We start from the raw sequence: 72,089 nt of genomic DNA, 5'->3' as shown, positions 1-72,089 counted from the left end.
GACTTTACAGCCCAGTCTAGTTTAGAGATGCCCTCACCACCTAGCTGATTATAACTAACATCCCGGTTCCCGAATTAAAGCCCAGTGTCCGCCTCTGGGGAACATGGCTGTTTGTTGAGGGGTGGTGTTTAGACCTTTCTGCCTTCAGACTTTCCCACCGGACCACTTATCCCACAGATTCTGCTGTTGTTTTTTTCAGGCCTCTCTTAGAAGGAACACTTCATTTTTGCTCCCAAAGTCTCCAGTGGCTTCCCACTGCTGACAGAATAAAGTCCTATCTCTCTAGCTCAGTTTTAGGAGACCCACCATAGTCTGGTCCCAACGGTGTTTTATACTTCGGGCCTATGCCTCTGCACATACCCTCCAGGTACATGGGAAAGGTCTCCTGCATTGTGGAATTTGCTGTCTGTATCACGGACTTCCTCCCACACTCTGTCTGCTGCTTAGATGCTTTCCTTGAATGCCTGTGTCATGTCTTTCTCAGGAGAACATTTGTAAGCTGCTCTGAGTTGTAGACTTGACTGTTGATATACTCTTCCCCGTTCCTCATTTGGAGGGATCCTTCAGATGGGCTCTGCATTTTACCCAGAGCCTGTTTGCTATGCTTTCTTAGGTTTTCAGATTTGCACAGCCTTGAATCATATGAAACTGGAAGCCAAGAGACATTGAATGTAGTAGGAAAGTATCTGTGTGGGGGAACCACTGTCCCTTCCCATTGAGCTTCAGCAACATTGGTGAAAGAGGAGGAACAATAGACTGAAGGACATCGACACTTCTCAATATCAACTCCGATAGATGCTCTGAAAACCTGAGAACTTGAAAGTAACAAAGAGGTTTTTTTCCTTGCAGTTTTGGGATCGGGTCCCAGGCCGTGGCACGCACTGAGCCAAGTGTGGCGTTGCTAAACTACAACCCCAGCTCAACGGCACATTTAATTTTTCACTCTCATAATTGCTCTCAGTGTCTTTTGCTAGCTCTCAGTAAGTGCGATGATTTTGAAATCTTTGGCGCTACTAGAGCCCTTCCTTGCCAGGTCTTGGCAATGGTTTTATGAATTGGATGTAGAAACACAGACTAAGTCAGACACCCAGGTAAAATCTGCTGCTTGCCTCCCCAGATAGTTTACGCATAATCTCGTATGATTGTATTGAGTTCGTCAACTAGATAGACCTTTACACGTCTGCTTTCACCTTGCTAGATTAAGGTAGAAACAGGCAGCTCTGAACTCCTTTAAAAATTAGATTTTTTTTTTTTTGGATTTTGCATCTAAAACCCACAACAGTTGCCTACTGATCTTGGTCTCTTGCCAATTGGGTATTTCAACAGTCAGTGTTCTACACAAGAGGAGGCATGTAGGTGAATTTTCCTGTCAGCAAGCTTTCCATGTTGTATATATATTTGTCTCCAAGTCCTAGTGGCAATCTTGCTTAAGCTAAACAATAAAAGCAGAGGGAACAACTTGAGTACAAGTCTGTCCTAGCCATCTGCCGAAAGAATATATAAAGGAATTTGAAATGTTTTGAGACTCAGGAAGGAAAGAGAAGACCCCTGAGACCAAGGGCCAAGTTGGTGACTCTGTCCTTAAGCACTCATACCCCACCCCCACTGCTTCCTGCTACTAGAACCTTCCTTTTAACAAAAGTACAAAAACCATATAACATAAAGCAGAATATGAAAAGATCTTTCAATGACTGTGTTTGTGCTGTGACTCAGAAATACTCATTAAGGTAAATACTCTCATGCAGGTGAGCTAACGACCCGTTATCATTGCTCCAAAGGTACAGAGTTGAAGTAGTATCAGTAACACAGACAGAATGAGTTACCTCAACTCCAGCCTCACTTAGGGAAACAAGAATTCTGGTATTTCTGTGTTTCCTTTTCCAACTAGACAGTGAATTCCTTACAGGAAAGGATGAGGTCCATTTGGCTTTGAATCTCTGGGTAGCCACTTAGTAGTTGGGATGTAAGAACACTGGAAACAGTTTTGTTTAGAATTATAAGACTTTCCAGACAGCCAGATCCCTGTAAACAGAGGACATCAGGCATCCATTTTTCTTGTGCGCTTACAAATTTGATATGAGGGCTCTGTCTCCATTGATGGGGTTGGTAACAAAGGCTCCATGTTTCAAGAGTCAGGGGACACAGAGTGATGGGTGAGAAGCATTAATTGCTGACGGGAGGTTGCAGAATGGATGGAGGGATGCAGGCTGTGATTTTTCCCTAGGCAGATGTACGCGCACATGTATTTTTGCCACCGATAAAGCATCGAAGCTAAAATGATTCTACCCAAGTCTAGCTTGGTGAACCAATGAGTTTATTGGGGTTACTTAGAGAAGCACTCAAAGGCAGCTGCCTCACCAAAAAGCCCACCCCAGTGTGGATACCAAGCTACCTGGAGGACTGCAGGTACTTCTGATGGAGAAAGTACCTATGCTGCTTTTATAATCTTGAAAGGTACTGTGGATCCTATAACTTGTGAGCTTTTCAAGCCTTCTAAGTTTTATGAACTTCCTGAGCCTTCTTTACCTTCTTGGTCTTTGAAGCCTCTCTCCTCCTTCCAGGAGGGAATTCTTTGAAGGAGGTGAAAAAATCCCCATGGAAGATGGTAATTTCATTTATGTCCACTGGAACAAAATATCGGGGCCGAAACAGTAGAAATCCATTATCTTCTAGTTCCGGAGTTCAGAGGCATGAGAACATCTCCCTGGGATGTCATGCAAATATGAGCCATATTGTGCTCCTTCAGGAGGCTCCAAGGGAGAAGCTTGCTGTCTTGCGTGTCCCCTCCTCCCTTTTTAGAGGCCACCTACATCTTTTGGCTCCTAGCTTTTTCATTCCTCTTCAAAGCTAGCACTTCAGATTTGGCCTTGACTTCTGACAGGCCTTGCCAAACTCCCCTCCCCTTTGAGGGCTCTTGTAATCACAATGGGCTTATCCTGGCCCATCCGGTTAATCTCCTGATATCAAGGTTAACAAATAGGCAACTGAAATTCCACCTACAACTTCAATTCCCTCTGGATACATAACATACAGATCCTGGGAGAAGGCCTTATGTACAACTTTGGGTGGGAAGCATTCTCTTACTATGAGGGAAGCTCCCAATGGTCACTGGAGTATCAGCATCTTCTCTCCATATCAATACTGAAGGAAACGACCTCAGACAGTTTATGTGAATTCCAACTGTTGGCTCCACAGGAGAAGAAATCTCCCCGACCCCTGGGCCATTTGCCCCCCCCTCCCCCCCGAACAGCAAGCGAGTCTGTTGGAAGTGCTGGGCCTTTACCCTTCCAGTTTGCTTTGCTGTTCCTGGGCCTCACTGTTGTCTTAGTCTCAAGGTCAGTACCACTCTACGGATTCAGAATGGACTTGACCCATCCGTAAGAGTTTATTGGTTGAAAACGAGAGCATTCTCTTTTAAAACTTCTAAATGCCCATTTGGGAACATTGAACTTTAGTGATTAAGGACTCTAAAAGTCTGAAATCCTGGAAGTTCCCCTTATGAATTCTATGAAGAGGGGCCTAAAGAGTACCCTTCTACAGCAAGCTTTCTGCCTTAGCAGCTGTTGTAGATGTATGTCACCATATGATAACTCTGTTGGATAAGGCTGGCACTTAGAAGAAAGAGAGGACTTTAGCCACTGGGTATCACAGTGATGGTGACTCTGGAATAGTCCTAAGACAGAAGGTGATCCAGTGGGTAATTTGAGAAGTCTTCAGTCAAGGTCACTGCAAGATGGGGAGACTCAGAAAGACTTACTGCATGATTTTTTCACTTGGAAAGAGCAAACCATGATCTGGGGTAACAGATTCCCAAAGGAGGTGTCTGGATCTCATTTAGAAAGTTACCACCCTCCAAGTCAGATTTACTCTCTCAGCTGCCTGGCCATTCATCTAAAGATGGAAACTGGCCAAGGACAGGACCCAATACTTTTTTCTAGGAAAGTAAATTCTTCAGAACTCTGAAATGAACCCAGTCTTTGAAGAGAGACGAGGCATTGAGGAGAGGCCTTGGGGGCCGCTGAGAAAGGCAGCCTAGTTCCTGGATGAGCATCAGGAAGGAACCAGAGTAGGTTGTTGAGCCATGAAAAAGTCACTTCAGCATAGCACTACAGAGTTCCCATTCATCCTTAGTGACTGACAAGTGACAAAGGGACTCTTGAACCCCTGCCCCCCAAAGATGAACAAAACTGAATCAAGGCACCAGCGTTCAGGTGAGAGTCACTATCCAGGGGCTGAAGTTTGGGGAAATTGGGGGTCATCAGGCATGAACTCTCTTTTTGTCTAAAATATGGCCAGTCTTTCACACAGTGTCTTCGGAGATGGATGGAGCTTAGGATTGGAAAGGGCAGAAGGACCCCTGGAGGAAGATGTGCATGCATGAACTTTGGGAGAAGATGCTGAAGGAATGGAAATCGAGAGTTCTAGACTCTTGTTGTAGTGCATGTAGGGGATGAGAAAGGATGATGATGGTGGTGGTGGTGGTGAATGAGTGAACAGAGAGGTTTCATGGGATAGAGATAGAAAACTTGGCCACCAAGTTCCTGAGAAGAGACCCACTATAGATAGATGTAGAATAAGGTTTAGAGGTTACATTAATGAACCCACACACTTATGGTCACTTGATTTTTGACAAAGGAGCCAAAACTATCCAATGGAAAAAAGATAGCATTTTCAGCAAATGGTGCTGGTTCAACTGGAGGTCAGCATGTAGAAGAATGCAGATCGATCCATGCTTATCACCCTGTACAAAGCTTAAGTACAAGTGGATCAAGGACCTTCACATCAAACCAGATAGACTCAAACTAAAGTGGGGAAGCATCTCGAACACATGGGCACTGGAGAAAATTTCCTGAACAAAACACCAATGGCTTATGCTCTAAGATCAAGAATCGACAAATGGGATCTCATAAAACTGCAAAGCTTCTGTAGGGCAAAGGATACTGTTGTTAGGACAAAACGACAACCAACAGATTGGGAAAAGATCTTTACCAATCCTACAACTGATAGAGGGCTTATATCCAAAATATACAAAGAACTCAAGAAGTTAGACTGCAGGGAGACAAATAACCCTATTAAAAAACGGGGTTCAGAGCTAAACAAAGAATTCACAGCTGAGGAATGCCGAATGGCTGAGAAACACCTAAAGAAATGTTCAACATCTTTAGTCATAAGGGAAATGCAAATCAATACAACCCTGAGATTTCACCTCACACCAGTGAGAATGGCTAAGATCAAAAACTCAGGTGACAGCAAATGCTGGCGAGGATGTGAAGAAAGAGGAACACTCTTCCATTGTTGGTGGGATTGCAGACTGGTACAACCATTCTGGAAATCAGTCTGGAGGTTCCTCAGAAAATTGGACGTTGAACCACCTGAGGATCCAGCTATACCTCTCTTGGGCATATACCCAAAAGATGCCCCAACATATAAAAAAGACACGTGCTCCACTATGTTCATAGCAGCCTTATTTATAATAGCCAGAGGCTGGAAAGAACCCAGATGCCCTTCAACAGAGGAATGGATACAGAAAATGTGGTACATCTACACAATGGAATATTACTCAGCTATCAAAAACAATGACTTTATGAAATTCATAGGCAAATGGATGGAACTGGAAAATATCATCCTGAGTGAGGTAACCCAATCACAGAAAAACACACATGGTGTGCACTCATTGATAAGTGGCTATTAGCCCAAATGCTCGAATTACCCTAGATGCACAGAACACATGAAACTCAAGAAGGATGACCAAAATGCGAATGCTTCACTCCTTCTTTAAAAGGGGAACAAGAATACCCTTGGGAGGGGATATGGAAGCAAAGTTTAGAATAGAGGCAGAAGGAACACCCATTCAGATCCTGCCCCACATGTGGTCCATACATATACAGCCACCAAACTAGATAAGATGGATGAAGTAACGAAGTGCAGGCTGAAAGGAACCGGATGTAGATCTCTCCTGAGAGACACAGCCAGAATACAGCAAATACATAGGCGAATGCCAAACCACTGAACTGAAAACGGGACCCCAGTTGAAGGAATCTTAGAAAGGACTGAAAGAGCTTGAGGGGGCTTGAGACCCATATGAACAACAATGCCAAACCACCAGAGCATCCAACACTAAGCCACTATCCAAAGAATATACATGGACTAACCCTGGGCTCCAAACTCAAAGGTAGCCATGAATAGCCTAATAAGAGCACCAGTGGAAGAGGAATCCCTTGGTCCTGCCAAGACTGAACCCTCAGTGAACGTGATTGTTGGGGGGGAGGGCGGTAATGGGGGGAGGATTGGGAGGGGAACACCCATATAGAAGGGGACAGGGAGGGGTTAGGGGGATGTTGGCTTGGAAACCAGGAAGGGGAATAACAATTGAAATGTAAATAAGAGATACTCAAGTTAATAAAGATGAAAAAAAAAGTAACAGAAGATACAATTAGAGTATAATTTTTATAGTTTTATTATTGAACTGTTAAAAAATAAAGTTGGGTTTCACTTTCAAAAAAAAAAAAAGTTTAGAGGTTAACCAGCCTAAAGGGTGTTGACTTTGGAAATGACTCCTACTTAGTGGTCCTACCCCAACAAAGGTATGCCAAACCCCTGCTAGCTCTGCGTAGAAGAGAGACCTTAACTAAGAGAGACCTAGCTTGGTCTGGCTTGGAGGCAGGTCCTGCTAGGAAGAGCCAGGCTCAGAGAGAGCAGTAGCTGCCCCTGAGGCTCCGTGCTCCTCCCTTCCATAGGTATCTCCAAGGAGGCTCCACAGGTGAGTGGGCTCACAGACCATGCAAAGTGACATCAGGAAGGGAGGAAAGAAAGGGAGGGCTACCAGCTGTCACGTGCTGGGACAGGATGTGTGTGACTCTTCAAGCCATCTGGGTTCCCAGGCCCTCTCCTCTGCATCTTTCTCAGCTACTGGGTAGCAGCTGTCAGGTACATTCCTGGGTGCTGGGTTCTCACCCTGTGAGGTCCTGGATTGAGAAGGCTGAATGTGATTTTCTTTTAGGAATCTAACTAAGCTAGAAAGGGCAAAATGACCCACGGTGGCCCCTGGCAGCTTCTGAGATACACAAACCTGATGATTAAGAAAACTTGCCAAAAATGGAGACAGAAGCAGGAGTTAAGAGGAAAGGTGGGTTTCGTTTGTTTTGAGGGGCAGGGAAGCCTCAAAAACCCTCCAAGATAATGGAGGTGTCTTGGACATACCACCTGAGACGTCTAAATGTCTGAGGAACTGGGGAAGAACGAGTTCCCACAGGACTGAGAAGCCCATCTCTGCCAGACCCAGCCTATGTGTTGCAGAGAGACCTTGGTGACTGATGTGTGTGACTGCAGGAGGATGAAGACTGGGCCTTTAAGGCTGATGTCACACGCCTTTCTTAGTTTCTCTCCATCTTATTATACGAGATGGTGTCTCACTGACCTAGGGCTTGACTGACTGGTCAGACTGTGGGGCCAGGGAACTTGTGGCATCGTTGTGTTTCCACCTCCCGGTGCTGGGACCACAGGCACGTGCCGCTACATCTGGCATGTGTATGTGAACATGGGTGCCGCAGATCAGAACTCATTTCCTCATGCTTGTACAGCAAGCACTTTACCTGTGGAATAAGATTTGAAAGTCCTGTAGACTCTAGTAGGGAGAATAAAAAAGAAAACACAGTTAGAGCCAGGGCTTTCTGCAAATGGGAGAGTCTTGGCTGAAAGACATCAACGCTTAGCACTGCCTGTTATCAGGTTACTGGAAGGCAAGGATGTAGAGAGAATTGAATCCATCTGTCTTAGTCAGCTCGAGCTGCTGTTACAAACTATTGACTGGGCCGCTTACAAACAACGAGACATTTATTATAGTTCTGGAGGGAGGAAGTCTGAGATCAGGTACTAGCACGATCTCCTGTAAGGGCTCTACCCACAACGACCAATTACCTCTCAGAAGACCCCACCTCCAAAAGCTGTTACACTGGGTCTAAAGATACAACACAGGGTTTTGGGGGTAACACATTTAGCCCATATCACCATTTCTAGAATTAGTTTGACACCACTGGTTAGATTTCTAAGCTTTGTCCTTAGCTTTATTTTTATGTGTATGAGTTTTGCCTTCATCTATGTGTATCACATGTGCGTCTGGTGTCCTCAGAGGTTAGAAGAGACAGTCGGGTACCCTGAAATTGGAGTTACAGTTGGTTGTGAGGTACCATGTGGGCATTGGGAATTGAACCTGGGTCCTCGGCAAGAACAAGTACTCTCAGTTGTTGAGCCATCTCCAGCCCAGGCTTCCACTTTTTTCTTTTTATGATTTATTCTTCATGTGTATGAATGCTTTTCTCCATTTGTTTGCCACATGTGTGTCGGTACCCATGGAGGCCAGAAGAGGGAGTTGGATCGATCCCTTGGAGCTGGATTAAAGGCAATTGTGAAGATATGTGGTATGGGTACTGGGAGTCAAACCTGGGTCCTCTCTAAAGCAGTGCGTCCTCTTCACCAACTGCTGAGTGTCTCTGGAGCCCCAGGTTTCTGTGTTGTTGTTGTTTTTTTAACTTTTAAAGATGTTTGTGAATATAATTACAACATTTCTTCCTCCCCTTTCCTTCCTCCAAACCATTCCATACACCTCTCCCCACTCTACTTCAAATTCATGGTCTCTCCTTTGTTTTTGCAAGTGTATGTGTATGTATATATATGTATATTCCCAACTTGAACCTGTTCAGTTCCTAAACCTCGTATGTACATATTCAGGTGTTATTTTTAAACAGTGTAGAAGTTTGATGACAGTCAAGTGACTATTTGAAAATGTGATACAAGATGATTTTAGAAGGACTTAATGCGCCTACTTGACTAGTTTGCCAGATAAGAGGTTCTCAATCTGGGGGTCTCGACCCCCTTTACAGGGGTCACCTAGGGAAGAAAACATTTCTGATGGTCTTAGGAACTGAGACACTGCTTCCTGTCTCCAGGCGTGTCTTCCCACATGTAGGCATATCTACAGACTCAGACCTGGAGTGATGGCCTCATAGCACCAACCTCATCAATACATGCGAATTATAATTGTAGCAAATGGGTAAATGTAAAATCATGTACTATAAAACCAACATCTGCAAAAAAAAAATCTATATCATGGGAACTTAATCTGGAAGCTGATAGGTCTTGTGTTTGAGATGGGCTTTCTCCGTGTAGCGTTGGCTGTCCTGGAACTCTATAGACTGGGCTGCCCTTAAACTCAGAGATCTGCCTGCTTCTGCCTCCAAAGTGCTGGGATTAAAGGTGTGCACCAAAACCTCCTGGCCTTATTCTGTGGTTGATATGAATATAGCCCCTGTGTGATAGTAACAAGTATGTAAAAAAAAGCCAATCCAGTTAATTGACTGGATTGACTGAACTATGAATGTACTGTCAACATATATATGAACATATGTATTTATGTATGAACTATATATCTTTTGTATTATTAAAGCCATTATAAAACCATCCCATGACAATAGTGTAGAGAAGAATGTTAAGGAGGAGAAACAGGGTTTTACAGTGTGGTTTTATCTCAACAATTGTAGCAGGAATTGAGAAATTGCAGTTGATAGCAAGCACCCGAGCTTTGCCAGCAAGGATGCCAACAGATTTAGAAGCAAAGCAGACGGGCTCCAGAATGCCAGCCCTGACACTGGTGGGCAGTGACACTGAAGAAACAGAATGACCACTGAAGCTTCATGTTTGGTGGCACTCAGAACCACCAGGGCCTGAAACCTCATGCCACTGCATGAGTAACTTTTGCCAGCAACCAAAGACTTTGTTCAATGTATAAGTTTCCTTATCTAATGACTGTCCGCTGAGGAAAAGGTGGCGGGCGTACCTGCTGATATTCTTGATCAGGCATTCCAGGAAATTAAGTCTGCCCCACCTCCAGGATTCAGTATCTAGCTTGACGAGTCTACAGACATTGCAAACTATTCATAGTTAATGGTTTATATATGTGTTGGCAACTTTAAAGATGAGTTTCCTTTTTGTAAACCTCTGGAGAAAACTGCTGCATGCAGTGTATTTGACACAGTTGGTTCCCTTCTGAAAGAGCATTAACATCCCTCAAGAAAATATCTTTGTGTTGTTTGTTTTGACAGTATTCTAGCTGTGCTAGGACGGCGATCTGGATTTCAATGTCTGGGACTGGATGAGTCACTGAAAGTCATTGGAACTCAACCATATGATTCATCAGCAAATGTTAGCAATGGAGACACTGCCACAAGAGTGACAAGAAGTAGTGAAAAGCATCCTGAGTGCTGTCAGTGTTTTACAGGAGCACTTTAGACAGTTGGCTGTTTTCACAACTGGGCAATGAGTCGGTCGTGACAAAGCTCTGGTGTTTCATGCTGGAGGGAGGTGATTGTGGAGAGGCAAGTTTTAAAAAGTGTTTTTGAACTTCATGATGAACTCAAAATGTTTTAAAGCAGGAAACAAGGTTGAAGATCAACACCCCTTTTTGGTGAACTGTGAATTGTACAACTTCAATAAATTGTCAATTAAAAGTGAATTGCAGAAAGTAGCTTACCTGGGTTGATGCTTTTCCCATCTTGAATGAGTTAAATATCAAGGCAAGGACCAAAAGCAACATGCCTCTGAAAAGATCCGATCATTTCAAATGGAGCTTCCGCTTTGGAAAAAAAATTAGTCGAAAATAAAATTTACATGTTGCCTACTTCTTCTGCTTTCTTTGAGGAACATGACATTGAACCAGACAAAAGGATTATGATGATAAGAACACTTGCACATGACTTCAGACAGAATTTCTTTGACCCAAATCTACCTGACACCCCATTTGCACTTAACCAGAAGCCCACTCACTGTCATCGCTGAAGATGCTCCCGAGACAGCAGAGGAGGAGTTGAGTAACGGCGATGTGGCTGAGAACGGTTTTCTCTCTGATGCCAGTGACACAATTCTGGACCAAGTGTTTGCAGTCCCCATGCTATTGACTGTGCTGCACAATCTTCCTCCGTTTCCAACAACGTCTCTTTGTGAAATAGGCCTTTCCAACTCATTGTCAGGTCTAAATACAGAAGCAGACTTGTTGTGGGAGATGCTCTTGTTGTGGGAGACTGCCCTGAGAATTTATGTGGTGAGAAAGAAGCAATCCCCACCTTTATACTGATGTTGGCCTTTTATGCATACTGTTGCAAAGTGTAGCAATGTACCTTACTGTTAGGACTGTTACCCATGCTACACAATGCTTCAAGACAAAAATTCCACTTATTTGTAATTAGAAGTAAACAGTTTACAATATATAATTACATATTGCTTTGGGATTAATCACGATGCTTTAATTATGTTCAATTTGTAATAACAAAAATACATCCTGTGCATCAGATATTTACGTTAGGATTCATAACTGTAGCCAAATTACAGTTATGAAGTAGCAAGGAAAATAATTTTATGGTTGGGGGTCGTCACAACGTGAGGGACTGACTGTAATAAAGGGTCGCAGCATTAGGAAGGTTGAGAACTACTGTCCTAAATGGGCTTCTACATGACTTTTAAAGGTCAGCCATATGACTATCAGTATTAACCAGTACTGCATTAAATCTATTAATTTGCTTTAAAAGAGTGGCGTTGGAGCCTATGTTTTTGAATGTTGCGTCAAATGGGTGGTGTCGTACTGTGGGGGCAGATGCACTGCTGAGGTTTGAGAATTGTGGGTTTAAGTGTGAACGTAGCCTGGTTCTTTGACCTCGGTTTCCTCATTTGTAAACAAGTTTTACTTTTGATTTGCAAACGAAGCTATTGAAAACAACGTTGTAATGCCGTCTGATGCAGATGGAGTTCGTAGATAATAATACGTAGAGCGGTTTCTGGCATACACTGAGTACTCATGTGCTGGCCAGGATTCTATCTTATTTCTGTCCTTTAAAACATGGTGTCATCAGCAGAGGGTCTTACCATCATGTTCTGGTGGGGAGGGGTGTCCCCAAGAGCAATGGAAACTACTCTGTGTTGTTTTTTAGTGGGGGCTTCTATGGGATTCCTCTGGCCAACATCTGGAAAAGATGTATCCCGTATCTGGTATCCAGCTTTTTATTGGATAGCTTATGGTGTCTGAAAGGGGTGTTGCCCCCTTCCAACTTAACTTCATTTCAGTTCTTTATATATAGGTATGTATGTATATATAATGTTTATTTTTAGGTAGCTTCTATAGTAGTAGGCTTCCGTATGACTTTCTCAAAACTCTTTAGTGTTAATTCCCCTTTCCCATGCTGCCTCATCCTCTATTCTGTTTTCCGTCCATCAGTACAAACAGATATTCCCGCTCCATTCCTCCTTGATGCCACCTGCGTTCTCTGCCCTTCTCCCTAAGGGCTCTCCTATCCCATGGCTCCCGCCATTTTCAAAATGTAGTTAATACAGATGTTATTATATATGTTTATTTAAAATTCAGCTTTTCTGTTCTGAAAGTACATCCAGGAACATAATGATCTGTGTTGGGGATGGATGCTTACGGGAAGATGTTAAAAGAGAGCACAAGGGGATGGAACCCTCCGGCGTCTTTGACCTGTACCAGGCACCCATTCCTTTCTCTCCCCTTTCCAATGGGATGGGCTCAGCAAGTGCTTGATATGTTAGGACATTTGCCAAGTTAATTGTGGTTATTTCTAGGTGCAGAGCCTGTGAAACATGACTCAAAAGGATCCATAGTAGAGAGTCCACGGTATCTTTTCTGCTGGTACTCTAGTTTTCTCCTGAGCCAGGAAAGTGATATTAAAAAACAGAAATGAGAACAAATTTCTAATGTATGTATATATGTATGATATACCACAAGGAAACCCACTACTTCGTCTTCTGCCCTCCAAATGAAGAAAAATAAAATGAAATAAAACAATGCAAGCTGAAATGAATTGTTTTCTGCTTTCAAAGTCCTCTTTGCATCCCCTTGTACTTCCTGGAATCCCTGCAGAGTGGTGAAAACCCACGGAAGGCCTCCGCTTCAGCCTGTGGGGTTAGTTTCAGCCCAAATACCTAATACCCGCTGAGGCGGGAATCAGAAAGGTTGGAACTGTCTCTGGGTTATTTTCTCCAATCAGGGAGATAACGTCTAAAAATGTTTTGAAAGGAAAGTGTGAAGAGTGGCAATTGGCCTCCATGATAAATAGAACTATAAATGTCAAAGATTCGAAATGGTACAGTTTCCACAGACAAGAGATTGCTTAGGACAAAGCTTGGTTGCGTTTACACATCTTAAAAGTTTTAACAGGCCAACACTGCCATTCTTCAGGTGTTGCTATTTCAGAGTCTTTAATTTGTTTATAATTTTTTTTTCCAGGCTGGCTATAGCCCAAGATGGCCTCAAATTCTTGATCCACTTGCTTTGGCTTCCCAAGTGCTAGGATTACAGACATGCCGTACCACTCTCAGCTAGTACTTCCAATGTTTCTACAGGCAGAAATGCCCCGCATCTTATCCTGCAATAGGGGATGGAGGGAAGTGAGTGGTTTTCCACTCATGCTTCATAACAGGTCTCAGACTACTGTGAATCCCAATCTCTGTTCTCCCACAGTGATTCTCCAATCTCTCTTCCAGGTCTCAGCCTGACAGGAATCTCATTCTCTGTTCCTCAATGATGATCCTCCTATCCCCACATCCCAGGTCTCTGCCTACAATGAACCCCACTCTCTGTTAACCACAACTCTAGGCTGATCTTTGGGTAGGGTGGAGGGTCAACTCTGGAGCCTTTGTTGGCTAAATGGCAGGATGATCCTAGGGCCTTAGTGAAATCCTAAGTCCAGTCTCTATCATAGGGTCTCTCCCCAAAGTCATGGCATTGTAAAAAGTGTTGGCAGTGTCTCAAATGAAGATGGGCTGGCGACAGGGAAGGCATCACAGTGTTTCTAGCAACCCCCGACCCTTGGTTGCTATGGGCAGAGGCCAAAGAAAGATGGAAGGGCTCGGACTGTGCTTTGCACACCTTGTCCTCCCACGAGCAAGGGGCTGACAGAGTATGGAAGTAGAGAAAGCCTGGCTTATTTTAAAAAGACTGGGAGAAGGGAAATAAAATGGTCCTAGGAAGCTGATGAAAGGCGGGAGCTGGGTGGAGGGGGGATGGGAGAAAAATGGGGGAGGGATCAGGTTCATGTGTGGGGATAGATGGCCAGATGCTATGAGAAAGAGTGGAAATCTGCAGCTGGCAGGGTGGGGGATGGGGAGCATCTTCAGGACATGCTTGAGACCTGGGATAGGGGATGCTCCCTAGAATCAATGGGGCTGACCTTAGCTGAGACGGCAGTGGGGTTATGAAACCCGAAGAGGCAGGCAGGAACCCTAGTGCAGCGATAGGGACACTAACCCATCCACAAAACCTTCAACCCGAAATTTATCCTGCCTACAAGAAACGCAAGGTTGGGGAATGGAGCAGAGACTGAGGGAATGGCCAACCAATAAGAGGCCCAACTAGACACCCGTCCCATTGGCAAGCAACAACCCCTGACACTACTAATGATACTGTTATGCTTGGGACAGGAGCATGCTGTCCTCTGAGAGGCTCCACCCAGCAGCTGACTCAGACAGATACAGACACCCACAGCCAAAGAGTGAATGGAGCCTGGGGACTCTTATGGAAGAGACGGGGGAAGGATTGAGGGCCCCGCAGGAACTCCATAGGAAGACCAACAGAATCAACTAACCTGGACTCTTGGGAGCTCTGAGACTAAACCACCAACCAAAGAACATACAGAGGCTGAGCATAGCTGCTCCTCCCCGCACACACACACACAGCAGATGTGCAGCTCGGTCTTCATGTGGGTCCGGAACACCTGGAGCAGGGGCTACTCCAAAAGCTGTTGCCTGTCTGTGGAATCTGTTTCCCTAACTTGGCTGCCTTGTCTGGCCTCGGTGGGAGAAGAAGCGCCTAGCCCTGCAGGACTTGATGTGTCAGGGTGGGGGTAGACCCAGGGAAGGCATTAATTACTCTTCTCTGTGCTCTGACAAAAAGCCTGATGAAAATAAGAAAGGATGTTTTTTCATTCACAGTCTGAGGCTGCGGTCCATCACCGCGAGACAGTGAAGCAGCTACTCACATTTTGTCCACAATCAGGAAACAGATGAACAACTGATGTTTCAGTTACTTCCTGTTATTATATTATTGAACAATCCTAGGAAAACAGCTTAAGGGAGGTAGGGGTCAGTCCCATCTTAAGGTTACAGGTAACCATGACGGGGAAGTCTTGGGGGCGGGAACTTGAGGCAGTCGGCAGCATTTCACCTGCCTAGCCCTCAGTCAGCGTCCTCTTCTTGATGAAACTCAGGGCCCAAGTCGGTGGACCAGTGAGTGTCACCTTCTTTTAGAGTTAGGCCTCTTACCTAAGTAAACATATTAAGGTAATCTCTCATAGCAGGTGCAGAGGTGGGTCTCCTAGGTTTTAGAATCCTATCCAGTTTACAATGTAAGATTATCTTGATCCTTCCCTTTTGTCCAGTTCTGGGGTCTGGGCCCCAGGGCAGGGAATGACACTGCCCAATTTTAGAGTATGTTCCCTCACTTCAATTGCTTTCATTTAATCCCTCCCAGACACATCCAGAGACTCATGTCCCTGATGATCTTAGATCTTGTGAAGTTAATATTAACCACCATAGGATGTAGCCCTGCTTCTTTTAAACATTTTTTTTAAAAAAATGATTTATTTTTATGTTATGTGCATTGGTCTTTTTGCCTCTGGGTATGTCTATGAGGGCGTTAGATGCTCTGAACTGGAGTTGCAGATAGTTGTGAGTGGCCATGTGGGTGCTGGGAATTAAACCCAGGTTCTCTGGAAGAACAGCTAGTAGTCTTTTCTTTTTCCCAGCAGAATGTTTTTATTGCTTATTTGGGAATTTTACATAAGGCAACCTGACTATACTCACTTCCCAAGCTTCCCAGGTTTACCTCACCCTTCTAATCCTCCACCCCCCCCAATTCACAAGTATGCTGTCCTGTATACTCAATGGAGCATGGTCAAACTCCCAGTGGCCAACCCCTTAAAGAAAAATGAATTCTTTCTTATCTGCACTCTTGCCAGAAGCCATCAGATGTGGAGAGCTACACTTCAGCCTCCTGATCATAGTTCTTAAGAGTTCTCTTCAATGCAGCCAGTACTAGTAACCACTGAGCCATCTTTTCAGCACCCAAATTTTAGATTATAATGTAATTCCTCTATCTCTCTTTTCCCTCCTTCCCTCTGAACCCACCCAGGTATCCTCCCTTGCTCTCTCTTTTAGTTTCATGTCCCTTTTTTCATTTTATTTTTCATTGTTGTTACACACATATGTGTATGTGTATATCCATATATATTTCTAAATACAACCTGCTCAGTCTGTAGTAGCTGTTGTAGCTGGGCAGTTCTTACCCAAGATGAGATCAGGATGAGCTCTTTATGAATTAAGTTTTTATTTAGCCACACAGAGCTGGCCAGGACACATACTACCCTGACTATAAGTATAAAGTGGCACCCCCAGATCTGTAAAGGTTATAAAGACAAAAGCTACAAGCTGGGCACTCCCTGTGGATGCTGTTGAGGCAGCTGTTGGCAAGCATGGCAGGATGAAGACGTTTTACAAAAATAGGGCAAAGCTGTGTTACCATGGTATCATTGTTTGGTGGGGGAGAGGAGCAGAAAGCCTCATGGTTACAGAAGCAGATCAATGGCAGTGACTTAAGGTTCCCACAAGTACTATCCATGCTTGAGGGTCAGGCAAACCTCAATCTTAGCCTGAGGTTGGGTCAAGAGTTAACAAACATCTTTTTTCTCAGTACATACATTACAACATTCTTCTCAGCAGTTCATGGAATCTTCTCTAAAATAGACCATATTTTAAGAGAAATCACAAATCAAGATGTACTCAATACAAACTAAATCTCTTATGGCGTCTCAATTCCCAGTGTAACAGAACTAGGAATTGATATCAAGGACAATAGAAACTACATAACACACGGAGACTGAACGGTGCATTTTTAATGATCACTCACTGAGAGAATCAGGGGGGAAATTAAGAATACAACTTTCCAGAACCCTTGGGATACAGCTAAGGCAATTCTTAAAGAGTTTATAGTTGTGAGTGATATGACAACATCAATGCAATTACATGACATCATCAGATGATTAAGACATAACTAAGAAGATCTGATATTATAGTTGGAAGGATATGACATCAATGTAAATGTATGAGATCACAATCTGAAGGGCATTACATCATCAGTGGAATGATATGATGTAATTTGATGACCAGGAGATCAAAATTGGCAGGATATGAAATCATTGAGTAGAAATGGCATCAATATAACTGAGACCAGAATTGGAAGTTTATGACTCCATCAATGGAATTACAAAATGTCAAAAATCAGATGACTCTGACATCACTTGGAAAGTTATAACATCATAATTGGAAGGATGTCATCAATGCAAATATCTCAGATCATAATTGGAAGGATATGATAGCATCATTGGAATAACATGACATCATAGTCATCTGACTATTGTCTCAGGGTTTTATTGCTGTGGAAAGACATGACGACCAAGGCAACTCTTATAAAGGGGAACATTTCATTGGCTTACAGTTTCAGAGGTTTAGTCCATTATTGTGGTGGAAAATATGGCAACTTGCAGGCAGACTTGGTGCTGGAAGAGGAGCAGAGAGTTCTACATCTTGATCTGCAGGCAACAGAAGTTGTGTGTGTGTGTGGACTACATGCTGCACTGGAACCTCTAAGCCCACCTGCACTGTGACATACTTACTCCAACAAGGCCATAACTACTCTAACAGGCTATGCCTCCTAATAGTGCCATTCCTTACAGGCAAGCATTCATACACATGAGTCTATGGGAACCATACCTATTAAAACCACCACATTCCACTCCCTAGACCCCACAGGGTTGTAGCCATAACACATTGCAAAATGCTTTCAGTCCAACTTCAAATGTCCCCACAGTCTATAACACTCTCAAATTTGCTTAAAAGTCTATATAGTTCAAAGTCTTTTCTGAGACCCAGGCAATTTCTTAACTGTATTTCCCTGTAACATCAAAATGAACACATATACATTCTGTTCCAAGAAGGAGCATAGTGAGGAAACGATGCACACTGAAGCAAGACCAAAAATCAACTGGAAAAATTCGAAATTCTGCATCTCCATGTCTGGTGTCAGAATGCTCTCCAGATCTCCAACTTCTTTCAGTTTTGTTGAACACAACACACTGCTCTCTCTTGGGCTGGTTCCACCCCCTGTTATCAGCTTTCCTTGGCAGGTGTCTGGCATTTCTAATCTCTTGGGCAATCCAAGCTTCACCTTCACAGGACACCCCTGCTACGTGACTGGCTTCAGCAGCTTTCTTTAGTTGCAGAGGAAGATTCTACAACCTCTTTCTTCATCCTTGACCCTAAAGTCAGAACCACGTGGATGAAGCTGCCCAGTTCTGCTGCTTGCTTGAGCTGGAACATGGCCTCTCATTCAATTACATTTCCACCAGTTTTCTGATTTTGATGTTTTTCCTTCACTGCCTAAGCGTGGCTGTCCTGAAACTTGCTCTGTAGATCAGGCTGACCTTGAACTTAGAGATCTGCATGCTTCTGTTTCCCGTGTGCTGTGATTAAAGGCATGTACCACTACAGCTGGACCCAAACCGTTCTTTGATTCTTTTTCACATGATGGAAGCTTCGCTGGGTGGGATCTTGCCCTGAGGCTACCACTTCCTTAATTTCATCTGATATCTTTAATTGGTTCATCTCCTTGAACACAGGATATAGCTCCATTCTACTTCCTGATAACTCCTTTAATCCTTGAACCATACACTTTGTATTTTTCCGTGCTCATTTTGCTCTTTCCCATCAACATGCTCTTTGTAAGAGTGAACATAAGTTACCACATGACAGAGTCTATACTAGGCTATTTGAGTTTTTTCTTTGGCCAGTGCAATTAGTCCAAAACTCCAGCCTTAGGCAAACTATTCAGACAAGGGTATAAAGCAGCCAAATTATTTGCCAAAATATCACAAGGACAGTCTCTAGGACACATTCTTCTTCTCTGAAATATCTTGAGTCAGACCCCCACAGTTCAAATCACCCTCAGCACCACTGCCTTCCATGTTCCTACTAGTATGGCCTATTAAGCCCTGCTTAGAGCATTCCACTGCTTTCCTAATCAACAATCCCCAAATCCACGTTCCTCCAAACAAAAGCATGGTCAGGCCTATCACAGGAATACCCCAGTTCCTGGTACCAACTATCTTAGCTAGGGTTTTATTGCTGTGAAGAGACAACAGGGTCAAGGCAACTCTAAAAGGGAGAGATTTAATTGGGGCTGGCTCACAGTTTCAGAGGTTCAGTCCATTATCATCATGGCAGGAGCATGGCAGTGCCCAGGAAGACGTGTGCTGGAGAAGGAGATGAGAGTTCTACGTCTTGATCTGCAGGAGCAGAAGGGACTGTTAGACACTGAGCATAGCCTGGGTAGGAAACAGAAAGGGTAATGGAATACATGTATTAAAAATACAGAAGTTGGGACTGCCTGAGGGGAAGAGAGGGAACCAGATAGAGGTGGGGAGGGGCATAGAGGGGGGATAGGAAAGTGGAATAAATGAAAAAACAAATCACAACAGCAATGCCTATAAAGATGCTATAATGAAACCCATTACTTGTATATACCCTTATCCAAAAGGAAAAAGGAAAAAGAAAATATTAAAAAAGAAAAAAAAACCCACTTTAATAAAACTGCCTGCTCTCACAGAAATGTTTAAGATTCCATTTGATGACTATATAGGCACTGATGAGATTTAAATGACAATGCCCACATAGGTGGGGTGTAGGTTCAGATGTTCACACACTGGACACCCAGTTGTTTAGGTTTTGGAGGTGTGGCCCTCCTGAAGGAAATATGTCGCTGGGGCTGGGCTTTGACCGGTCAAAGCCTAGCACTCTTCCTAGTGTGCTCTCATGCCTCTGGCTTGTGGTTTGAGATGTGAGCGCTCAGCTGTTCCTGTTGCCCATGCCTGCTTGTTTGCCATCCCTCCCTACCATAATGCTGATAGTGTGGTAGCCTCTTACCCTCTGGATCCATAAGCCCCTCCAAACCCTCTAACAAGTTGCCTTGGTCATGGTGTTAACACAGCAATAGGAAAGAAACTGATACAGGCACCAGGGCCATTTGTCCTTTAAAACTAGTCTAATTCACTCCCTGTTGAGTTGGAACCCCTGTGCATCTCATTAGGTCGTTGTCTCCAAATAAACACAGGAATAACATCACATTTCTGCCCCACTCGCCTGGTCACACTACCCCTTTCTTTCAGAAAAGAATGCAGAGTACTTGGCTGGTGTTTCCTCTTTGATGTTATATAATTTGACTGCTATGGCATAAAGTCAGAGATTTTATGATGCATGACAAGGGGCTGAGTGAAGAAAGCAAAGGTTTTATATACCATACATGTAAACACTGAGTAACAATAGGAAACACGATGGGTAGGGTCTTCGCTCTGTAATGAAGCACATGGGATTTGTAATATATTCCCTCTTCCCTTTGCCTTCAGCAAGCACATCAGTGGCTTGTGGTTATTACCCAATGGAGTGACCTGAACATTCATTTCTTGGGGAACCAGGGCATTAACAGCTATGTATAGGCTGTATTATTGTGGCTTTCTGTTGACCTGAATCAGAAAGCATGGTAATAATAATGCCATTACATACATACTCTGTCTCATATCTGTATGGAACAGAAACCAAACTTTTCCTTGATGGTCAGGATTAGTCACCTACAGAAAACAGTCATTTCCCTCTTTGCATGTTGATTCAATGGTGCAAGGACCCCCCAAAGTGGCTAGCTAGACCTGTAAATTTCCAGTTGAATAACTCTATTTTCTGTTGGAAGCATTTCTCCTTTGGCACTTAGACCTGTAGGCCAGGAATGCATAAGGTAGGGGAATAGGAAGAAAATGTTTCTTCAGGTACATCCAAAGAATAAGGGTGGGCAAACCTCTCAAGTCCTGGACCTGTGTGTGAGCCTGAGCTGTGGGAGGAACAGCACCGTACAGTGGCTGATGCACAGCACACACAGCAGCTTGCTGAGGAAGCTGGCCCCAACCAAAGGGAATCAAGCCAACCAGAGTATCGTCAACTAACCTTCCAAGTAACTGCGATGAGGAAGGAGTTACTTTTCCCAAGCACGGGGGGGACCAGGGTACCCGGCTGTCACAGGGCTTCCTAGGGAAGTTTTCAGCCTATGCTCATCTGTTCAGACTCTCCGAGGCTGCTGCACATCCAGGGGATCCTGACTATCGCTTTAGCTGGCGGCAGACCTTGGAATCTTCTACAGGATGCTGACTTTCTGGATGCGTACACACATGTGAGAGTTATGCTGTCCACTCAGACTCCAAAGGAGGTCCTGGGAAGCCGGACAGTCCAGCCAGTATCAGAATTCCCGTGAGTAGTTAGAGATGGTGAAGCTGCAAGGCTGAAGCCTTGTGTAAAACAGAGTCTCCCTCCCAGCCACCTTGAGCTCCTGCCTGAAGCTGCGGGTGCCTAGAACGTGAAATGCTGGGGAAAGCTTCTGGTAGGTGAGCAGAGAGAGGCCAAGAGGAAGTTCATGTGGCCTGCAAGACCACATGGTTTCTACGTCTACTGATGCTAATACCACAGCACTACATTTCCAGACACTGGATCTGGAGCTACAGTATTTAGTGTTTGCGGGGCTGTGCTTTGTGCCATTCTTCCTCCATGTTTTCCTGTTTCTCCTTTTCGAATATATATGTATTCACACACATATATTCAGATTCATTGCTGTATATGAAAGTACCTATTTTCTTCTTGATTTTTACCCTCGTATATAGCTTACGAGTTTGGCCTGAGTTTTAGAGGTGACTTTAAATTCGGACTTTTGAGAAATGTTGTGGCAGTTAAGAGTTGGAGACACCTTGAGGACAGACTGAATGCACTTTGCATTATGAGATGGACATGAACCTTTCAGGGGGTGGGACAGAATATAAGGCATGTCCTTAAAAGGCTCATGTGTAATAAAGCTTGGCTTTCAGTTGAGAAACAAGGTGATTGGTTCACGAGAGTGCGAACTTGACTACCGGATTCATTATGTTTAGTGAGATACAAGCAGGCGGGCTTGGTTGGAAAAATAGGTCACTCTGGGCATGCTGTCTAGGAGTATGTCCTGCCTCTGACCCCTTTTTGTTCCTCTCCGCTTCCCAGCTGCCACTGGGTGAAACTGGGTGAGTTCTCCTCTGTCATGCCCGTCTGCCTCACCACTGGAACATGAACTAACGCCTCTGAGACCACGAACCACAGTAATATTGTAAAACGTTAGGCTGTTTTTCTCAAGTGTTTGTCACAATAGCAAACATGACAGATGTTTGACCATCACCACACAGTCGTCTTTCAAAAAGGATTTATGTACTTTATGTGAATGCGTGTGTCTTAGCTATTACTGCTGCGAGGAAGCACCATGACCAAAAGCCGGGTGGGGAGGACAGGGTTTATCGGGCTGCCACTTCCATGTTGTGTCTGTCACAGAAGGAAAGCAGGACAGGGCTGGAGCAGGGCAGGAACCTGGAGGCAGGAGCTGGTGCAGAAACCATGGAGGGTGCTGCTTACTGGTTTGCTCTTCACGGCTTTGCTCACTCTGCTTTCTTATAGAACCTAAGACCACAGCCCAGGGATGGCACCACCCACAACTGGCTGGCCCCTCCCCCATCTATCAGTAATTAAGGAAATGCCCTACAGGTTTGTGTACTGCCTGAGTTTTTAAATTTTTTCTCATCTCTTTAAAGAAGATTTATATATTATATGTGAGTACACTGTGGCTGTCCTCAGACACACCAGAAGAGGGCATCAGATCTCATTACGGATGGTTGTGAGCCACCATGTGGTTGCTGGGATTTGATCTCAGGACCTCTGGAAGAGCAGTCAGTGCTCTTAACCTCTGAGCCAAAAAGTAAAATGGTATTTAGTTAGCTTTTAGGAAATTAAATAAAAAATGCAGAATAAAGCAAAAATAAAACCATAATATGTCATGTGACTGATCCTGTCCAAGCACAAGAGCATTTATTAATGAGCATAAAAGTAAAATTCATCACCACAGTTGCTCTTTTCTCAAATTGCACTACATGGTTTGTTTTTTAGAAGCCTGAGCTAGCCCACCCCCTACCATGTGACTGAGATTCCAGTTCCATAGGGAAACAAGTTTCTGTTCTTGGAGGTCCCAAGATTCCTCAGAACTTCTGAACTGGCACTTTCAAGAAGAAAATAGGCACTGTCAGTGCACAAGCCGTCCTGCCTCTGGCATTCTAGTGTTCTAAGTTCTCCACATGGCAACAGTTCTAAGCCATCAGTGTTACTGGCAGCCCTGTCTGTAGCTGCTGCCACCGTTCTCAGTAGCAGCCTCTCACACTGCATCAAAATGGCGATTAACAGAACTTTAATCTGTGCTGTGCTTTAATCACAGTCTGCTCTGATGGAGGTATTTTCCCGATCAAGTGTCCCTCCCTCAGATGACTATGCTTTGTCTGAAGCTGTCATACACAAATATAGCCACCACAGCATGTTTTACACACACACACACACACATACCACACTCACCACACTACAGCAACACAGCACACACAGCACACACACCACACACATTACACACACAGACCACATACACCACACACCACACACACACACACACACACACACACCACTCCACACATCACACACCACATACCACAAATATACCACATATACCACACACACACACACACACCCCACATACACACCCCACACCACAAACACACACACACCACACACACACCACATACACATCATACACACACACACCACATACACACACATACAAACACACACACAAACCACACACACCACACACACCACACACACCAACACACACATACCACACACACATACCACACACACACCACACACACCACACACACACACACACACACACATACCCACACCCATCACACCACACCCACACAACACACACACATACACACCACACCACACCACATACACCACATACACCACACATACCACACCACACACACTACACACACCACACACACACACACCACACATACACCACACACACCACACACACATACACACACACACACATGTACACACACACAAGCACACACACAGAAGCACACACACACACTTACCACACACACCATACACAAGCACATATACACCACACACACACCACATACCACACACACCACAGACACACACCCCAGACACGTACACACACACACACACACACACTTACTACACGCACACATACACACAAGCACACACACACACACACCACACTATACACACAATCACACACACACACACAAGCACACGCACACACACAAGCACACACACACACAAGCACACATACACACTTACCCTGCTCCCTGAGGGCATTAGGTCCCCCTGGAACTGGAATTTGGGGTTATTCTGAACCTCCGTGTAGGTGCTGGAGACTGACCTTGGTTCCTCTGTATGAGATGCTCCTAACTGCTAAGCCCTCTTTCCAGAGCACAGACTTCATCTTTTAGGTTGTGTTCTCTATGTAAACCTCTATTACTACTTTTACATTTGCTCTTGAATTAATATTATAAAAAAAGGGAACTTTTGATCTTAGAGTCACACCAACTTGCATATTTATCTGTGTAGAAATAGTTATCTTTCTTGGTGTTGTTTCTGTCTGTGGCTTTGAGCAACCATCTAGTGTTCTTTCAAGTTCAGCCTGAAGCCTGAGCAACTCTCTACGAGTAGCAGACTCCTTCAGATTTTGTTTAATCTGTAAATACTTAATTTCTGTCTCATAATTATTGTGGCTTGGAAGCAAAGCATCCCCCATAGACTCATGTGTTTGAATGCTTGTTCCCTAGCTGGTGACTCTGTTTCTGGAGATTATGCAGATTTTAGGAGGTAGAGTCTTACTGAACGGTCGGCTGCTCGAGTTGGGGCCTGCGGGGTTTAGCCTGGCTCCTGAGTGCCGGGAAGTGAGTCTCTGCTTTCTGGTCCACCCGGCTACAAGAGACTTCTCAGTCCCAGGCTCTCGCTACTGTGAATTAACCATGCATTTCCTGTGTAATAGACTTCATCCTCTCACAAGATGAGCCCAGCCCACATCAATCCTTATTCCTAGAGTTGCTGCTGTTAAGTGCTGTGTCACAAGGATGAAAAATGCAGCTAACAATGCTTCTGGATACAGCGTTCTCCCGGGACAGTAGTTTTCCTTTCTTTCAGCATTTTGAATGTTATTAACACCCTCCTACTTTCTGAAGAGCGATAGGCTATAAATCTTATCAAAGGTCCCTTGCATGAGAAATCTCTTTGCCAATACATGGTGGGATTCGTTATTGTGGACATAGTAGAAATTCTATTTCCAAACCATCTTACAAACAGTAAGAAAAAGCTCCTTTCTTGGCACCTCAGATGCCACTTTCAAAGGACCTAACACTGACTGGGGTGGCAAGCAGCTGCTCACTTAACAAAGGGGCTGCTGGTTTTCCTGACGTTCTGGGCTGGGTCAGTGTAGCTTGGATTGGTCATAGGCAAGGCTTTATGCTCACTGTACAAAGCAATGGATCTTACCTGTACTCAGATCATATTTATGCTCCTCTACCCTCTCTTGTCTCCCCCAGTAGTAGCCTTTACCTTTCCTCAACAGTTCCCCTGCTAGTTTCATGTCATATGTGCATGTACACCTATGTAAACATGAGTACAATCTAAGTTCTACCCATGAAAGAAAACAAGTGACTTCTTTCCCCTTTCTGGATCTGGCTTTTTAAAAAAATGATTTCCAACTCCATTGGTTTCCTAGCAAGGACACAGAGCTGTTCCACAGCGTTGTTCTGTTTACGGCAGAACAAGCCTCCAGAGTGAGCGTGTGATAATTTATCAGGTATCTGTGGCTGGATACATAGGAGGCTGATTCTACAGTTAGGTGCCATAGTAAAGGTTGAAGAGCAGATAGCCCTGTACTATGATGACTCACTATCCATTGGTTATAGTCAAGCAGTTGTATAGCTGAATTGTCTATTGGTTTTATTCTGAGATTACCGATTTCCATAGTGACTCCACCAGCCGTGTATAAAGATTCCTCGTTTCCACATTGTCCCTGGCATTTGATCACAATTGTTTGAAATTGTAACCCTTCTGATGGGTGACAGAAGATCTCAATATAGCCAGCCCCCACACCATTTACACATTAATTTCCAAGCCAGCATGTAGAGTAATAGATGTTGTTATGGCAACTTCATACATATCTGTGGTCAAATATAGTTAATTTCCTTTTCCTCCTGTCTTCCACCTTATCCCCTTTCCCTTCCTTCCTGAGCCCCTTCCTTCCCATAGTTACTCTTTGTTTTTTGCTTTCACCAAATATATATTCCATTACCATCTGTGATGGTTTGTGTGTGCTTGGCCCAGAGAATGGCACGGTTAGGAGGTGTGGCCCTGCTGGAGTGGGTGTGTCACTGTGGACGTGGGCTTAAAGACTCTCATCCTAACTGCCTGGAAGTCAGTCTTCTCCTAGCAGCATTCAGATGAAGATGTAGAACTCTTAGCTCCTCCTGCACCATGTCTGCCTGGATGCTGCCATGCTCCCACCTTGATGATAATGGACTGAACCTCTGAACCTATAAGCCAGCCCCAATTAAATGTTGGCCTTGTAAGAGTTGCCTTGGTCATGGTGTCTGTTCACAGCAGTAAAACCCTAACTAAGATATCATCCTTATCCCTCACACCCCCCCTTTTTTTGTAAAAGTATCTTAATTTCACCTGATGACTGTGGTCTCAGATCAGAGGCTTACTGCTTCTGTTAACCTAGGCCTAGTCCTGGAAGTTTCTAGCCTTTATACAATCCTACATAGAATGTTTTCAGTCTCTGAGACTTACTGCTGAATAAGCTTACCCTTTGTAGATTTTTTTTTTTTAATGAACTCTGGCTGGCTGGCTCAATTCAGCTGTTCTGGCTCAAACTCCTCTCCAAACTGACTGATTCAATCTGGCTTCTCTCGGCTTCTCAATGAATTGCTCTTTGTGGCCTCAAGCTAACTCTAGCAATCTATTCAGATCCTCTGGCTCCTTCTGTCTGGCCTGTTCTCTTCTCAACCTGTCTCTGAACAACTGTCCCGGTAAAACTGTTCCCTCTCTTCTCTGCACTGCTCTCTCTTAGGAAGCTTCTTTCCTCTCTGTTCTTGTGAGAGTTGAGCATATCCTAATCTGTCAAATCTCTCTGATGCAACATGCTGTCTGCCACTGTATTAGACATTACTTTAAAACACGAGTGCTTCCTTCTACAAACTAACTTTACCATCATTGTTTGGGATTAAAGGTCTGTGCTAAGGCTGAGCTACCCCAAAACTAGAACCAGGTTTTTCTAGTAAACAACACAATCCTGGGGTTCACAGTGTGATCAAATATCTTGTAACATTTTTTCATCACACACACACACACACACACACACACACACACACTCACAAACACAAACAGAGAGAGAGAGAGAGACATGGTGATCTCTAGTTCCATTTCTTTCCAGAAAACCTCACATTTCCATTCTTCTTTATGGTTGACTTGAATTTTATTGGTGAATAAAGACACTGAACGTTTTTCATATATCTATTGGCTATACATATTCTGTGTCCTGAGAAGTATTTAATTCACCCAGTTCCTTTAATTGAATTACCTGCTCTTTGGAAATGTTCAATTCTTGAGGTACTTCTACCTATGACAAAACACAGAGCCAGAAATGTCAGCCTGCCACTCCATTTTAGGCATTTCTGTATCTGTGGGCTCCAGTGAGGAGCTGGTGTGTTATAACAGGTTTTGCTGAGTAGCCTGGGCCTTCAAATTCTTTTGCAAAGTAACCTAGGCAACCGCTGTCATAACCCACACATCTGAGGTTCTATCTCTAAAAAACTAGTAGGAAGGTAATAACACATCATCCAGTCTTGCGACCTTTAAAATGAGTGATTTTTGGTTTAAATAAGAGCAAGTGCTATGGTTTTCTCTGAAAGATTATCTAACATTTGAGTGATGCTGGGAGTTTACCAAGCACTTTATGGATCATGCTTCCCCTCCCATTTGTCTCTGTTTATCATTTGTGTGGCCTGCTTGGTTTCAGCTTGGTGTATACAGGCACCAAACTTCTATCCCATGCCCCAAGACGTAACCCACAGACCACATGAAGCTCAAGAAGGGCGACCAAAGTGCGGACATTTATTCATAGGAGGGGATATGGAGACAAAGTTTAGAGCAGAGACTGAAGGAAAGGCCATTCAGATCCTGCCCCATCTGCGGATCCAGCCCATATACATACAGCCATCAAACGTAAACAATATTGCCGATGCCAAGAAGTGCATCATGACAGGAGCCTGTTATAGCTGTCTCCTGAGAGGCTCTGCCAGAGCCTGACAAATACAGAGGTGAATGCTCGCAGCCAACCATTGAACTGAGAATGGTGTCCTCATTGGAGGAGTTAGAGAAAGGATTGGAGAACCTGAAGGGGTTTGCAACCCCTAAACAAGAACAACAACCAACCAGAACTCCCTGGGATTAAACCTGGGACTAAACCATGCCATCTGCATGGACAGAACCATGGCTCCAGTTGCATACGTAGCAGAAGATGGCCTTGTTGGGCACAGTGGGAGGAGAAGCCCTTGGTCCCGCCAAGGCTCAACGCCCTAATTTAGGTGCATGTCAGAGCGGGGAGATGGGAAAGGGTAGGTGGGTGGGTGGGGGAACACTTTCATAGAAGAAGGGGGAGGGGGATGTGATAGGGGTTTATGGACGGAAGCCGGGAGAGGGGATAACATTTTAAATGTAAATAAAAAAAAATCCAATGGGGGAAAAAAAAGTTTAGCCTTGAGCATAGTCTGGCGCTTTAAGACAAAGCTGCTGAAAATGTGATTCTGATGGGCAACAGGGTCAGGTCCTAGGGTTCTTTGCCCTTTGTCCTCGTGTGATGGTCCAAAAAAAAAAAAAAAAAAGCTGTTTTCTTTCTCTTGCTGCTTTCAAGACTCTCACGTAGTCCCTTTACAGCAGTTTTATGACGTGCCGTGTATGCATCTCGGTGTTTGCCCAGTTTGGAGTCTGTCGAGCCTTCTGCATGTGTGTGTGTGTAGATTCGTATCTTTCATTACTTCTGGCCTTTTCAGCCACTGTGTCTCAGAACACCCTCTTCTGTTTTCCTCTGCCTCTGGGTTCCCGAAGAGTGTGCTACTCCCCCAACCCCCCAGGACACTGGCACTCTAGTACATTGATTGTTTCCCCCTTTTCCTTCTCTAGTGGAATAGGCTGAATTGACCTCTCTCCGTGTTTGCTGACCCTTTTTCTCCTGCATGCTTAAGTATGCTCTTGAATCACTTAGAAAAATTTTCATGTAAGCTGTATTTTTTTTTCTTCTTTTTTGTTATTGAGTCATAGTATTTGTATGTATTTGTGGGGCACAGTTACGATAATTTAGTACACTTAATTGATGTGTCACTATCAATTCAGGATAATAGAGTGTATTTTCAAATATTAATTTCTATGTTGGTAATTTTTGTGCTCTTGTCTCTTTTAAAATTATTTTGAAATACACCGTATATTGCCCCGACACGAATTCCTCTACTGTGATATAAAAACCGATTGAAAAAATTTCTCTGCAGCAGTGCTGTGTGTCAGCTTTTTTTCTGTCCACCTGTAATATATATTATGTTGGTAAATTGCCACGTGCTGTTTAAGCTTGTTGAATGCTGTCTGGCTTTTCTGTTGCTGTTATAAAATACCCCGACAAGAGCGTCTTAAGGAAGAAAAAGCTTATTTTGTCTTCTTTGGGGGGCAGGGCTGCAGTTCAACATGATGGGGCAAGCATAGCAGTAGAAGCATGCATCCTGCTGGTCACCCTGGGCCAGCAACAAGGAAACAGAGAACAGAAAGTAAGACGAGGCTTTAAAACTTAAAATGCTACTCCCCGGGTTGTGCTCCTTCCAGCCTGGACCCACCAAAGTTCCACAGTCTTTCCTAACAGCACTGATGGTGGATGGGCAAATGTTAAGACACAGGAACCGGTGGGGGCTAGCATTTCACAGTCAAACTGCCGCAGTGGATTCTGGGAGCGAGTTAGGAGGGTTCTTCCTTCCAGCATGCTTATTTCAAGTGTTCTTCAAGAGGATGGATGATTTGGCCTCCTGGCTCTGTAAGAGGGCCCAACAAACGTTGTGTCCTTGAGAACAGCTATGAGGTGAATTATTTCCAACAAAAGGGACTGTTGTCTATGCCCTAATATGAAATGCCTTCAGTGGGAATGAGAAGGCTGAAGCTCACCCGGGGAGAGAAGGTCCTGCTTGGCTGGGAATTCTCACCTGAGATCTCCAGCGTGACTGTTGCAGGAGGGCTTCCCAGCGATGTGGTAAGCACTTCGCTTGACGACCGTATATTTCTGCTGCTTTTTCCCCCCTTTCTTCCCCCTTTTGCTTGGAAACTTTGAGAGAATGCTCCTTTACCTGGGACTGTTGATCAGGAATTCCAACTGGCTGCCTCGGCAGGGCTTCTCCAGTTGAGTTCTGCTGGATGTTTGTAAGTTCCTTTCCGGTTCGATAACGTTAGCTCTCACAGAGGAGCCACTCCAGCATCTCTGCTGGATGTCGTGTGTGTTTTTCTATCTACCTGCCACTCACTATTTATTCCTTCACATTTGCTCGTTTTATGCTTGATACACGTACTCCTCTAAAACTGAAAGCTCAGCTGCCATTTTCTAGACCATACAGGTAGGATACGTCCCTTCTCCTCGGTCCTTCTCAAACTCCACGGATTACTGTTCCTTCTGTTTTTCTGCGATGTCAACATTTTGGCTTGTGTAAATGAGCAGGAACAAGTGATATTTGTCTTTGCGTGTCTTATTTCACTTAACATAATGGCTTCCAGTTGCACTCATGTGGGCACTCATGACAGTTCGTTACCTTTTCACAGCTGAGCAGTATTTTGCTGGGTGCACTGCACTGTCTTCTATCTGTACATCGGCTTTCTGGATATAGACTATTCCCTGAAGCTTCATTTGTTCAACACAGTGGTTTTTAATGCACTCGTGTCCTGAGGTAGGGCTCTGGAGAAGGAATTGTGTCATGAGGCTTTTGATTGGTCAGTGGAATAATTCACTGATAGGCTGTTGGGAGTTGATGGATATTTAAGAGGCAAGGCTTAACCAGAGGCAATGAGTCCTTGGGGATCTAACTTCCGGGACTTTATCTGGCTCCTGCTCTCTTTCTTTGCTTCCTGGACACTATGCTGTGCTACATTGGCTCCTTTCTGTTGTCACATCTGGCTTGCTGTCAGGTCCCAGCACAGAACCAAAGGTACCATAGGCTGACATTCCTGAAATCTGAGCCATAGTCAATTTTTCCTCTAAGTTGTTCGTCTCAGGCATTCTGTCACAGCGGTGGGAGCTAGCACATCTTGATGCAGCCTTTGGTTGGCTCCACATCTGGGCTGCTGTGAAGAGGGCTGCCGTACTCATTCCCTTTGGCTATATACAAGGGATCATCAGATCATAGGATTTCTAGTCCCTTTCAAAGAGTCTCCATATTCCAAACAGGACAATCAAGCTGAATGAATTTACATTTTCACCACAGTGTGTTAAGAGTCCCTCTTCATTTTCTCGCCAACGTTTTTCCCCTTTTGAGATAGCCTCACTATGTAGCCCAGGCTGGCCCCAAATCTCCCACCTCAGCTCCCCAAGCGCTGATCACAGGCACCTGCTGCCCTTCTGAATCTTTTAAATATTTTTGGTACATGGTTTCCTCAAGCTGTTTCCCTCCTATTAGAGATTAATGTTCCTGTCGAGCAAATCTGATATCTGACATTTCTTGGGGATAATTTCCATAATTTTTCTTTTGTGTTTGTATACTTCACAATTCGCTCTTATCTGTTTGCACGCTTCTTTTGTTTGGTTGCTATAAAAAAAACACAACAGAAACAAACTGCATGTCATAAATATTTTAATATGGCAAATATGGAAATAAACTTCAGTAACATCGCTTGGATTTGGGTTTGTTAATTATTGAGCGATATAGCTATTTATTGAGTGATTTTTCTACATTTTGTAAGTATGGTTTCGTTTGTGTTTGTTCTTCTTGCCTGTTCCTTAGTCTCCTCACGAAAGCATCAGTCATACATACTAGGACCTGACTCCTGCCTTCCCTTCACCTTCACTTCCTCGCTGGGTAATTTCTCTTCAAACACAGTCACATTCTGAGGTACAAGGTATTGGGACTTCGGCATATGAACACTTGGGGAACACAAGTCATTTGTGGACCACTTCAGTCGGGGTGGAGGACATTCAGGTCTCCATGTCCTTCCTGCAACACTGCAGGGAGGCCAAGGGCTATGCAACATTTTCGGAGTAGAGGAGACTTCTGGCTCCTAGCCTGCCTTCTCTGACACTCCCTGGTTTGAGGTGGTGGTTTGGCATGGCTCACAGCACAGGCTTCCAAAGGTGGGCGGCGTTGCCTCTCTGTCGCCCTCTGCTGGCACCAATAGGAAGGACCCTTGCGGTGTTTGTTTTCCATCTTGTTTCCCTTTCCTGGTCTTTTGGTGAGAGCAGTGGGCTCTCCTTATGTATATCAGAGGCAGGAGACAATGAGCATTAGGATGGCTTTCATCTGCCGAGTCCACTGCTCAGCTTCTGCTTCAGCTCAAGCTAGGCCCCATAATCTTTCTAGGCTCCGATAATCATCCCGCCTGTCGGACCCGTGGTTGTAACAATTCCTCACTCTCACAAACTCCGCTGTGTGTCACCAGAATTTTCATCTCCCCGAATGGCACTGATCTTCTGAGAATGGCCTCTTCACCACACCCTCGGGTATCCAGTGCTCCTGTTGCAGTGTTTGCTCACTGCCTTGCAAGTGAACTCTCGTTCCAGTCTCATTTTTTTGTCCGGTGAGGAAATATTCTGACCAAAAGCAACATCAAGGACAAAGAGGCTTTTCTTCCTTACAGCTCCAAGTTCTACGCCATCATTCCGGGGAAGTCAAGGCAGAAACTAGTTGAGTCATGTCTACAGTCAAGAGCAGAGGCTCAATGCACACGTTTACTTGACAGACTTGCTGCTAATGCTTGGCCATCTTTCCTCCCTTTTATACAGTCCAGGGCTGAGCCTGTAAACTGGCACCACCACCCACATTCCATTAATATTAATGATCAGTCATCAGATTACCTGCAGACATGAACATGATCTAGAGTCGTCTTTAATTGAGACTCTGCTCAGGTGAGTTTGGGTTCTGTCAACTTGATAGTTAAAACTGAGCAGCACACTGCCACGGTCTCCTTTGCTCGCCCTTCCTTCTCCATGCTTGCAGTATAGCACCACTGTCCATTCAGAACGTCGAGGGCCATCTCCTCATTGTGTGCCAAGAGCTGGCAGGAGCCAATTTTCTTGGAGGATTTTGTGGAGAAAGGGTTGTATGTGAGAGTGAGTTACTTAATCTTGCCTTGTTGGATTTTAATTTCCTTATCCATGGAGTGGGTCTTAATATCCGCTCTCGCATAGGCTTGCTATGAAGATAAAGTGAGATAATATATGTACAAGTGTTTAGCAAATGCATGCAGACGAAAGAGGTCCAATAAATATTGGCAATTTTGCATTTAATGAAAACTCCAAACTTTTATACCCCTGCAGAGAAGATGTACAGCTCGTATTTACTTTCACCCAGGGAAAAATAACACCTTAGATTTGCGGCCCATGAAGCACTCTGACGTTCATTATCATATTTAATCCATGCAGCAGCACCTCAAGGAGGGAGGGGGATCTGCAGGCTCCTTCCTTTATCTTGGGTTTTAATTGGAAAAGAAGAGTCACAGAGCAGGAAGCAACTTGTTAACTAATGAGCAGAGAATCAGACCTAGACTTTTGTTAGCAGACCTTCATAAGAGATAGGAAATCACATACAGGAAATCATTGAGAGGTGTGTGTGTGTGTGTGTGTGTGTGTGTGTGTGTGTGTGTGTGTGTGTGATTTCTTTTGAGGTGACTGATAAATAAAATGCCCGGAGCAGCTAGAGTGTTGTGACTTGAGCTATGAAGGAAGGTACAAAATCCTTGTGATGTAAGCCAAGAGAAGCCTGTTTTTCAGAACAGAGAGAAGCTGGTACCCAAAGGGGAAGCCTAGAGATTCAGAATGCAAGAACAACAAGCAGATGGAGGCCTCACCTTCCAGTCTTGTCCTGTTAGATGTCTACTGTTTCGTTTTGGGTGGAGGAATGGGACTACACCATATGAGTGGGCACTTAGGAGTAGTGGAGTTGCGTTATGTTTGGGGTGGCAGCTGCTCCAGCATCCCTAGAATAGCCCTTTCTCACTCTGGTACCCGGAAGCTGCACAGAGATGGGAAGTCACAGCCTGGGGCTGTGGTTGTTCACGGAAGGGAGGACTTGATGCTGACGGCAAGCTGGTGGCATGGACTGGAGAACCAGTTTCTGTTCTCTTGCAGCTGAGGTGAATGAAGTCACTAATCCAGAAACACCCACCTGGCTTGGGATCAGCACGTCCTGACTGCCAGTTGTGTTCCCACAATACACCTCTTCTCCTCCCCATAGTGCTGAAACGATGATGCCATCTCCACCCCCTCAGATTCTGTGCTCAGCCCCCTTCTTTGTCCCCTTCTTTTTGGGCTGCATAACCCCCCGCTCAGCTATTGTCACTCCCATATCCTCCTCTCAGGTCTCCAGCTTGTCCCAGGGATGCCCTTCCCCTCCCCATTCCTCCCCTCTCTCAGCCCTCTCACCACTCTCCCAGTCTCTTCCTACAGCAGATCCCCATGCCCTTCCTCTCCCCATCCCATTCCTCACCCACTTCCCTCTCTCCATCCCCTTCTGATGTCTATTTTAGCTCCACTTCTATGTAAGATTCAAGTATCTTCCCTTGGACCCCCTTTGTTACTTAGCTCCTTTGGGTCTGTGGGCTGTAGCATGATCGTCCTGTACTTATTGGCTGATATCCACTTACCAGTGACTAGATAACATGCATGTCTTTCTGGGTCTTGGGTACCCCATTCAGAATATTTCCTAGTTCCATCCATTTCCCTGCCAATTTCATGATGTCCTTGTTTTTAACAGCTGAGTAGTATTCCATTGTATAGATGAACCGCATTTTCTTTGTCCATTCTTCAGTTGAGGGCCATCTGGGTTGCTTCCAGTTTCTGGTTATTATGAGAGCAAAGCTGCTATGAGCATAATTGGACAAGTGTCGCTGTAGTGTGGTGGAACATCTTTTGGATACATGCCCAGGTCTTAAGGGAGAATTATTCCCAATTTTCTGAGAAACGGTTAAATTGATATCCAAAGTGGATGTGCCGCTCTGTACTCCCATTAGTGATGGAGGGGGTGTCCCATTGCTCCACATCCTCTCCAGCATGAGCTGTCACTTGAGTTTTTGATCTTAGCCATTCCGATGGGTGCGAGATGGAGTCTCAGAGTGGTTTTGATTTGCATTTCCCTAAGGATGACTAAGGATGTGGGACATTTCTTTAAGTGCTTTTTGGCCATTGGAGACCCCTCTGTTGAGAATTCTATTCAGCTTTGTACCCCATTTTTTAAAACTGCCTCACTTGGTTTGTTGGTGTTTAATTTCTTGGGTTCTTTATACATTTTGTGCATTAGCCCTCTGTCAGATAAAGGGTTGGTGAAGATCTTTTCTTTTTTTTTTTTTAAACTTTTTTTTTTTTTAAAGATTTATTCATTTATTTTTATGTACAGCATCCTGCCTGCATATGTGACTGCAGACCAGAAGAGGGCATCAGATCTCATTACAGATGGTTGTGAGTCACCGTGTGGTTGCTGGGAATTGAACTCATGACCTCTGGAAGAGCAGTCAGTGCTCTAACCGCTGAGCCATCTCTCCAGCCTGTGAAGATCTTTTCTTATTCTATAGGGTGCTGTTTTGTCCTAATGATGATGTTCCTTGCCTTACAGAAGATTTTAAGTTTGTGAGGTCCCATTTATTAATTATTGATCTTAGTGCCCTAAGCCAATGTGTTCAAAGCTATTCTTCATTTTCCTTTATCTTCTATTGGATTTAGCGCATTCTGTTTTATGTTGAGGTCCTTGATCCACTTGGATTTGAGTTTCGTGCAGGATGATAAATATGATGCATTTGCCTTCTTCTACATGCAGATACACAGTTAGATTAGCATCATTTGTTGAAAATGCTTGCTTTTTCTTCTGGTTTCTTTGTCAAAATCAAGTGTCCACAGGTGTGTGGGCTTATTTCTGGCTCTTCGAGTCGATTCCATTGATCAACCTGTCTCTCTTTATGCCAATAGCATGCAGTTTTTACTCACTGTTGCTCTGTAGTATAGCTTAGGGTCAAGGATTGTGATACCTCCAGAGGTTCTTTATTGTAGAGGATTGTTTTGCTCTCCTAGGATTTTTGTTTTTCCATATGAAGTTGAAAGTTGCTTTTTCAAGGGTCTGTAAAGACCTTGAATTTTTGGAATTTCACTTTAGCAGTTTCTCAGAAAATTGGGAATAGTTCTATCTCAAGACCCAGCTACACTACTCCTGGGCATATACCTAAGGGATATGCTACCATATACTACAAGGACACTTTTGAAATTGTTGGAATTTTGATGGGGATTTCATTGACTCTGTAGATTGCTTTTGGCAAGTTGCCCATTTTTACTATGTTACTACTACTGATCCAAGAGCATGGGAGGTCTTTCCATCTTCTGAGATCTTCTTCAGTTTCTTTCTTCAGAGACTTGAAGTTCTTGTCATACAGATCTTTAACTTGCTTGGTTAGAGTTATACCATGACAGTTTATATTATTTGTGGCTATTGAGAAGGGTGTTGTTTCCCTAATTTCTTTCCCAGCTTGTTTATCATTTGTATAAAGGAAGGCTACTATTTATTTTATATCCAGCCACTTTGCTGAAGTTGTTAAGCAGTTGTAGGAGTTCTCTGGTAGAATTTTGGGGGACTCTTATATATACTGTCATATCATCTGTAAACAGTGATACCTTGACTTCTTCCTTTTCAATTTATATCTCCTTTGGTTGAACTTCAAGTGCTATGCTGAATAGATAGGGAGACAGTGGTCAGTCTTGTCCTGTCCCTTATTTTAGTGGGATTGCTTTAAGTTTCTTGCCATTTAATTTATAATTGACTACTGGTTTGCTATATATTGCTTTTATTATGTTTAGGTGTGGGCCTTGAATTCCTGATCTCTCCCAACACTTTTTACCATGAAGAGGTGTTGGATTTTGTCAAAGGCTTTTCAGCATCTAATTAGATGATCGTGTGTTTTTTTTTTATTTTTGCTTTTAATTTGTTTATTTATATGGTGGGTTACTTTGGATGGATTTTCATATATTGGACCATCACTGCATCTGTGGGATGAAGCCTACTTGATCATGGTAAATATTGGTTTGGATGTGTTCTTGAATTTAGTTTGTGAGTATTTTATTGAGTATTTTTGCATCAATGTTCATAAGTGAAATGGGTCTGAATTCTCTTTTTTGGGTCTTTATGTGGTTTAGGTATCAGAATAACTATGGCCTCAGAGAGTGACTTAGGTAATGTTCCTTCTGTTTCTGTTTTGTGGAATAGTTTGAGGAGTATTGGTATTAGCTCTTCTTTGAAGGTCTGGTGGAATTCTGGGCTAAAACCATCTGGGTTTGGGCTTTTTTTGATTGGGAGGTTTTTAATGACTGCTTCTATTTCCTTAGGAGTTATGGAACTGTTTCCTCTTTAAGAGCTTCTACCTGTTTGCCTGTTTTTCCCTGGTTTTACTTTTGGGAATTATTTCTATCCTTCCTATAGCCCTCTACCATCTTCATGAGACAGGATTCAAGATCAGAATCTGGCTCTGCGGGTGTATTAGGGTATTTAGGGCTTGCTCTGACAGGAGGTCTGGGTTTTGATGTTGCCAAATGGCATTGGTTTCTATTGCTTACCTTTTACCATCTGGTTGTCTCTGGTGTTAACTGGCCTGGGTGTCTTAGATTGGAGTGGATCTTCCGGGAGGCAGGTAGTGCTGTCTCTGGTTAGAGCAGGCCTTCTGTGTCCCTGGTTTGAACAGTCTTCCTGGGAGACAGGCCAGGCTATGGGGTGGTTGAGTGGGCACATCAATCTGCCATGTGTACAAGTGGAGGTGCAGACTGGAAGGGCAATGGGTGCAAATTGTCTTCTCGTAGCACCAAAATTTACCTTTTTTTTTCCTTTTAACTTAAGCAGTCTTTAATGAAAGCTGTGCATGAAATTTCCACTCCTGCATCTTCTTGATAGTTTCTTCCTTGTGTTTATTTGCCCTTCTCCTTTCCTACTTGCCGGGACTTGACTTTCCTCTCCAGGATCTTCTTGCGGTCCTTGTCCAGCTTTAGGCTGGTGATAAACACCTTGCTGGGGTGGATGCCCACATGGACAGTTGTGCCGATAGCCTTCTCTCGCTGGACTCGTTCAATGTAGATGACATATTTCTTCCGGTACACTTGGACCACTTTGCCAATCTGCTGGCCTTTGTAGTGTCCTTGAACAACCTGAACTTCATCGTCCTTTTGAATGGGCATAGACCAAACATTATACTTCTGTCTCAGTTCTTTGGAAAGAGGAGAAGACATGATCTTCCTCTGAATGTGAGAGAGAGGGTACATTGAAATGCCGTTTGCGTTCTTGCTTGGGTCAGAAGTCACGAAGGGATTGAACTTCATTTTGGCGGCTGCGATCCCCAAAATTTACCTTTTGAAGCTGAAGCTCTTGTTCTATCCTGAGTGTGTGTGTGTGTGTATGTGCATGCATGTCCTGACATCCATGTGTAGGTGGAAGATAGTTTTGGGAGTTACTTCTCCTTCTACCTCTACGTGCGTCAGGCTTGTGGGTCAATACTTTTACAGCTGAGCCAACACACTGGCCTTTGAACTGATGCTCACATAACTTTGGAGGTAGGCTGCCAGCTTACTACTTTTGGTACCAAGTGTGTTTTCTCCAGTTCCTTTCATACTGTGGCCTCTAGCCACACTGATAAGCCATGCCAGGTCTTCCCTTCACTAAAAGTTATAAGACAAACAGGATTCTGACTTCTGTTTATTACAGTGGTAATTTCCTTCCTTTAGCCAGTTCCACATAATAGTTATTACAAAAAGTGACATGGGGACATGGTTCAGTGGTTAAGAGCACTGGCTGCTATTTTAGGTGGACCCGGGTTCAGTTCCTGGTACCCATGTGGCAACTCACAACCATTAGTAACTCCAGTTTCAGGGGATCAAACACTCTCTCCAGGTAATGCAAAATGTAGTACTCAGGCATACACACAGATAAGATACATGTAAAAAAGTCATAAAATAAAGTCTTAGTTATTGCCAAGGCTTTAAAAATGAATCCATATCCTTTGGATCTCATTAGACACACTTTGGCATTTTTTCTATTTGCTGTCCAAATTAGATAGTCAATACAAATATTTTCACAGAAACGAAAATCTTTGGGAATTAAGATAACACTTAAAATAAATCTGTAGATCAATCTGAGGATCATTGGTACCTCTACAATATATTCTGACTACTCATGAATAATGTGCCTGGTCATTGACCCAGATCCTTTGAGATTTCCCAATTGATTAATCAATCTAATTTTCCCCATAGAAGAAAGAACCCTGAAGAAAGGGGGTTGCTTCCCAAGGTGAGGGTAAATAGATTTTTGTTGTCCTTACAGACTGGTATATGAGGAAAGGCTCAGCACAAATCTATTACAGTGAAGAACAGGGCTTTGTGTGGGGTTGGGAGTTGTGTAGCCTTTGGGTGAGCCCAAGTGGGAAAGGAACCAACTTTAGTTGTCTAGAGATACGAGACAAAGTTGTGTCCTAGACTGGGAGTCTTCTTTGTACACAAGTGAAACAGGTGCTGCAGGGACCACACAAGAACCAAGTAGCAATTCTTTGTCTATTAAGCTGGTTCCAATTGGTTTAAGGCTGTCTTTGGTTCCATTTCAATAAATTTATGCAAAGTTTTGGGAGGATTGATTTAGCCGGGGCTTCTGCTTTCATTCATCTGTTTATATTCTTTCTTTAGCCTTTAGGGGTTCTGAGAGCATGGCTGACTCTTCAGCTGTTCCTTGAATCATATGCATTAGATATGATGTCTGATATTTCTGTACTGAGTCCTCAGAAGTATGTTTATCTGGCAAGTCTGATATAAAACAAATCTCTTGCTGTCAGGCAGGAAGGAGTTATCTCTGTGTAGAAAGGCTTTTCTCCAGATGCTGCTGCCCAGGGAGCAGCCACAGGTTGAGATGTACAAAGGGACTTGTTAAAAACATCATCGCTTTCGTATCCTGACACTCTGATGTACCATAGTAACACCATTTGTGATCTGCACTGTAGGCCCCACATTAACAGGCAGTCTCTCCCTGAACCTGGGACTTGTATTTTCTCAGCTAGGCTGTAAGCAGGCAAGTCCAGGTGATCTCCTGTATCTGCCCTTCCCCAGAACTGGGGTTAAAGGCATTACAGGATGTCCAGCTTGTTCTGTGGATGCTGGGAATTGAACTCCACTTCTCATGACGCACAGCAAGGATTCTTAACCATTGAGCAATCTTTCCAGATTGATCCTTATTTTACTTATGATTTGAATGTTTTGTCTATATTTCCTTAAGCCAAAGGCTATGATAATGGTCATATATAATTCACTTTTTGAAGAGACAAGCTACAGTAATAGTCATATTACTGTAGTCATATTAGTCATATTACTTTTTATTTTCTTGTCTTTTCAAGGCCAGTCTTGAACTGAGAATATCAAGATTATTCAAGTCCTGTCCTTTCTATCTTGTCTCGAATCAGTCCTCCTCTACCCACCCTAGGGTACAGTCAAGGGAGGCCACCGACAGCAAGTAGCTAACAAGAACTCTAGGCTGACTTTTTAGCTTAGCCATTCTGAAAAGATGTTGGGAAGCGGGACCCTTCTTTTGAAAGGACAGCCCCTTTAGGAGGCAGAGTTAGAGGAGCAGTGTGTAGTCCTGTCCATCCAGGTGTGAAGTTAGCTCAGGACAGAGAGAAAAAAAATCAACAAAAGAGGTTACGTTCCAAGAAGTTAAGGATGAGTTAATTCTTTTTGTCAGCTTTTGCTAAAGAGGCTTTCAGAAAAGTTATACTTTTTAAAAATACATTTTACTAGAGCATATTAATTGTATAAAACAGCGAGTTGTGTTGTGACCCTTTTATATATGCCTGTCATTTCCTAATGGTCCTGTTTCCATTTTTAAGTCTTTCCATTGAATTTCATATATGGGAGAAAAACATGGAAACTGTAGAAAACTGTAGAAAGTGGGAGAAAGACTCACTTTGCTGAACAACATCTCCAGTTCTATTTATTTTACTGCATGCAACCAATTTTATTCCTTTTTCTGGGTGAGTAATACTTCATTATGTATACTATGTATTATAAATATAACATTTTTTCTATCCATTCATATACTGATAGGTGTCTTGGAAGATTACATAATGTGATTATAATAACACTGTAATACACATAGATGTACAGGCGTTTACATAGTACGCTAACTTTAGTTCTCCGTGCAATAGTTTTATGAGCTGTGCTGGCTGGCTTTATGCCACCTTGACAGAAGCTAGGGTTTTCTGAATGGAGGCAACCTCAACTGAGAAAATGCTTCCGTAAGATCTGGCTGTAGAGCATTTTCTTAATCAATGATTAATGGGGAAAGGTCCAGCCCATTGTGGGTGGGGCCGTCTCTGGTCTGGTGGGCCTGGATGGTACATGAAAGCAGGTTGAGCAAGCCTTGGGAAGAAAGCCACAAGCAGCAGTTCTCCATGGCCTCTCCATCAGCTCCTGCCTCCGTGTCCCTACCCTGCTTGAGTTCTTGTTCTGACTTCCTTTGATGATTAACAGTGTTGTGAAAGTGTAAGCCAAATAAACCCTTTCCTCCCCAAGTTACTTGATCATGGTGTCCCATCACATGACTAATAGTAACTAAGACATGAGTAGTGTGTCTGGGTTATATGGTAATTCTAGTTTTAACTTTTTAAAAGCACTCCAAACTGATTTCCATAGTGACTGGAATAATTTACCTCACAATGAACAATGTCTAAGGGCTTCCTTTCCCCATAGCTTCTCTAGCATTTATTATTTTCCTTCCTTTCTACCTGCCTCCCTTCCTCCTTCCTTCCTTCTTTCCTTCTTTCCTTTCTGTGTGGATGTACGTGTGTGTTCAGGTACACATGGGATATAGCCATGTAACTAGGTTTTTGTTTGTTATTCTTAGACAGGCTCTCACCATGTGGTGTCTCTAGAGAGGCTTAACTGAGGGGGGGAGTCTCTCCCTGACTGTGGATGGCTCACTCTCTAGGTTGTGGCATAGATGGAGTAGAAGGGCATGAAGAAGAGGCCTGCTACTATAGAATGACTTCTCTTTGTTTCCTGGTGACTGCAGTGTAAGGGTTCTGCTCTTCTACACCCTTTTTGCCTCGATGTACTGAATTCTTTGAAGCCTCTAAAGTAATTTTCTTAAGTTATTTTGTTCATCTGTTTTCTTACAGTAATAAAAAACCCAATAGATCTACTGTTGCTATCTATTGGGGGTATCTATTCTTTTATGAATAGATTTGTTTGTTGAATAGGTTTGTTTTATGAAATGATACAGTTATGTTTTGCAAGGACATATCTATAACAATTATATTTCTTGATGTATTTTTTTTTTTAACAAATATAGCGTTCCCTTTGGTTCTAATTATGGTTTGTAGTCTGTTCGTAGAATGTAAGTATAGCTATTCTCACTTCTGGATTCAATTTCTCTTTCGCTGCACGTTCAGTTCGCATCTGTCTTTGCTAGGAAACAGTGTTTCTTGCAGAAAGCAGACAGTTGGATCTTGTTTTTAGATCAAACCAGAGGGACTGTCTTTTACTAAAGAATTAAGAGCATAGGCACTCAAGGCCATAATCAAAAGGTAGGGCTGGTTCTTAGCCAATGAGATCCTATTACTCTGCAGTTGTTCTAATGCTTGAGTCTGTCCCGATTCCATTTCTTTCTCATTTATTCCTCCTCGTACTCTCGTGGATGGATTTATCGTCCTCTTCTCCATATAACAAAGATTCCTTAAAGTGTCTCTTTTTCAGTACTGCTTGTCTTAGTATTCTATTGCTGTGAAGAGACATCATGACCACAGCAACTCTTACAAAGGAAAACATTTAACTGGGGCTAGCTTACAGTTTCAGAGGTTTAGTCCATTGTCAGCATTGTGGGAAAGCATGGTGGCACACAGGCGGACATGGAGCTGAAGAAGCCCAGAGTTTTATATCTGGATTGTCAGGCAGCAGAGGGAGTGCCACTGGACCTGGATTGAGCTTCTGAAACCTTAAAGCCCACCCCCACGGTGACAGAATTCCTCCAATAAGGCCACACATTTTAATCCTTTCAAATAATGCCACCCCCTATTATGGCTGTGAGGGCCATTTTCCCATTTTCATTGAAACCTTAGTGATATTGAAGCCTTCGTGGCTGGTCATGATTATGTTAGTTGCTGGTTTGTCTTTCTACAAAGGTATTATTTCTCCTTTGATTCTAGAGGATAGCTTTGCTCACTGTGGTTACCTAAGTTGGCAGCTGTTTTCTTGTAGTGTTGTGATGGTTTGAATAGGTATGACCCCCACAGGCTCATGTGTATACATGCTTGGCCCCTAGAGAATGACACTGTTAGGAGGTGTGGCCTTGTTGGAGTAGGTGTGGCCTTGTTGGAGTAGGTGTGGCTTTGTTGCATGAAGTGTGTCACTGTGTGGGTAGACTTTGAGGTCTACCCAGTGTGACACGCAGCCTCCTTTCGCTGCCTGTGGATCAAGATCTAGCCCTCTGAGCTCCTTCTCCAATCCTGTGACTGCCTTGCATGCTGCCATGCATCCCGCCATGATGATAACAGACTAAGTCTCTGAAACTATAAGCCAGCCCTAATTAAATGTTTTCCTTTATAAGAGTTGCCATGGTCATAGTGTCTCTTCACAGAAATAGAACCCTAATTAAGACAAGTGTTTAAGATTCCGCATACTTTGTTCTACAAATTCTTTGGTGAGAAATCTGTTCTTCTAAAGGCTTTGTCTTTATTAGGGAGCTGATTCTTTCTTGTAGCTTTCAATGTTTTCTTCATTCTGTGGTCTTAATGTTTTAACTTAATGTGGCATCTTTCTGAACAAGCATGATTCTTTCCTCTCATGGCATTGCCTGTGTGGGGCTCTTCATGCCTTCTGTGCCTGGTTATCCACATCTTTCCCAAGATTTGGGGAATTGTCTGCTATTAATTCACTAAGTGTATTTTTCTATGCATTTAGTCAATGCTTCAACATCTTTAACCCTTACACCAAATATGTAAGTCTTGTCTTTTGTGTTCCAGAGACCTAGAATATTCTACCAAAATTTCTTTATTTTTAAAAATCAGATTTACATTTACTTTTAATTATGTACTTCTCTCTCTCTCTCTCTCTCTCTCTCTCTCTCTCTCTCACACACACACACACACACACACACACAGAGAGAGAGAGAGAGAGAGAGAGAGAGAGAGAGAGAGAGAGAGAGAGAATGAGAATGTTTGAGGTTTGAGGCCTACAGAGGCCAAAAGCGTCAGCTCCCCAGGGAGTTGTCAGCCTTCTGATGTGGGTGCTGGGAGCTGAGCTTTTGTCCTCTGCAGGATCAGTATGCAGTCTTAACCACTGAGCCATTTGACCAGCCCCTCCGTTCCTAATCTCTTAATTTCCCTTTATTATTTCCGCATTGTTCCTATTCATCGCTATTGTCTGCAGGCTCTGAACCTCTCTCCCCTGTCCGGTCTAATACGTTGGTGAGGCTTTCCTCTCGGTCTTAGGTGGAGATAGTAGAGGGTGGGTGTGGGGTAGAGAAAGGGCAGCAGAGGGAAGAGCTTCTGACTGTCCTAAGCAGTGTGTTAGTGAGGTGCTGGGCCAGGGAGTCAAACAGGTTGAAGACAATCAAATAGCTTCATGATGAAAGTGCTAAAGCGTCTGAGGAAATTTTGACAAAAGATCCAAATTTACAAATTTCATGATTCTGTTGCCATCTGCAGAGGAGACTGGTCAATTTTATGACCTTATGGAAATCTTTGGTATCGATGGGAAGTCATCAAACATAAAGCATCTATTTATGGTGTTGCTCTGAGTTGAGAAGACCTCAGTTAAGTACCGCCGCTTCTCTTCCTCTCGAGTCTGATCCAGCCTAAAAGGTTCAGTTGCAACAAGTGTTCCACAAGTTAGGACAGGAAGGCTGAGTCAGGGAGTCTGCTAAAGAAATTAATGCACCGGCACTCACTAAAAAGGGTAATGAAGCAAAACTCCACTCTGCCCATTTTCTCTGTCTTTTAAAAGGTAGATGCCTGGCTACCTTTCCTCTCACAAGAACTTGTCTCACGGTTAGAAAGAATTCTCTGAAAGAACAAACAGGGTGGTGATCTTCCTTATCTGGGCATAATAAAAACCTTCCTTATCTGGGCACAATAGAATATGTCTGCTACAGTTTCAGCATTCTGAAGGCTGAGGCACAAGGATCTCAAGTTCAAGGCCAGCTTTGGGTAGATCGAAATACCCTCTGTCAAGCAAAACAAAACCTTAAAAGCCTCAAGTACACCCCCTTTCCCAGGCTCCCTTGTAACCTTCCACACAGAAGCACCAGAGTCCTTTCCCAGCCCAGGTGTCTCTCTGTGTCACTTGAGAAGCAGACTAGGTTTCCACAGGATTCCACATCCCCATGCTTGGTTCTGTCACATGTCTGCACAGGCAGATCATCCGAGGAGATCCATAGGTAGCCATGCCCAGGCATCTGTCCAGAACAATCGACTTACAATCTCTGGAGGTGGGGTCTGGACATCAGTTTTTCTTGTCCAATTTCCTTGAAGGATTGTGTGTGGATTCTTACATTTTGGTGCTGGTGACTGAACCCGGTGCTCTACCTTCCTAAGGCAAGTACTCTACCACTTGCCTAAATTCCCAACTGTCACAGCTCTATTTGGTAGCATGGACCCAGGAGAGTGGAGCCTAAAAATGAGGTGGACTAAAGTCTCATGCAATAGCCAGCCTTATTCAGAGCGTCAGACAATTTATATTCTGAGGGTATTCTTGAGGATTAAATAAGGTAGGAGCAAAGTTATGTGTGTTCAGGTTGGGCACAGCCACTAGGGCAAGGCCACGTTAGTTTTGGCAGTATACAGTCAAGAGGACAACTCATGCTTGAAAACATCCTTCTCAGTAAAAATGGGTAAGAGGATGAGTAAAACCCATCCCTATATTCTACATTGCAAGAAAAACCCCTGTTACAGGGAGGAGCCGAGATTACATGACTCTCAGATTTGTTTACTTGGACTTTCCTCACAAGGTCCCAGAATTCTCCTCTCACAGCTTCGTTCATGGACCATGTTCTTAAACCCAACTGTATGTGCAGACTCTGGACACTCAAATAGGGTCCATGAGCTAGCCAGCATCACAGGATGTAGAAGTTCAGACTCGTGGAATCAGAGATTAGAAGGTCTGAGGCTCATCCTTCCAGCATGTGCTTTTTATTTTGACTCTTCAATGATTTAAATGATTACTCATCTTGAGCCTATGCTTATTGGTGTCTTCTGTCATATTGTCGCAGTCTCTCACTAATCGGAGCTCACTGATTGGCTAGACTGGGTGAGCTTCGTGGATCCACCTGTCTCTGCCACCCATCACTAGGGATACAGACACACATTGCCATGTGTGGATTTACTAGAGTGCTGGGATCTAAACTGAGGTCCTCACGCTTGAGCAGAAAGTACTGTACTGATTAAGCCATCTCCTTATCCACTTAAAATATCGCTGTAAAATATACATAACATACTTGTTATTTTAACCATTTGTAAGCAGACCATTCTGAAGCTTTAAACCTGCTGTGATCTACACCCAAATTGTCTTCATTATCCCAACAATAGTGCTACCCATTAATTACCCCCCTTCCCTCTCTTCCCATCTTCTGGTAGCCTCTAGCCTACTTTCTGTCTACAATTTGCCCATTCTGTGACTGCCACATAAACAGACGAATACAGCCTTTGCCCTTCTTGGCCTGCCTTGTTACACTAAGCATATTTTTCCTAAGGTCCAGCCCTGAAGTGTGCAGCATATATAAATCCTTCATTCCTTTTCATGGCTGAGTGAGGAGAAACTAGTGCCTCAGGAAGCTCCCCAGGTGATTCTGATGGGTGCTCCAGTCAGAGCAACGCCTTTCCGATATCATCCCACGCAGGCAGCCGTGAGGAGCTTGTTAAAGTGCAGCTCTGATTCATTAACTGACTTATTAGCCAATTCATTAGTGCAGCTCAAGATCCTGCACTTCTGACAAGAGCCTTGTGGTGAGGCTGAGAACTGCTGGCTTAGGATATCTGGGTTGTCATTGAACTGAGAACAGGGTCTGCACTGGAAGAGTTAGAGAAAGGACTGAAGGAGCTGAAGGGGTTTGCAACCCTATAAGAACAACAATACCAACCAACCAGAGCTCCCAGGGACTAAACCACCATCCAAAGAGTCCACATGGACAGACTCATGGCTCCGGCTGCCTATGTAGTAGAGGATGGCCTTGTTGGCACCAATGGGAAGAGAAGCCCTTGGTCCTGCCAAGGCACAATGCTCCAGTGTAGGGGAATGTCAGGGTGGGGAGGCGGGAAGGAGTGGGTGGTTGGGTGAGGGAGCATCCTCATAGAAGAAGGGGGAGGGGGATTTATGGATGGGAAACTGGGAAAGGGGACAATATTTGAAATGTAAATAAATATCCAATTAAAAAAAAAAGAAAGAAAAAATGGTATCTGGGTTGTGCTGGACTCACCAGGTAACCACACAGTGATGGAGTTTGGGTCAGTCCCATATAACCAGGCAGAAGCTGGAATTTATTCCTTACTTTGTTAATAAACAGAATAAGGGCAAAGTTCTTAGCCCTAAGGCTTCAGCTTCCCTAGTCTTAAAAAAGAGCTACGGGCCTCACTGGATACTTGGATGTGGGTAAGGCTGGAGTGTGGGGCCTTGTTAGGGAGTGCAGTGTTAACTACCACAAATAGAACAGTATGGTGGCCGTCCAGTCAGTGACTTGACCCTAACTTCTCAGATGTGCGTCTGGGAAAGAGGAACGGGAGAGGTGAGGCTAGCTGAGTGCTGCCTGGGAGGCGAGATTTCAGAATTGAAGGGCCCGGATGAGAAGAGGAGGCCTGGCGCCTCCGTCTTTCTTCCTGGCTAATTATATCTGATGTGGCACACGGGGGCGGAGTGAGCAAAGAATGACAGAGCTGCTGGACCACACTTCTCTGAAGCGATGCAAGGTTTACATCTCCAAAGAAGCAAGCAGTTGGTCATCTCTGGGGCTACTCTGCACCTCTACCTTGATTGTCAGTCTGAGGACCTTGCCAGATAAAACCACCAGGGACCCCGAGCTGCCCCAATACCGCCTACCCTCTCAGCTGTCACTTACAGGATGGTCGCTCTATTCAGAAGCAATGTGGTAGCGGACAATCCTTTCTCAGTTTGTAACTAGAGCCTCTAGGTAGTGGAGAAAAGGAGAGGTGAGCAATGAGAAGATCGTGGTTTGTTCTTGCCAAGAACTGCCCTGGATCAAGAAGAGGTGCTTTTGAGGAATTTCTTGAATCCTGTTGAAAAAGTATTTAGGATCAAAAGGAGGGAAGGGCCCATGACACAGTTTGCATAAACACATGTGATTATGAATGCACTTACATATTCTTGAGAAGTTTTACACATTATATATGAAGGAAATACTCAAAATTAGTAGTGGTGTGCTAGATTTCCGGGTGCAAGTTTTATGTCAACTTGACTCAAGTTAAAGTCATCGGACCAGGAGGGAAGCTCTCAGTCAAGAATGCCTCTATAAGATCCAGCTGAAGGGCATGTTTTCTTAAATAGTGATTGACAGGGGAGGGCCTTGCCCATTGTGGGTGATGACATCCTTGGGGCTGGTGGTCCTGGGTTCTATAAGAAAGCAGGGTGAGCAAGCCACGGGCAACAGGCCAGTAGGCAGCACCCCTCCATGACTTCTGCATCAGCTCCTGCCTCCAGGATTCTGCTGTTTGAGTTCATGCCCTGGCTTCCTTCAGTGATGGACTACAGTGTGGAAGTGTAAACCAAATAAGCCCTTTCCTACTCAACTTGCTTTTGGTCATGGTGTTTCATCGCAGCAACAGTAACCCTAACTCAGACACGTGCATTCACACAAAGTAAATAAATCCTTTTGAAAAGATGACTTGTGTGATAACATCAGTGATGGGAGGAAGTACAGGTGCTAAGTTTTGTGCACCTGTAAATGGGTATACAAAAGGTATATGGGTATTCATTCAACTGGCTGTTTATAAGTGTGACATGTTAATTATAACTCTCATGTTTGTCCCCTTCATCATTGTGACACACACTTGAGGAAAACAGCCTGAAGTTTTACCATATTATTGCGGTTCGTGGCTTCAGAGGGTTAGTGGCTCTCATCCGATGGTGGAGAAGATTGGGTTTCAGTGTTCGACGTTGGCAGGCTTGTACTTTCCATATCGTTATACTGGTCCCATCATGTTTACTAAGAATTAGAGGAAGCCCTGTGGGGAATGGCAGTCTGCAGGAAAATGACCAAACCTAGAGAGGTACAGTTTTCCCCCCGTACTTTGTATGATTAAAAAGAAAATCTTTCAACTGTCATACACAGTACCAGCTTTCCTTATGATGGTTCATACAGACTTAGTTTTGGTTGATCCTTTTCCCAGGCTTCTCCCTGATCTCCTCAAAGACATATACTTTGTGTTCTCTCTCTCTCTCTCCCTCTCTCTCTCCCCCCCTCTCTCTCTCTCTCTCTCTCCCTCTCTCCCTCTCTCTCTCCCCCCTCTCTCTTTCTCTCTCTCTCTCTTCAAAAGCCCGCCTCTTCTCTCTTTCTCTCTCTCTCACCAAAAGCCCGCCCCTTCTCTCTCTCTCCTCCTTCCCTTGCTCCAAGTCAGACTGGCTTCCTTGGACTGTGTGGAGGATACCTGCTGCTCTGCTGCCTCAGGGCCTTTGCACGAGCGGCGTCCTCTTCCTGATGTCTGCTGAACTGTCGCTGTTGCTTCCTTCAGGCCTTTCCCGTAAACTACCTCCTCATCAAAGCTATTCTTAGAAGCCCCCATCCTGTAACATTTTATACTTCCCTGCTCTTATCTCCTCACCAGCAAGTACCATTGTTAAATAGCTTATACATTTTATTTTTATATTTCCTTATCTCTTCTCCTACTCACTCTAATATAAGCTCCACCAGCTTAGAAATTTTGTCTCTGTTGTCACCTTCCTTTCTCTAGAACATTCTCGAGTAATGCCTGGCTCTGACATTTGAAAATTAATTAGTGAATGAATGAATGACAAAGCAAAGACTCTAATTTTAGCCCGTGAAACCATAAAGGATAGAGATCTTGGAAATAAACTCCCGATTCTTCTACCAGGCTAAGTGGAAAACACTCAGAACCAATTTTGCTATCAAGGCAAACAGAAAACACTCAGAACCAAGATACTTTCTGTTCTCCCGACTGTATGCATAGCAGCTTCTGTTGCCTTACCGGTGCATAGATTTCCTTTTTAAGAAATCAGAATCTACAGTCATGCCAGGAATATTGTATTATTTCTTGGGTGTGCTCAGAAAAATGGGCAGCTTAGTTGTGGAGTGACATTAAGGCTTATTAGTAGGCTTCCTGGAAACATCTAAAAAAACCCTCTAAATACCAGTAGAGCATCGATTCCTGTAGCATGCATTCATTGAACATCTGTTATGTTACGGGATCCGGTACATGGAGTAAGCTTGCCTGAGGAGGTGTACAGAGGTACAGGTGACTACACAAGAGTAAAGCTACTCGAGTTTGGATTTCAAGTGTGCCCCAGAGGCTCAGCCGCTGGCTTGGCACTATGTGGAGATGGTAGGATGTTTAAAGAAGCTTTGTGTGAAGTCCAGCATCATTGGGGAGGACTTTCAGAGAAGACACTAGAACCCCAGTTGCTTTCTCTACTTCTTTCTCTTCATTTTCCAGCCATGAGGTGAGTGGTTTCCCATGTTTCTATCATGATATAATACTACAGCCCAAAGCCACTCAATCATGGACTGAAGCATTTACAACTGTGAGCCCTTTACAACTGCAAACTCTTTTCATAAGTTGTTTATCTTGAATATTTGTTATAGTGGTGGAAAGCTGATTAGGAGAAGCAAGGGGACGCTATGGAATGGCAAAGTCAGCTAACTCAGACTTGGAGCAGGGCGGTTGGGAAGGCCATCTAGTGCAAGCAATATTTTGAAGAGGTAAAAGTCACATGACATGTGTTTGGCCTGACATGGCAGTGAGTGGTGGAGACCGAGAAAGGCTATCCCAGGAAAGGCCCAGAGTACCCTCAACGTAGCTGCAAGGCTCTGTATGGTTTGAGTACAGACTTTCCACTGTGCACTGTGTCCCGATTGAATCTTTTCTCATCACTCCCAGTGTCATGACGGGTGAGCCGGTCTGCCTACTCACTAGGCTTCTGCCACACCTGTGGAACCAGCTCACTCTTTCTATTTCTATCTCATTAATAATATGAGAGAAAAGTGCAGCTCGGAACTAGGAGCAGGCATGCACTGCCATTTGGTCACAGTAATTCTGTGTTCTGGCCTAGCTCTCAGGACTTTTGAGGTCCTTCCATGTAACATAAACACATCACACAACAGCACCAGGCAAAGAAACTGTGACCACCAAGATCAGCATGGATACTGGCTTATAAGTCATGTCTGAGCAAGGACAAAAATATAAATATCATTCAAGTCATAGAAATGCAAGGCAGCTTTCTGTCCCTTCCACTGAATTCCTGTTGACTTCATTACCAGTCAGTTTTGGCCTTTATTCTTGGAGGCATCTAAGTGTACACCCCAGAACTTTTTTAGAATCACCTCTGCTACGGCCACATCTTAAGTTTCTAGCTCCTTCCTGTTGAGGGATGCTGCCACAGCTCCCTATGATTATGCTCTTCTGTGGCCAAGGAGATGGGTTAGTCTGTAACGTGTTGCTGCACATGCGTGAAGCCATGGGTTGGATCCTTCGCACTGATACAAAAAGCCATACATGGTGGCACACGCTTATAATTGAAGAGTTGAGGGATGGAGAATGGCAAATCCTTGTGCTCCCCGGCCAGCCAGCTTGGCCTAATTAGTGAGCCCCTGGTCCTAGTGAGAGACCCTGCCTCAAAAAACCAAACCAAACCAAACCAAACCAAACCAAACCAAACCAACAAAACCAAGGATGGCACCTGAGAGACAGCAGCTGATGTTGGTCTCAGATCTCCACACACATGGGCACGCCTATGCATAGGAACTTGAACATACAATAAGAAAAACATACATGGTTAAAAAGAAGTCTCTTACTCACCATGAAGAGTTAAATAACTGAGTTGGTGATCCACTCGTGTGTTCCCCATAGACTTGTGCTAAAGTTGCCTGGCAGCACTCAAGTCAATTTAAGATATTTTCCTACAGGAAACCTTTCACTTTCTGAGTCAAAAATGAACTTTCTCTCTGTCTCTGTCTCTGTCTCTGTCTGTGTCTCTGTCTCTCTGTCTCTCTCTGTCTCTCTGTCTCTGTCTCTGTCTCTCTGTCTCTCTCTGTCTCTCTCTCTCTCTGTCTCTCTCTCTCTCTCTCTCTCTGTCTCTCTGTCTCTGTCTCTGTCTCTCTCTGTCTCTGTCTCTGTCTCTGTCTCTCTCTGTCTCTCTCTGTCTCTCTGTCTCTGTCTCTCTCTGTCTCTCTCTCTCTCTCTCTGTCTCTCTGTCTCTCTGTCTCTGTCTCTCTCTGTCTCTGTCTCTCTGTCTCTCTCTCTCTCTCTCTCTCTCTCTCTCTCTCTCTCTCTCTCTCTCTCTCCTCCATTCTTTATTTGTGAGGCTAATCTTGCATTTGATATGTAGCCAGTAGATGACCCTGAACTTCTGATCTTCCTGGCCCCAGCAGCAAAAGACAGCACAGTGTCCTTTTGTTCTTCCTGCCACTTGACCCTGACTCAGAGACTTATTCACTTGATACACCAACTGTCCCTTTGGGTGTGTATATGCTTCACACAGGTCCGTCCGTATAGACTGCTGGGTGGAGAATGGATTGGGGAGAAGTGAGGGCTAGAGTTAGGCAGGTTAGGGGTGAGGCTCTTTTAGTACACCCTAGTAACTGAAATGGGCTTGGGGAGGGCAAAGAGTACAATATGGCGGCCATATTTCTGGTTCGAGTGACTGTTCTGACATGATGTCCTTGGCTGAGAGAGGGAATGTACTGAGTCTGCTAATAAAGATTGTAAGAAAAGTAGTCCCTCACTGGGGGCGGGGCTGGAGAGCACCTTATATGCTGATGAGGGGTCTTTCCAAAGTATCTTTGGAAGGGATCTCCGTTCCAGGCCCAGAGACCGGGAAATAACTGGGTCTTTCCTTTGACCTGTGGACTTGGGCTTGATGATGCAAGAAGTGGAATGACTAAGGCACCTATTGCAGGTTTGTGTGTTTAAGGGAGACGTATTTCAGCGGAGTCAGTAACTTCTTTCTTATGGCCTTCTGGGCTTAAATAAAATGATGATTAGAGTAACTCAGGGTCCATGAAGTACTTGGAGAACAGCTGCCATCTGCCACGGCTCTCATTGGCAACTCATTTACTTTTTCTAATAGGCTTGCACACATATGAATTAGGTTAGAATGTGCTGCTTGTGTTCGGAGGATCCAATAAATGACTTGCTTTTGTGTTACAACTCTCAGAAGTAAATTATTCAGTATTCATTGCTTGTAGGGCTTAAAGAGAAACTAGACTAAATTTGATTCCCCCACCCTTCTCTCTGGGAGATGCTTTAATGTTCCCATCACAGAGGCTTTGCCGACTTGACTAATTGTGTGTTTTGCATATTTATAAACACTTTGTTATTTATTAATGGATCATCTCAGAGATAAAATTAGCACTGTCTTCACATCATAGCCATTTCTCAAAGGCGCTCTGACTCTCAGCAGCGGGTTTGAGATTTGAGCGCACATAATGAAAGCCCAGGCGATTGTTTTTCTCAAGGAAATCCCAGTGAGGGGCAAGAGCTCCTGGATGCAATTTATCAGGTCGGCTCTTCAAAGCTGTGCTGTCCAATATGGCTTTGTAAAATTTAAATTAATTAAAATTAAATAAAATTTAAAAATTCAGCTCCTCGGTCTTACCCACCGTGCGGCAAGTGCTTGGTAGCCATGTGTAGACCGTGGCTTCCATCTTGGAGAGGGTAGGGCGTGTCTGTCTGTCATTGAATTTCCATTGCACACTGCTGCTCTAGATGGTGTGGCAATCACTTTTTCTGTGGCTCCTAGGATAGATGGAACTGGGTCCTTGTGCAGTAACTGGCTGGAAATGTAGAGGGGTTGGATGTAGAACATGCTGGATGTAGAACATGCTGGATCATGTTGCAAATTTTGACTATATCTATAATTTGGTTGCTTTCCACTAACTATTCCTTGGTCTCATCACTGTCTGTCCTCATGTGGGTTTAGTGCCGCACAGAACCTTATACCTGGCCTCCATCCTTGGGTTTCTAATTCTCTTTTCTACATGGCAAACAGCATGATCCTCCTTGGAACCATCTAATGACTTTGGGTCTTACTCACAATAAAAGCTGAGATCCTTCCAATGATCTACAAGACACTCTCTCTGATTCACAACTACCTCAGATGTATCTCTCCCCACATCTTCTGTTTTCTGACCTCTAGCCACCCTGACTTCTTTTTTCCCTGGTCCAGGCTATGCCCTTTGCTCAGAGATACTTTTGCCCCACATCTCTGCGTGGCTTCTTTCTGTCCTCCACATTAGAAGAAGCCATCCCTCAAAGTCCTGCTTATAATTTAGGCCTCCCCTGGCAACTTTGCTCTTCAGTTATCTTCCCTGCTGTGTGACACTTCTCATTACTGCAATGCCATGCTTTACTCACGGTTTAGCATCTTATTCCTCTGCTAGCATGTAGGTGCCACTGGGTAGATGTTTTGTCTCTTTTCCTCACTAGTGCTTAATATGGCCCGTGGAACATAGGAGCTGTTCATCAAATATGTATTGGGTAAATGAACGAATCCAGCAATTCAGGAGCCCACAGGAAGAAGAGAGGGAATGAGGTGAGTGGGGAGGTGTGCTGCCTTGTTCTAGATGTGAAATTCTAGGTACGTCACTTAAATTCTTGGAGCTTATTTTCTCCCCCGTGAGATGGAAATGACAGGAGCTGCCTGGAAGGGTTGTCACTGGGATTAATTAGGGGATCTGTGGCAGAGTCTGAACACACAGTGCTAATTCTGGGCTTGTGAGATTTGACCTGGGCTCCTTTTTATCTGTGTCTATGTGGGGAAAAAAACCCCAACATACTAATGTTTTCTCTCAGTACATTTTCTTTTCTTTTCTTTTTAAAATATTGTTATTTTCTTTTTTATTGGATATTTTTATTTATATTTCAAATGTTATCCCCTTTCCTGGTTTCCCATTCATAAACCCCCTATCCCATCCCTTCTTGTATGAGGGCGTTTCCTCACCCAACCAACCCCGCTTCCTGCCTCTTCGCCCTGACATTCCCCTACACTGGGTATTGGGGAGGTCGGTCCAGCCTTGGCAGGACCAAGGGCTTCTCCCATTGGTGCCCAACAAGGCCATGCTCTGCTAAATATGCAGCTGGAGCCATGGGTCTGTCCATGTGGACTCTTTGGATGGTGGTTTAGTCCCTGGGAGTTCTGGTTGGATGGTATTGTTGTTCTTATGGGGTTGCAAACCTCTTCAGTTCTTTCAGCCCTTTCTCTAACTCCTTCAATGGGGGCCCCGTTCTCGGTTCAATGGTTTGCTGCTAGCATTCGCCTCTGTATTTGTCATGCTTTGGCAGAGCCCTTCAGGAGACAGCTACATCAGGCTCTTGTCAGCATGCACTTTTTGGCATCAGCAATATTGTCTGGGTTTGGTGACTGTATGTATAGGTCTAGATCCCCAGGTAGGGCAGGCTCTGAATAGCTATTCCTTCAGTCTCTGCTCCAAACTTTGTCTCCATATCCCCTCCTATGAATATTTTTGTTCCCCCTTTTAAGAAGGACTGAAGCATCCATACTTTGATCATCCTTCTTCTTGAGCTTCATGTGGTCTGTGGATTGTATCTTGGGTAATTTGAGCTTTTGGGCTAATATTCACTATCAGTGAGAGCATACCATGTGTGGTTCTTTTGTGATTGGGTTACCTCACTCAGGATGATATTTTCTAGTTCCATCCATTTGCCTATGAATTTCATGAAGTCATTGTTTTTAATAGCTGAGTAGTACTCCATTGTGTAGCTGTACCACATTTTAGTACATTTTCAAATACTGTGCTGTTGCATGTAGCTTTTCACTACCCCACGTGAGTTCTGGGATCTGGCTGTGCTACCAGCCCCCTTCCAGCTTCCCTTGAATCTGTGGATAAAATGAACACAGTTGTTCATTTTCAACTTGCCTTCTCGGCACAATTGCTGGGTGCTATTATCTCTCACCTGGAAAACTTGCCCTAACCATTACTCTTAGCTCCGCTCCTCCCACCTGCCCTAACTTTTGTTGGTCAGTTGAATCTAGTCCCTGCTAAACATCTCTGACCAACCTGCCCAGCCCACTGCTCCTCCAGAGACCTCACATGGCTGCCTGGTTCTTCCTTGCATCTGTCTCCTTCTCCTTCAGGCACCTGAAAGTCCCACTGTACTTTCCACCCAGCAATTGGCCCATGGCTTTCTTTACTGACAGATCAAGAACCAATAGGGGAACAGGATCTCAGCATCAGACCCACCCCTACAATGTGCTTTTGTTTTGATAAAAAGTATTACATATACAGAAGTTGTCCCACTTCAGGGATAGCCCTGCAGATGAGTTTGGCTATGGGATTAAGATATCATGTGTGTAATGGTTTTTTTTTTTTTTTTTTTGATGCAAGGACCCTTGCTAATGTTGGTAGTTTTTGGAAAAAATCAAATTACATTTATTTGTGTGTGTGTCTACCTATAAGTGCCATAACATGCTTTTGGTAGTCAAGAACCTTGGGAGTGAGTTCTCTCTTTCCACGACGTGGGATTCAGCTCATTGGACTTGGTGACAAGCACCTTTATCCACTGAGCCATCTCTCCATCACCATTAAATTTTTCTCTCTATATTGATAATTTATAAATGTAAGTTTTATTAGAGTTCCAATGGAGAATGGAGTCATGCTTATGAGGTGGTAGTGTGGCCTGCCAAAGTCAGAGACATCTGCACTCATTTACTTAACCCATGACATTCAAGAGGGAACTGGGGGTCAGCACAGAGTGTAGCATATTCTCTAGAGTTAATGCTGTTTTGGGTATTATTGTTTTTATGAGTCCTATTTGTTTTTGCAGAGTTTGTACCTAGGTTTATATTTCTATCTATTAGAGAATATAGCAGAATTTCACCAGGAAAATGAGATGATTCTTACTGCTTGATCAAAGGCAAAATGGATGCAACGGGATCTGGGACTACAGATGGGAAAGCCACGAGGAGACAGCCCTCAGAGAGAAGCCACTCCACAGCAGGCTAGAAGGGCAAGGAAGAGCAGGTATTACCAGGCGGAGACTGAGATGACAAAGGGCTTGTCTGGGATTGCAAGATCAGTGCAAGTGATGTTGCTATTTCTGAAGAAACCATGGAAGCACACCACACCTCACCAAAACATACCAAGCCTGGAGAAGAGCTCCTCTCCTCAATAGCACCTCCACTGGCAGAATCCAGTGGAGACCACCTGGCATGAGGAGTGGGGAACATGGCAGACTTAGAACATGGCCTATAGGGGTAAGCCCCTCTCCTTGTATATACTGTGGGCACGAATGCATATACACACATGCTCACACCCACATGCTAGCAATATAGAGCACTGCGGGCTGAAGAAGGCTTCTAAAGGCAAACTGAACAAGGAACAGCACAGGGTAACTTTACGGATATGGTTTCAGTTTCCCAGCATCCATTTTCTACCCATCTATCTCTATGTGACAGATTAAGTGGGTTGAACACAACTCTGGTTGCATAGGAGATCTCTGCTTAATCTAGATATCCAAATCAAAGAGGGTATGGATCCTCACCCCTTAATAGTGATAGGCAATGTAAGCAGTGGCCTAAGACAAAGCTCTATAAACCTCTCCCCGACCTTAGCGACCTTAGCGACCTTATCGACGGATATAGAGATAACCAGCACAGTGTAGCTCCCCAGGTAGGAAAGCAACAACAAAAGCATGCAAACCTGTAACTTTAAGTTTTTCAAAGCCTAGTTTCCTCCCTTTTTGCCAATCACCCACAAGAAGTAGTGGGAAAGAAAGGATACGAGGGAAGTAGACCTGTTTAGAAATGGTTCTTGGTTCAACTCCCATCTGTGTTGTCAGAAAATTGGCAGTTCAGGTCACAGGTCAGCAGCAGCAGCAGCTCGATCCACTCTCAAACATTTCACAGATACACCAGCAGTTCAGTTTGGTAGAGTTAGGATAGCAAGCAGGAATTAGCAGTGGTGGCACTACCTAGCAGAGACAGCCAGGCCTTGGCCTTGGCACAAGTCAGCAGGAGGGACCTGGAGGGATGCCAGGAGAAACTTTCAGCTGTGCCTCTAGTCAGAGAAGCAAAGATCAGCAGATTCCAGACCAACAAATGTTGCACAGCTAGCTCTATAAACAAGCCCAGCTCAGCTTCCATCACTATCCATTGAGCCCCCTTTATACTCCTTCCAAACATCATGTGTCCGCCACAAGTCTTGCCTCAGCACGTGTGTCTCAGCTGACATCACTCTGCCATCCAGCCTGAATTCTCAGAAACAGTAAGAAACTGTAGCACACTACCGGAAGTTTTTCAGTTTGTTTCTCTCTATGGTGTCCCAACAAATGGAGCTCAACGGTGCAGTGCAAGGCAGACCAATACATGTGTGTCCTTAGCAAAGAATCCTTCATCACGTGTCCTTTCACATGTTTGCTTTAGCAGAATATCCTTTCACCTGTGTCAGCTTCAGCTAAATGTTCCTTCACATGCTTGCCCCAGCCAAACACCATTCAACCAACTTTCCAAAGAACCCTTAAGTTTCTACTTCACAAACCATAATCCTAAGGGCTGTTGCTGTAGGATCAGGAGAAGACACAGAAACCAGACCCAGAGTCTGCAGTCACCATGTCTCAGGGGGTTCAGATGTCCCCATTTCTTGTTCAAGGCTTTTGGAGTCTGGGTTTTAGTTATAAATAACACAATAATAAAAGTATTTAAAGTCAACACCAGAGTAGGGGAAACAACAGAAAAATAGCTGAGTATTTTAGAGGTACCCACATCATCCATGTGCAGGAAACAGTAGTTACCCCTTCATTAACTGTGCAATTTTTAGATTCCCACAGAAGAGGACCACATGTATTACACTGAGCAGGAAGGTCAGGCAAGGAGACTGCTTCGGCAGCTGCTCTCAGGCACGCCCCACGTTTGGAACCAGGAGGAGAAGCAGAGGCACACTCAGAGAGACAACGACCGTCCAGAGAGCGGCACGTGGTCGGCACAAAGCACAACAATGTGGGCTGAAGCTGGGGCCAAAACTAGGGGAAATGGGGCCACTGCCACCATGTGGCCATTCTCTCTTTCGTTGGAAAAAAAAATCGATTGCTTCAAACTTTGAACAGCGTAAAGAAGTTGTCTCTCTTAATAGGAGACAAGGCTGAGATGTTAAATCGATTGGCTCAAATGTCTGCTCCAAAAACCCCGAAGAGAAAAGTCCGGTGAATCACTCCCTCCTCCCAAAGGAGGCAACAGGCCATGGTGGAAACTGTGAGGCTTAGTCCGAGGAGGAGACTAGGGGGCTTAACCATCTCTGAAGCTTCTCATCTCCACCTGGTTTTGGTGGCAAGGGCTTCTGAAGGCTCTGGAGATTCCAAGTGGAGTCCTTCGGATCTGTGCAAGTGGTCTTCAAACAGGAGGCAGGATCAGACTTAATCCCTAAGTCCTTCTGGAGATAACCTGTGGTCAGGGGTCAGCTTTGGGCGGGAGGATGTCAAGGCTTCTCTGCTGGCAGGAGCAGAGGGTTCTCATTAGAGCTTACTGTGGTGTGCTGACTGGGCTGCAGAGCTTAGAGTAGCCATTTCTCCCGCAGCTCTCTGTAGAGCATCTGGGCATGTTGCTAGACCCTCCTGAAGAGTGAGCATAGGGATCTTTCATCTCTGCCCTGACCTGGGTCCTGAGCGTTGTCTCCACCCGACTTTGGTGGATGGTTGGGCTGAGAAGCCGCTCTAACTCTTCTGCAGGGAGCAGCAGGCATTTCAGGAGAGATTTATGAAGCATCGTTGACCTTAACCTTGGAGATTTGAGGTTACCTGGGTTGTGGGGTGCCTTGAACCAGCCCCCTCACATTATCCACTGGGAAGCTTTGCATGTGGAACACATCCCAAGTCCCGATCACCCCTAACATTTCATTTTCATTGCAGAACACTTCTAGGACAACCAGTGACTAAACATGGATGTGTCTATTGAATGAAATGTGGCTAAAGTTGTCCCCCCCCCCGGTCTGGTAGTTAGCTCACTCTGTGTGTGTATGTGAAAGTGGGTCACGTGTCAAAGTGGTACATGTCCCAGGTGAGGCCAGCCCAAGGCTGAGAGTGTGGCTTGGTGTGTAGGCTCCAGGCAGAAAGAACTTCACCCACAGGTGCTCTTAGGATAAGTGGTGTGCAAACCGTGCGGCCATAAGTGGATACCTTCTTTGTGTGACTTGTGATCCTCTCTAACTCAGAAATGAGATCACTGTCCACCTCTGTAACAATGCAGGGAACTCTGAAGTGTCTCAGCCACGCTTTACACTAAGAAGTCATAAGATTTGCTCTTGAAAATGCTATTTATTCTTGATGTGGTTGAAAGCAGTTATGGACTTGGGTTCCTCAGTGTCCTCATCTGTCAAATGGGAAGAAGGGTTCCTGCCCTTCCTTTCGAAGCTGTAGTTTGGGTCAAATGCAGAATTTAGGTCAACTTAATGTTGAATTAACTCCATCTACTGAATTTAAAGGAACCAAAGAAGATGCCAATAACCTGTTGGAGCAAGGTATGAAGGTCGTGATGTGGGAGATGGCTCAGTTGGCGTAGTGCTTGGGGAGTGAGTGCAGGAAGAGAGGCCCAAGCCAGTGCGGTGTGATCCAGTGGCTGGGTCCGTGGCTGAGTGTGTGGCCCAGTGTGTAGGGGAAAGGCAGAACTTCAGCATCCACAGACGCCCTTCAGGTAAGTGGTGTGCAAACTGTGTGGCCATATAGGATGCCTTCTTTGTGTGACCTGGGATCATCAATAGTGGCTGAGACTGTGTGTCCTTCAGGGCATCCTGGTAGTACTATGGGCAGGAGGTAAGTGACTCTTGAGACAGGCAGAGTCTGCCGTTATCATCTGGGTGTTGGGATGAATGGCTCTGAGTGACCTGACATAGGTGACTGCCACCTTAGAGATCTGGCCAGGTGCTCAACTGTGGCAGTGTGGTCATTCAGGAGATGGGGAATCGCAGAATCACTGACTCACTCTGTGTGTGTATGTGAAACTGACTGAAAGAATGATTGTGATGAGGAGGTAACTGAGAGGGAGCTCAACCTGGCTCTCAGGGCTGAGGAGAGTCAAACTGAAAAACCCTGGGAAGGACCTTGCTTGAGAAGTGGCATTTCGCTGCTGTACAGTGGTGGTATTTGCTGGTTTGGTCCAGGTTGGTCTGGAGTTGCCTGAGAAGCCACTGGCCACTCTCTGGAGTACACATGGAGAGTTTCAATCAATGGCTGAGGGAGCAATGGAAGTGTAGGTGCCGATGGGGCAGGAGTCCTCCAGAGCAAGGGATCTGAACGTAGGATTTTCTTACCACGTGGAAAGGGCTGTGGAACAGCCACTGATACACCAAGGCTGCGGCATCTGCCCCGAAACTGTCTTTGTTTTACTTGTGGTGTCACTGGGAGCTGAGACTCTGGCTATAATGGTTCCTGGGGGAATAGCTTAGTAAGTGGGGGAGCCTGGGGAACTTCATGAGAATGTGATTAGGCTCAGCGACCTGAAGTGGATTTCTTGATGAGGCGTGGCTGGATTGCTCTGAGGTTTGATGGGCGGTTCTGGAAGTCATGCTCCTAGGAACTCAAAGCCGTTCTTATTATGGTATGGTCAGGGTCTGAGCACTTGCCGAACAAAGCTCAAGGTGCCCTTCCCGAGGCTTGTTCAGGCCTCCAAATTCTCTTAAAGCACCATTCATTTTTCTTGTCTTTCAGTAGGCCGAGGAGGTCAGTGCCAGTAAGAACAGTAGAACCACTTCCTCCCGCCATGGCTCTCCTGTGCCTTCTGATGAGAAAGCTAACCTCATAGATACAGTGAGAGGGACATCTTGCTTGGCCTTCCACTTGGCTAAGGTACCTCCTATCACTCCCTACCAGCTCCTTGATAGCATTTGTTTTTGGAGTGGCAGTGTATATTCTAAATGAGACAATTGTTTGAAATGACAACCCATGAATTTTATTTTTATTAAATTCTGTAAGTAATTTTAGAAAACTATCCCAATGTCACATATGTGCATGTGAACACACGTGAATAAATTGAGAAGAAAAAAAACATTTGCAAGATTAATGAAGAAAACCAGGCCATAGAAAATTATGATTCTGATATGATACCACAAAAATACATGGAAAAAATAGAAAGAAATGGTGGAAGAGATTTCTCTACTAGTATGTGTAAATTTTTGGAATGAACTCATCAGGGTTTTCCAATTTCCGGCTATGGGCTTGGATTTTTTTGTGTGAAGAATGGAAGGGAAAAATGAATGAAGGAAAGAAGAAGGGAGGACAGAGAGGGAGGAAGAGTGAAGGTCAGTGCTGTCAGCTTGACACATCTAGAGTCACAGAAGAAACAAGCCTTGGGCATGTCTGTAGGGATTGTCAAAGTTGTCTTAACTGAGGTGGGAAGACCCACTCTGAATCTAGGCAGTGCCGTTACATGGACTTGGGTCCTGAGCTGTGGAGAGAGATCCGAGAAAGAAGGCATTCATTTTGCACTGCTACCTGACAATGGATGCCGCAGGACCACCTGCTTAATATTCCCACCAGCACGCCTTCCGGGCCACGGTGCCCTGCATCCTTGAACTGTGAGCCGAAATAAACCTTTCCTTACTTAATTTACTTTCAAGTATTTTTGTCCCGACAGCAGTTAGTAGAGAAACTAACACAAAAGGGAAGAAAGAAAGGGAGGTAGGGATGGGGGGAAGGGACGGAGGAGGGAGAGAGAAATGAAATCGGTTGCTTGAACGAAGTTGCAGTTTGATAGAAGGGGTGAGTTCTGGGGTTGTTTGCCCAATAGGGTGACAATAGCTAGCAATGATGAGACACGTAAACCTCTATTTTTAAAAAGCCAGAGCAGAAGATGTTGAATAGTTACCACATAGACAAGTCTTTAAGGTGACGACTGTGCTGATTACCCTCTTAGATCATCCCACAGTGTACACACGAATGAGAGCACCACACTGAATCCCACACGTGAGTAAGGTGCAGCTATCAATCAAAAGTAAAACTGAGAGATGGGCAGGGTGAAGGAGTGGGAAGAAGGGAGGCGGGTACCCAGTTAATCCCTAGGATGCTGAACCAAGTAAAGATGCTGGGACTAGCTCAGCAGGGCAGGGCCCTTGGGAATCTTATCTCATTCTCTCCCTGCTTTCAGGGGATGAGTGGAAGCTGCCTCACCCTCCCCATCACTGTGCCCCGGGGGCATGGTTTTTTTTTTTTTTCTAGCTGCTTTTCGTTCATTCCCAAGGCTGCAGGCCCAGTGGCTACTCTTCCAAGCCTCCCAGATTGGGGCAGGGTGGAGGGCCCTCAGAGCTTAGCTTGTTTGTCCTGGCTAAGCAGGTTGTACTTTTATTAGTCATAAACCTAGAGAAAAGTCTCAACCTGAAGAAAGGTTTCTATTTAGAGCCGAGAAACTAGGCCATGTCTAAGATCAGTGACCCACATTCCCTGTTCCCTGCTATAGAAACGGAAGATGAAATGGTAGTGGCCGTCTCGCATGCAGGAGCGGGGACTCCATCAAAGAGTGGAGGGGCAGAGGAAGGAGGAAGAAAGGGAGTCAGGGAATGGCACAGGCTGCCGCTCTAGCTTCAGGCCAGTGATGTTGATAATGAGTATTCCGGCTGTGCATTTGTTTTCCTGGAAGACCAGTGTTTGCTCAGTGGTGGCTTCTGTAGCAGGTTTTAAAAAATTACATCCCCGTTCTGGGGCTTGTTAGAAAAATGACATCTTCCTTTGGCAGCTGCCAGCCACTCACAAAGATAGATCCCAGAGTCACATGCTGGACACCAGCAGTCAGCTTTTTGCTAGAGATTTTTGAGAAATCGTTTGTTTAATCTCATTGATCTGGCTCTTTGGACCAGACCCTGCAGAGCAGCTAAGGTTAATAGGCTCTTGGGGCCTGAATTCCCATGAATCTTGGTGTGGCAGGGAGGGCTTGTCCAGAAGAACAAAATGACGCTGATATGTGGTGCTCTCTTGCTACCCAAAGCTGCTTCACTGTGGAGACTGGGGGGTCAGGCCGACATTTGGCAGATGATAACTACATAGAAATCTTCTAAGCCTGGGTCACTTCATTCATCCTCAATCCATAGTAGGGTTCTCCATCATTGTTAAAGTGCACGGGCCGAGAGGTCAGTGAATAGTTGTTCTTCTTGCTTCTGATGTGTGGTTCCCTCCTAATTCAGCCTCACTGAGTGTTGCAGCTTCCCATGTCAGCGGATCAAACATTTATGTATCGGAAAGCGGTTGATCTGCGCACACATTTTAGTGTTGATGCTGGATCCTCACCTCTCTACTCTGGCGTCATGAAAGAGGACGGTATCAGAGGGGCGCCGCTGCTTTCATTCTGCGTTCCGGAATGAAGATCACACGAGACAGGAACTCCACACCTCTGAGCAGAGTTGGTGACAAGTAGTCCTTATGCTAGCCAATAAGATTTAGAGGCAATGCATAAGCTTCTTTGTGACATGGGCAGCAACATGTCCACTCCTTTGAGTAAGTTATAGTTCTCATAAATTGAATAAGAAAGAAAAAGAAAAAAAAAGAAAAGAAACAGGTGAATGCCCGACACAGTGTGTGCTCAACATTAGTTTCACATAACAAGGATGTAGCACCAGCTGCCGTCCTGGTCATGTGGTCTATTAGCCACTTTTCAAGTCACTCGTAATCACAATACCAGGCAGAAACAACTTAAGGGAAGACAGGTTTATTTTGGCTCACGGTTTTCGGGGGAATTTCAATCTATCACAATGGGGAAGCCATGACGGGTGTGATGCGAGCTCCTCCCTGCTGGCTGCAGCATAGCTCTGGTCTCTGGATGTGACATGATTGTTACTGTCTTGTAACAAGAGCAGCACACCCAAGACCCATGCTCCTCACCTGAGGCTTCAGCTCCGCCCCTTCCTCCTGTCCCTTTGGCATGTGGCATTGGGGATGAGTATGCTAGAGTGTGTAGGAGGCAGAAGGATGAGTGGGAAGGTAACTCTAGTGACACAGCTTTTGTGACTTGTCATCCATGTTGAAGTGGGGCTGCTGGTGCTGTAGCTCCCAAGAGCTTCTGGTGCTCTCATAAAACACCTTTCACCAGACTTGTGGGTCAACTAAGCTCGACTCAAATAGAATGTTTTCTTTGGCCTGTGGATGTCCACGCAGGAGGGAATAGGGATTTTTTTTTGTCTCCCCAGGGACGGTCATGCAACAGCAGTAGACCGGGAAGCAGTGAGAGTCGGCTTGAGGCTGGACATAGGGGCAGCTATAACTTTCAAAGATCTTCTCTGAGGGCCTTCTGATAGCCAGGTTCAAACCCGACAAGCTGGGGACTGAACTCTCGAAGCAGAAGCCTTGAGTGGGGGGACTCTTCAGACTCAAACTGTGATACCTAGCTGTCTCCTCTATGTTTCTCAAATATCCCCTGGCATTTCTCCTGACCAAACATTGTCATTGAATTTAGGACCACCTGCAATACCCTGGATGACATCAGGACCCTTAACTGTATCTAAAAATCCCCTTCTTCAAAATATAGAAATATTCGGAGACCCCCATCTAGGCGGGCATACCTTTTAGAGGCCACCATTGTATCCACACTGTCTGAAGAAGGTGTTATTGTGCCCATTTTAGTGATGACAAACTGAGTTTTGTGGGAGTGATATGACTTGCTGTAGGTCACACAGTCGTCGTGGAGACTAGGAATTATGGGTAGATCTTATTCCTAAGTCTGTGGGATTTAATATATATCTGTACATGTGTCTGATGGTGTTGTTTAATGTTGATAGCAAACTTGACAGCGTCTGAATCAGCAGGGATATGGCTCTCTGGGTCTACCTGTAAGAGATTATCTTGCTTTTATTAATTGATGTGGGAAAGTCCTTCTTACCTAAGGGCAGGACCAATCCCTGTTTAGGGGATCCTGAACTCTGTATAGTGAAAAATGCAAGCTGAAGCGTAGCATGCATGCGTTCATTGCTCTCTTCTGACTGTGGACCTACTGTGAGCAGCGGCTTCCAGTTCCCACTGCTTTGACTGCCCTACTGTGATGGACTGCATATTGAGCTCTGAAAGAAAATAAGCCGTCCCTTCCTTAAGTTGCCTTTTGCAGTGTATTCCATCACACCAACAGGAAAAGAACCTAAGACAATATGTGTATGTACATCCCCATATATATATTCATATAGTCATATAGCCACATATATGCAAATAAATGCTCATTTTTCTTTATTGTTGCTTGGCAGCTTTCTGGAAACCCCTTGCTCCTAAACCTCTTTATAAGCCATGCTGGAAACGTCTGCCTGCTTGCATTATTATCACGATTTGAATACATGTGGTTTTAGGCGGTTTTATTCTTCATATGATGTAGCTCCAAGATTAAATTCTGCTTACAATGAACAGGCCGCAGCATCTGATGGATCACAGCCTGTGGCTCCCTCAGAGGACTAATTACTCAAGATTAAATTAAACTGGTAAAACGGAGCCAACGGCTTTGATATCTAATAGAGAGGTCTAGGTAGAGATGAGAAAATGGGAAATGCCCGTTACAAGGCAGGTGGGCATTGTGTCAACTCCTCTATGTACCACGGTGTCAGAAAGGTGTGCAGATACGGCTCATTAGTTAAACAGACTGGAATAGAGAGCATGTGTGCCTGAATACATCTTCCTTTTTTGTACCAGATTCGGTGTGAGATACCATAGAGTATTGGGCCCATTTCCAATCATGCTCTCCTACCTCCTGTACCACCTGGGGTCAGCTCCCGATGGAGAAACAATGGCTGACCCAGAGATGCAGAACAGAACAGCTATGCCTGGAGCTCCCCGTCTCTGGGGTCACCATAAGCAAATCATGGCTTTGTCTGAATGCTGTGTTATTTACTGACAGCCTCCTGCCTGATGAATATGGTACCATCCGTTGTATGTGCAAGGAACTCTCCGTAGAGGATTGCATTTAATTCTCATAACAGTGGTATGATATAGGCATTCTTATTGTTTCCATTTTATAGATGAGGACTCTAAGGCGTAGAGGAGTTAAGCAGTATAAGCTAAATGGCATCGTTCTACACAGAATCCCGTCCTTTCTTTGGAGTGCTAGAGAGAGAAGGGTATTTAAGTTCTGATCGGCTAGTCATGCTTGCAGAGGACGTGGGTAAGATAAGTAGTATGTGCATGCTATTAAACCCCGTCACTCTATTTAGATTGAATGGCAGCCACAGGATTTTGCATTTGTTGTCATTCCATGACGTGAAATTCAGGATATGTGATGCACATGACAAGGTGAGATGCCTGTGTTGGGTAGCTTACTGTATTCTTGCTGTCCTCGTGTTCAATTGCTGGCATGGACATGCTGCTGTTATGCTAAGGGTGAGCTTTAACTTATCCCAAATTAAAGGCTGCAGAGTCATGACTAATTGATTTTGATTTAATGGGATTTTGCTCTTATCTATTGCCTATCTCTATAAATGTTATTTCCTAATGAAGGCATTCTGCAAACGGAGGCTTAGGAGAAAAGGCGATCAATAGCTTAAACCAGTTGTTGGATTTCTATTTTCTCCCTAGCTTCTGGCAGCCTTGCTCTCCTCAGTCTGCAGCATCTTCCCCGAAACTGTCTTTGTTTTACATGTGGTGTCACTGGGAGCTGAGACTCTGGCTATAATGGTTCCTGGGGGAATAGCTTAGTAAGTGGGGGAGCCTGGGGAACTTCGCAGAATGTGATTAGGCTCAGCGACCTGGAAGTGGATTTCTTGATGAGAGCGTGGCTGGATTGCTCTGAGGTTTGATGGGCGGTTCTGGAAGTCATGCTCCTAGGAACTCAAAGCCGTTCTTATTATGGTATGGTCAGGGTCTGAGCACTTGCCGAACAAAGCTCAAGGTGCCCTTCCCGAGGCTTGTTCAGGCCTCCAAATTCTCTTAAAGCACCATCCATTTTTCTTGTCACATATAGCTTTTGTACTCATTTATTCGTTCGTTCGTTCATTCATTCATTCATTCATTTTACATCATGATTGAAGCCCCTCCCTCCTCTCCTCCCAGCCCTGCCCTCACACCCCTTCTCCTATTCCCCCCTCTTTTTCTCCTCAGAGAATGGGAGCCCTACCCCCCATGGGTACCAACCAATCTTGGCACCTCAAGTCTCAGCAGGACAAAGTGCATCCTCTCCTAGTGAAGCCAGAAAAGGCATCACAGCTAAGGGGAAAAGATCAATGCAGTCAGAGACACCTCCCATGTGGGGACCCACATGAAGACGAAGCTGGACATGTGCTACTTATGTGTAGGGACCTGCACTGTCCATCGTTAGTGTAGTTTCTTTCTTGGTTCCCTTTCAGGCATCAAAGATGTAGATCTCATTTGGTCTCCGTGAAAACCACAGACTTCCTTGGGGAGTTGCCCATTGCCAAGCATCTCCTTTGAACCGGGCTGGCTGGGGAAGTTCATACTTGTGCTTGTGTTCATTTTAATTCTCTCAGTGGATCCCGTGCCATTTTAAAGACGAAGGAAACTAAAGCAAGAGGATGAAGGAATGATGCTCCCCTCCTCAGTGTGAGAAAGTGGATTCAGCTCAGGTCTGTCAGAGGACCTACCTGTGGGGTATCCTCGTTTGATCCAAGACCCTGTTTTTGTCTCCTTCTTCCCCAAACAATGGCTGCCTTTTGCAGGTTCTGTTTGCCTGGGCCATTATCTTTTACTCTTACTGATGTCCTGGTTTGTTGTGCTTCTCCACTGCAGAGTACTGCCTCTTTAAAATATGAGTCCAGTCAGATTCCTCCCTTGGTACCAAATTATTTGTGTATGCCTATTGCTCTTCGCATGAAGCCAAGCATAGCCTCTCGACCCGGTTCTGCCCTGTTCCATGCTGTCTCTAACGCATCCTGACTCTAAGCCTGCTTGTGCTTGCATACATCACTGTCAGCCCCAGAATTCCTGTGGCCTTTTTACCATCATGCACTGCCTGTTTTACATTCTCCTTCCTAAAACGAACATGTTTCTTCTCATCCTCAACTCTTTTGTCAAAAGGTCACTTCTCTGCAAAGCCTTGGGTCACCCCACATAGGACATTCCTAACAGCAGGACTCTTTCTTCCCTGGGTTCAGGGTTGTCCAGTTTTCCTGCTTACTCATAACCCATTTGTGGAGATCCCTGCAAACTCTACTGTCCAAGAGAAATGACCTGTGACAGGGAGAAGGAAACCTGGTTTGGGACAACTTAGATGAGTTGGTCAAAACTACTGGAGTCTGACCCCAGATACTTTATTTTTTACATATTTAAACACAGTACAACTTTGGAAAAAGATTCTTTTGTGACCATTGTCACAATAAAGCTTAGGGTGGGACTATAGCGAAACTCCTTTGCAAAGTACATGTCTTTTTGCTAAGTACCTGGAACCTTTTTTACAAGAAAGGTTCTGTTTACTAAGAAATAATGCTCAGGATAAGGGTCTAGGGAGAAAGGGTTTGTAATAAGCATAATAGTAAAGCCCTTTAGCAAACTATGTGGGACCGTTTTGCAAGAATGGGTTCTGTTAACCAAGAAACAGTGCTTAGGATAAGGGGGATTCGGGTGAAGGCTGGCTCCCCGGAATAGCAAAAGATCACCAGGCAATTAAACAACATCCACTCCCAGCCTTCTGGGTGGAAAATGGGTGTGTACATCCCTTCCACTGAAGACAAAATTCTGTATGTTTAACAATTCTGGCTTCTCTGTTGCTATCTGTATGCACAGGGCTTCATATCCTTCTACACCGGTCTGATTCAAATATGCCACTCTCTGGGGATCAGGACCCAGCCCAAGCTATCTGGCCTTCTCCTGGGCCTGAAGAATGGGCTGCATCCTCTAAGGACTGAGGGACAGGCAACAAGAGGTCACACTAAAGAGGACAGGTGTGTGTGAATGCGGCCTTAATTTACAGACACAAGCACGCATAGGGGACTGTTAGAAATGTGTCCTCAAACCTGAGGGGAAATGAAGGAGTTCAGCTGGAGCTCAGAGCACTCCTTCCCGGGCTACTGTGAATGTACAGTGTCTACCTACCTCTGTATTTCCTTTTCTTTCCTTAGGAGAGGTTGCTGGAATTCTTCATGTTTATCCACACTGGGGATTCTGTGGGTTAGCCTAGGGATGTGAGTCAAGGCCAATGGCTTTGTTTTGTTAAAGGAGTTAAATCTTGAATGGGTTCTAGTGAACTGGTGGAATGGGCCAGTTTGTAAGGCCAAAGGCTTTCCCTTTGAATTGTCATCGTTTTTAAAAAGAGACCTCTAAGTTGGGTTTCAGAAGGCTATAGCCAGTTTCAAATCCTTGACAGACTCTTGCCATGGGAAGACATGTTGGTACCGGCTCAGCCCTCTTCCCATGCCAGAAGCAAGGGTATCGCTGTCAGTACTGTTTAAGAGGAATGATGACAGACTCCAGTCTTCAGGAGTAAGACAAACAGGGGCCTGATCCATGAAAGGACGGTTTCATGGGAGAGAGGACGCAAGGGTAAGGTACTTATCCTGAAATCAATGTTATATATAATTCATCTTGAGAACAGTCTGCAAATAACTGGTCGCAGAGCCCACAATGCTCTGGGGATTGAAAGAAGAAAACTGCAGAACACCATGCCCTGTGGGGTTTAGGTTTTGCTTAAAAGGGATTAACAAAGACACATATTTATCTACCTATATCTGTCCATCTGCTTGTGTGCCACTCACCTCCATCCCTATCATTTGTCACTTATTTCTGTCACTTGTCTTCGTGTATATGTACTGGCTGTAATATTTTGGAAGAAGATAGCTTTTAACTAAAACTCAACATCACCACCACTCCTATCCCCCTTTTATGAAGAAAACTTGAATCTTGTCATTCCGGGACACTTAGTTCATTTCTGAGCTGAACTTGGATCTTTGGGAAATGGTCAGTTAATTGGAGGGTCCCCTTGGTGCTCTCTTACAAGGAGGCATTTGGTGTGGGGGCTGTGGTGATGTTTTGGGGGTGAGCAGCTGTCTGACTAGAGAATTTCTCTGCTGCCTTGGTAGTTCTCCTGTTGCTGGGCTGGGTAAAAGGGGCTCCCACCTCTTTGGGCAGATGAATTTGGCACTTGGGTCTGTCCCTAGGCAGAGAGAGCACACAGATTTCCTTGGGCCATGTTGGCTTTTTGCTGGTTGCTGATTCCTATGTTCAAATTCCTTTCAGGGACAGATTCAGTTCTCTCTAACCTGAATGTTGTGTGTAGAACTAGTAGGTCCTTTCTATACCATTGCTAACTACTGATGTTCTCAGTCTAATCAAGTGATGCTAGGTCTGTTTCTGTGGCCCACGCAATCAGTGATGGTGATGATTGGTGGTCAAATACCCAATCCTTTTGTGCTTATTGAAGAAGAGGGCACTCAAGCAAGACTTCTGTTGTCAGCATTTGAGATTAAGCAGAGGCAGAAACATTGCTGCTGAGAGCCAAGTACAGCATGGGGGAGGATATGTGTGATTCTCAGTCTTCTTTACATTCACTCGCTCCCCTTCCACAGCATCCCATCATTGTGTATGGGTCCTGAACTGCACCCCATCACTGTGTATGAATGCTGTACTGCACCCATCATTGTGTATGGATCCTGTACTGCACCCCATCATTGTGTATG

General features: G+C 44.5%; 1 protein-coding gene across 1 annotated transcript; it reads right to left on the bottom strand.

Moving 5' to 3' along the window:
* Nucleotides 1-38,263: 38,263 nt before the first annotated feature.
* LOC116894284 (60S ribosomal protein L26-like) lies at nt 38,264-38,680 on the bottom strand. Its single transcript, XM_032895992.1, has one exon. The coding sequence runs from the start codon at nt 38,669-38,671 to the stop codon at nt 38,264-38,266; it is 408 nt and encodes a 135-aa protein (XP_032751883.1). The 5' UTR covers nt 38,672-38,680.
* Between the last annotated feature and the right edge of the window lie 33,409 nt (nt 38,681-72,089).

The sequence above is a fragment of the Rattus rattus genome, chromosome 2 (assembly GCF_011064425.1).
Source record: "Rattus rattus isolate New Zealand chromosome 2, Rrattus_CSIRO_v1, whole genome shotgun sequence".
In the NCBI taxonomy this organism is placed as follows: domain Eukaryota; kingdom Metazoa; phylum Chordata; class Mammalia; order Rodentia; family Muridae; genus Rattus; species Rattus rattus.
Note: the sequence above shows the minus strand (reverse complement) of the source record. Positions and strands in the feature narration are given on the sequence as shown.

Bases quoted from the DNA above. Each gene is read 5' to 3' on its own strand.
- LOC116894284 (XM_032895992.1), bottom strand. From the start codon at position 38,671: ATGAAGTTCAATCCCTTCGTGACTTCTGACCCAAGCAAGAACGCAAAC.